Raw genomic sequence first — 72,089 nt, forward strand, 5'->3', positions numbered from 1 at the left:
CCTATAATTGTATTTATAAAAGTATAATAATTAATGTAAAGTAAAAAATAAGTACAATGTTACTAGTCATCGAAAACAAGTAAAATAATACCGCGATTACGGTATGAATATATGATACAAAGAAAGTATAATAGTTATTTATAAATTATAACATATTTCATATTTGTATATTATTCTCAATAAAAAGGCTTTATTTAGAATTATTAAACCGAATTACATTAGATTTTCGATCGATTGATTATCGTTAAGTTTTATTTTAAGTTAGAGATAAGTTTTATAGTATTATAGCTTCATTTGTCTTATGAATGTGAATGAATTCATACCTATAAGACAAGAAAATAATATTTAAATAGTATTTACTACTTTATAGTTTAGACCTTAGTAGTTAGTACGTTATTTTGTTTTATTTTATTTGGCGTTTTGTGTTTGGATATTATTTTTTAAATTATTTTAATTCATTAAAAATGTACGTTAAACAACTGGTTGCAAAGAAACCAATTAGCAAACTTCAAAATCGTCTCCGTATGAAAATTTTAAGAGCTAAAAAAAACAATGTTGTGAATGAGATCAACATTCCGTAAGTACCTATCTACTATTTATACTAATGTTTATTACTTATTTCATATTTTAAAATTATAATCATTTATACTTGATTTAATTAATTTTATAAAAAACAAGTTAATATCTTTTGTAGTAGGTATTATAAAAAAACTTATGAAATACATTTTTTGTTTTTTGTTTAGTGAAACTTCTAATGGCGTTCCTATCAATTCTATTGATGAACCAATAATTATAACTAATAATGGATCACCAGAATCTACTACTATTGAGTATACTATATTGCATTTACATTATTATATATTATATTATATTAATATAACATAATGCTAAATTGTTATTTGCTAATATAGTATGCGATCTACCTTTTCCGAACGATTTATACTTGAATTATATTTAGAATATACTCATTTTAATTATTATACTAAATTTGTAAATATTTATTTTACATAGGTGACAAAATAGGATTATTTTCATTGATAAATTGTATAGTAATTTTGTATTTCTTTTTTATAACGTTAAATAAAAATAATAATGTATAATATAATATAATATTATATATATAATATATATGTATAACATAATAGGTACAAATTAGACCATATACGACATACCTACCATATTATATTATTATATTAGAGACGCGTCGGTAGAATCGGTAGATCGCATACCAACCGTATATTAATAAGCCTATAACATAATATATGTATAGGTACTCGTATATTATTAAATTTTTTTACTAATTATATAGTAATCATAATCTATTATTATTATTTTTAGTGAGGATATTATGTTAACATGTTATAGTAGTAATACAAATACAAATAGCGAATCAAATTATTGTAACCGGAGTTCATCTGCAGTGTTGAGGTATATCTCGTATACCTACATTACTAATATTAGTTATATATACCTATAATCTATATATTATATACATAAATATATAGGGATGGGCTAGAAAAAAATAGATTTGAATGTAAATTAGATGAATATTTATAATAATACACATAAATATTCCTCTTTAAATAAATAATAAAATTAATTTAGAAAAAAAAATTTCGACCTATCTTTTTAGTATAGTAATATTGGTATTTTCTTAAATATTTTATAAGAATAAACTTATTATTTAGTGAACAAGAAACAGACATTAACGACCAAAAGTTACAACAGTTCATGAATTATCTACACTGGAAATAGAAACTTCAAAGTACCTACTTACCTGTCTAAAATATAGTTAATTAAAATTTTTTTTTTTAATAACACAATATTTTGTATATTTCTGTAGATTACCGATTGGTCGTCGAATAGTTAATATAATGTATGTATTTGAACAAATATTAAATAACAAATGTCAAATGCATATTAAAGGGATGGGATGTTCATTTATTCATTCAAAATTTGTAAAAGAAATACGTAAAGGATTTAATTGCTCATGGATATTTAAATGCGAAATGTGTAATGTTGAAACAACGATAAATTCTGATATGACTGATGATCAAAATACAATTTCAATAAATAAAGCTGTCACTAGTGCATCTTTGGCAGTTGGAATTGGTTATAGTCAAGTTCAAGAATTTACAGCATGTATTGATATTCCGTGTATGAGCGAAAAATCTTTCATAAAAAATTCAAATGATATAGCTAAAATTATAGAAGAAAGTGCATGGGAAGAAATGAGACTAGCTGGTTTACAAGAAAAACAATTAGCATTAGATCGGGGTGATGTTGATAAAAAGAAGTTACAAGACAAAATATGATTCATTGTCTGGAGCAGTAATTTTATATACAATACATTTTTATTTTAATAAAATAATAACTATTAACATTTTTTTAGGCAACAATTATTGGTTTTCATACTTTTAAAGTTCTTTTTGTTGGTATAAGGAATAGATATTGTGTAATATGTGAACGAAGTAAAAATTTAAAACAGAAACCAAAGGAACATGAATGTTTTATGAATTGGCGAAAATCTTCAACTGGTATGGAAGCAGACGGTATTTCAGAAGGGTTTTTGAGAAGTATAGAGTTACATGGTCTCAAATTTAATCGACTAATTGGTAAATAATAATTTAACTTAGTTTGAGTATGTAGATTAAATAATATAATATATATATATGATATAATTATTAAATAGCAGCGTGACAAAACGATTGAAAGAAATTATTCCTTATGGTCCAACACGTTTGGTAGAAAAAATATAGTGTCGAAATCACTTATTGCGTAATTTCAGTACGAAAATTGCTGCCGTCACAAAAAATACAAAGTTTCCCGTTTTACTAAGACAGTTCGTTTCATCAAATATAATTAAATTTTCTACTGCTATTAGAAAAGCGATTGAATATCGTAAACATTGTAATGCACAGGAACATGAAAAGTTATCAGGTGATATAATAAATTATAATTAAATAACGTGTAAAATGAAAATAATCAGTTAATATTAAATAAAATACCAAATTTATTAATTTTAGGGCTTATTATTGATATTAATAATAGTTTTTATCATATACTTGGACAACATGATCAATGTGAAACGTATTTTTGCAATAATAAATCTCGTGGTGAAAATTTAGTACCAGTTGCTTTAAAATGCGGCTTAATGACAGAACTCAAAACTATTGCACGACGACTAATTGATAATGCAACAAGTTTATTACTAGATGTAACTAATAACATTTGTGAACAATTTAATAGTGTCATCAATAAATTTATTTCTGGAAAACGAATAAATTTTTCACAAAAAAATGGTTACAATACTCGTGTAAAGGCTGCAATAATTTCTTTTAATTCGGGAGGAAATTTTCTTAGACAAATACATAAAAAAATTACAAACAAAAGTCCAGATAAGAATAATATATATTAATAGATTTTGATTTATAATAATAAATAAGTATTTATTTTATATTGTGCATTAGCTTTATGGAAAAATGAATTAAAATATATTTTCTTTTCTTATTGTACCTGATAATAATAAATGTTTAAGTTATTATATATTTATTTAATGATAGGTATAATCGGAAAAAAATTGTTGTCATTTAAAAGCCAAAAAATTACGAATAATCGAAAAAGAAGACAACTTTTTCCAACAAAAAAATCAAAAAACACTAAAAAAAACCGGACCAGACGAATTTTATGGACTCGCTGAACCATTAAAAGACCACGATCTACTAAATAATGAAGAATTAGAAATTAAAAAGGAACAATTCATATCAAAACTAAAATTAAATATTGAGGAATATCAGCAATTAGAAGTAAATACGAGAAGTCAAAAGAATTGCCAACAATGGTTTAATGAAAGAAGAAATCGTCTTACTGCATCCAACTTTGGAAAAGTGTGTAAAATGAGGCGGACTACATCGTGCAAAAATACAGTACATACATTATTATATGGTACACAGTTTCAAAATATTAAACAATTGGAATACGGGAAAAAGTTTGAATCCGAAGCACTAATACTAGCTTCCAATATATTAAAAAAAAAATAGATTCTTATGGATTTTTTGTGGATCACGAAATACCATTTCTTGGAGCTTCGCCGGGTATTGTTTTATAAATATATTCAATTAATAATAATAATTATTGTTATTATTACATTTTTTTTTTAGATGGTGTAATTGAAAATAAAGCTCTTGTGGAAATTAAATGTCCTTATGCTGCTAAAAATACAAGCAATATAAAAGAAGCCATAGACAATAAACACGTTAGTAGCAATTTACTTATAAATGATGACATGGTGCATATTAAATTTAAAAAAATACATAGGTAAATAATTGTAATAAACTATAATTATTCATCTATTTTTAGCTCCTTTATGTAGAATTAGTAAATGGAAAAATGTCCCTAAAAAAGGACAGTTATTATTTCTACCAGGTCATGGGACAACTTAGAATTTGTCAAAAACAAGTTTGTTATTTTTTTGTTTATACACCAAATTGGATAGAATATGAATGTATAAATTACGATGAAAAGTTTTGGCGGACAGAAATGGAAAATAAACTAACACTGTAAGATTTTTATATTATGTAGTAAAAATGTATTATTTTATAATAATCGTAATTTTATAAATTATAATTTATGGTCTTTAGGTTTTACAGAGAACGTTTGCTTCCAGAAATCGTAGATCCTCAATTTGGGAAAAGATTATTAAAAAGTGATATACGTGAACCAATTCACATACAAAAATGTATTGACGACAAAAAAAAAATATAATATTATATTATATTTCATATAATACAAAATTATGAATAAAGTTTACCTACATAACAAAATACGATAATTATTTATAATAAGTAGCTCGTAGTTGATAGTTGATTTATGATAATATTAATTATAAATATTAATTTATATATATTATATATACCAATTTAATCTACCTAATACAATAATATTTTACTCTCACTTTACAAATGCTTAAAAGAAAGGGTTAGAAGTTTAAGTTTTAACCCTTTCTCATTGAACATAATACATTTTACAATATAATAATCCATAAAAAAAGCCTTAAGCACTTAAAAAAACTTGATGTTGTTTTATAAATTAATAATAATTTATGTAGTATAACTAGTACAAGTAATCAGTAAATACTAAGTAACTAAGTAAGTACTACAAACCTAATATTTAAATATTTATAAATAGGTAATATTAGCTTAGGTTATTGTTATAAATAAGGTATTATTTAATGTATTATAAATATTTTATGAAGTAAGTGTCTAATAATGTATTAAATACAAATCGTATAGGTACCCGCGGATATTAAAAAAATATCAGCTGCATTTTCCCATTTAAGTGTATATTTACGCGCGATCCGTCACAGACGAAGGTTCAGATAATAATAAATATCGCTACCGAATAAACAAAATTGTCGGCCGGCCGCCGACTACTAGTAGTGGGCATGGTTAATACGTCGCGTGCTTGCGGATCGCGAAAACACCTAACAGCGCGTTCTCTCGGCTGTTGTATACGTTTCACTTTTAGTGTAGCGTCCTCTTAACGTTTTTCACAATCCGCCCAAAATTGGAATGCACGGGGCACCACCATTCTGTACACTAAATAAAATTGTAAGTATAAGCTAACTTTAAAACAATTAAGATTCTAATTATTATTATTTTTTTTTTAACTTAATATGTATAATTTTTGTATAGTAAATACTAATACATGTGATTTAAACAATTTACCTGTTGAACAAACTCGACACATTCATCATGAAATGATTTTACCGGAATCAAAGGAGTATGGTGTATTAATGGAGTATCCATCCTTATTTTATGTTCAGCTGGTACAATGGAAGCCGGTACTTTAATAGAAGCTGGTATTACATCAGATTCTATTGGATTGTTACAGACATTTTCTTTGAACTCCTTAATAACTCTATTTTCTAGTTGAGCCAATTTTGTGTCCAGTAACTTTTCCATAGCAACTAATGTAACCATTTTTTCATTTTCCATTTTCTATATTAATATTAAGTATAATTATTTATTTTATAATAATTGTATATCAAATATTTCTTACCAAAGTTGTTATTTTAAGCTTTAAATGTTCATTTTCCTGAAGTGTTACTTCATAAGAACTTTTTAAAGCCAGGTTCCTTGTTTTTAAAGTCTCCTACAAAGTTAAAAGAATTATTTTTGAACTCAGTATTTATTTATGTTTTAATAGATTTAGTTAAGTTAAATTAAGTTAAATTATGTAAGTTCAGTTTGTATACTATTAAAACACTTATTATTTCAAAAAGTATAAATGTTTTTGAAAATATTTTTTCTACGTGGTTTCAAGTTGTTATAAAACCACATTTTAAACTTAAAAATATAATTGGTTTTTAAAAATGTTGTTTTGTGTGTGTGACTTAAAACTAGAAAAATTATTTTCAAAAACATTAATATTTTTTTAAATAATGAGTGATTTACATTAAATAAACCACCCTGTAGTTTAATTTTTAAATTATGTACCGTTTGTATCACAGCTTCGCCAATATCTTTCTTCAACCGTTCATTGTCTAAGCTCAACTCCTTCAAATCATTGGTTAAAATGATATTTTTATTTTTTAAACTATATGCCTCCTGTGAATATATGTATTTATTTTTTTAATTGAGTCTTTTTTATTGTTATTAATTTATAATACCTGAATTTTTAATTCTAGTTGATCATAAGTGGATTTGTAGCTCTGTTTATAAAAATCAACTTCCGACATAGAACGGTTAAGACACCTGTAGAGAATACGGCTGTAGATAACTGGACTATAGCACATTATAAATGTGCTAAAATTGCTAATGTTGCTCTGCAAGATAGGTAATAATAATAATAATAACAATAATAATATATATATATATATATATATATAACTAAAGTGAAATATTTATAATAAAATTTAATTTGACCTAACCTAACTTTTTTAGATGGAAGCATGCTGAATGCTCACTCAATATATCTCTAACAGGGCAGCATCCGGATAATTTAACTACAGCCAAAGAAATGGTTACGCTCATTCAATCTGTTTTCGACAAAATTATGCGACATCCCGACAAGAAGCTTCTTAGACACAGACCAAAAAAAATAAACTTATAAAATATGTGTAATAGGATATGGTGTTGGATTAATTTTATTTAATAAAAAATTAAATAATAATACATTTATAGGTTAAAATAAAAAATAAAAAAAAATTAAAATATTGAAAGTTAGTATATAAGTGGTATTAATAAAATAACAGTTTTTTCAGCAATAATGATAAATTAAAATAAATTAAGAAACTTTTTTTATATTACATCACTAAATCTTGTAATAGGTATCATGTTCGACAATGAATTAAAATGAAATTGTAATAACTCGTACATAAATGAACAATCTTCACTTTGTATATTACTGTAGCTGAAATCATAATTTTGAATATATTGATTTGTAAATTCGTTTCGTTGACAAGATGATGGTAACCCATTTACGTCAGACTTTATTAACGTATAAGCTGTATCAAACGTTTTTTGGTATGATTCCAATTTTTTCTGTTTTTCGACAATATACAAGTCAATACAATGTTGTAATTGTTTCAAACGATGAAGATCAATATGAGATAATGTTATGTAATTATCATTAGAATATAAAACTATAGTTGATTGGTTTACATTAACAGAGTAGAAAAAATAATCAGCTAACTGAACACGTTTACAACGAGTATGCAAATTTTCGATAATTGTATTAAAATTGTTTTCGCACATTAACTTACACCACTGATCAAGATCTAACGTTACAACTTTTTTAGTTAATTTACATTCTAACAATATAATAATTGAAATTTGCTTATTAACTAAAGTCCAACGGTTACACTTTTCTTACTAAAAGGACGAATATCGAATACAGATTTTGATACAACGATTGATGGATTCATATTGATAAAATAAAAAAAAAAACAGTAAACAGTATTTTTTTCTAGAAATATGAATATGATCACTAGACAGCTTAGCTCAAACTAACAACTTTTCTTTATCCATACATGTTATATACTAAACAAATGTAAGATTAAAAAAGAAAAAAATGTGAACGTATAGTGTCTAGTTGGATAAACAGTAAAGAGTTATTATACTTACCTACCTAATTCGATAGAACCTGAAACATTTTTTAAAAATCATTAACATATTAAATTTAAATTAGACGCGTTATCCCACTAGGCTATACGTTCACGAGGTATTAAATAAGTTATTAACACATTTAAGTTTATTAAATTCAGATTTTTTTTATTGAAATATAAAAAGTTAAAAAAAAAAAAAAAAAATATTTATTAAATGAACTAAACAACAGTATCATATGATCTAGATCTACAATCACAATCACAAATATCGATAATCTTACCATATTTTTTTACTACATTTTCAACAAACTGATTTCCTTTTGATAATAATACAAAAAGTCATTTCGGATTCCATCTTGAGTGTTCAATCCATGGATTATCTTCTTTTTCCCAACAATGCAATATAAGACCGCAGCAAAAACATTCAACAATATCTTTTTTCCCTGAATATATAAAACCGCTTTCAGCTAATGAGTATTTATCTTGAGATGAAGTCAACGGAAATAAATTGAATGTTTTCAATCTTGATATAAATGTAGTGAATTCTGGATATGTAGGATATGCATTGTTTCGTACTAACGAAACAAGTGAACCAAAACTGTTGTTAATTTGTTGAAAATTCATTTTTTTATAAAAAAAATAAAAAAAACTTAACTGAGTTAAACTTGATTAAAAATAACAGAACCTGATTGAACGATGGTTGAATATTAACTGAACTGTCTGAACTGGAATGAATTAAATAAAACGACTTTTATCTATAATTTATTAAAAATGAAATTACAGTGTAACCTGAATGTTTAACTTACAAGGAAAATAAATAGTGTTGAAGTGTGTATACACTGTTTAAACTTCATGTGTAACAGGTGATTTGATTAGTTTAAGGGGGAAACTATACCTTAAATTTTAAAAATCTCCGCAGTCAAAATTGCGCAGAACATACAACTGTATACTACTAAGAACATCAGCTGTGTTCTCTCGTCGGCTTTTACAATATTTAAATTTTAAGTAAATTATGGACATCCTCAAATATTAATATTTCACATATTCATCTCATATTCTCATTTAAAAATATAAGTATCGTAAAAAAAAAACAAACGAGAGAATACAGATAATGTTCTTACCTAAAAATTTGATAGTAATTCAATTCACGCTAATATCAAAACTAAGAACACACTATTGAAACTAGCGAAAGAAAATTTGCTATGTCGTATGGATGTAAGTCTTCCTCTTTAGTTTTAATCTTCTAGCAAATATGTATAAATTATATATTTATATACTACTTACAATTGTTATAGTACATCAGGAAGATGAGATTCAGTAACTTCCACCAGTTCATCTAGAACTACTATTACCAGAGCCTCCACTTGCTGGTAATGGTCGTCGAATAGTACAAAGACCCTCGTCGAAATCGTGGAAATCTAGGTATTGTCCCTCATATTCCAAGACGTCGTTGGAGACCTCGTAGACAAGTGCAATCAGGTAGAGGTCGTGAACAACTAGTAGGCAAGTCTACAATCCAAAAATATTTTAGATTATAAAATTGTAAACGTTTTAACTATTTATTCTAGATGTACTTGTTGAACCTGCAGTGGGAGAAGACCAAGGAGAAGTCATAGTCATTGTCGCTAGACCAAACTCCCCTAATTTTGAAGGTTGGTACATTATTTAAGTTTTGAAAGTATCTATTTAAGTTTTGGTTATTTATTTCAGATGTACTTGTTGAGCTAGAGGTTATAAATGTTAGACCAGAGGAAGCTAGTTTTGAAGGTATACTCACCAATCATTTTGACCCGACATTGAATCAAATTTCAACAACTGGTATTAAAATATATTTTTACATTTAGATGTGTTTTTGGAAGAAGGATCTCTTTAGGCAGTTGAGCCAATTGTACAACAGAATTCTCCTGAAATTGAAGATATTTAATATTTTAATAAAACACTAATTAATATTTAAATTAACATTTACAAACTTGAGACATACTAAACAGAGAATTAAATATAATTTTAATAGTACAAATTGTAGTACTCGACATGATACTAGCAGAGCAAACCAGGCCTCTACAAAATCCAATTGCCAATGGTAAGCTATAGTCTATTTGGTACATTAATAGTAAACAAGCATTTGATATACCACTTAATTTTACAGAGATGATCATCTATTGCAGGGATGGGCTACTGGCGGCCCGCGTACCTTTTTTATCTGGCCCGCGCTACATTTTCAAATTACTTCATATAATTTTCAACTACAGATATAGAAGTGGATTTTACTAAATTGTCTATTAAAAAACCTCATCCTCAAGTATCACATTAAATAATAATTGTAAGTATAAATAAATAAAGATAAAAAATAAATGTTAGTAAATTTGAAGGACTTTTTTTTTGCTTTCTCCTATGCTCTGTGGCCCGCTGGATTTTAAAGTACTTAAAAGTGGCCCGCTAGATACTTTGAGTTGCCCATCTCTGATCTATTGGACAGATGTTTTATCTATCTTGGTGAGTATGGAGATGTTGGAAGTGCAAACATTCTGATCCCATGTGGTCATGGATGGTGATGTGATTCCTGTGGATTAAGGCTAAACAATTGTCCAATATGCACGGACCGATTTCCACGGGTGCAACAAATCTAGATTATGCATGTTAACTATGGAGAGTAAATAGTTTAATAACTACTTTTTTATATTTGGGCAAGTTATTTCTTATATTTTTAGGAACCTGGATACAAAATAATAACTTGGCTGATCCGACTGGAAGTCAATGCGTGGAATGCATGAGACAAATGTGAGTGTACCAAATAGGGCACGGTACATCTACATTTATTGCGGGCATGGTTGGTTTTGTTCGGAGTGTATCTTGCCATTATCTTTGCCACATGTGAGATATAAAATGACACGATAGATGGCGGTATAAGAATGTATTTATAGATACCTAATGTAATAACATTTTGTAAATATTATTTTTTTTGTATATCTAATAGAAAAAGTTTTAATTTTTATTTCCAATAAACAAGCAGTTAATTAGATAAGCTGTTTCTATTATTTTGGCTCACAATATTTTTTTTTAATAGAGTAAAAAGGATAATATATTATTTAAAAAAAAAGTGTAATGAAGATTTTGTATAAATGTAAGAGATGACAAAATTAGTCATACCGTAATGCATTTATTGGATTAGAAATGAATGTATTAAATTAAGTTTAGAATTGTTTTATATTTATAGAAGTAGTTTTGAAATCGAAATTCAAAAATCATTCCAATGATGATATCATAACAGCTATTAGTAAGTGGTTAACTGGAGCAAAAGGAAGACTATTAAAAAAAGACAATTGATAATATTTCAATATTTTAATAATTTCATATTCCTATTTTAATAATATTATATTGAGTGTAATATAATATATTATATAATAATAATAAGACAAATATAATTTAAAATGAAATTAATAAACTTTATTGCATTATATCATTTTATTTATAATACTGTACTATTATACCTGATACTATGCATTACTACTAAATTAGTATATAATATTTAATATGATAATTATCCTTTATTTATGAATATACTACAAATTATGACCAACAAAGATACTTTTTAGATATCGGATTGATATATAAAAATATATAAATGAGTTATTATAGATATTTAAGGGATATTATTATATTATTAATAACATATCAAATAGATATAACCTATTTGACATATTTAAGATATTGATTTTTGGTTCATAATAAATCACATGGATGTTTTATAGATATTTAAAAATTTTCTATGGAGCTATTTCAGATATCAAAAATATATCTAAATTAAAATTACAATATTGTTTAGATAACTGTTAGATAAACTATTGCTATCTGGGTATTATCTTGGGTATAATAATACGCGATGTTAGTGATAACGTCATTACGGTCATTCCTAAGACATTGTAACTACTCGAAACCCTAACAAACATTTCACCTATAAGAAATGTACAGTGAATATTTTTAATTTGGACATTAATTAATTAATAAAAAAAATTATATTTTGGCTACAATTTTAAGTACATAATGTTCATCGTAAAAAGGGAAATTATAAGGTTAATTGATACCAACTTAGTTCTTATGTAATTTTAAATTTACTAAAGAAATAAATTTGGTGGGAAAAAAGTTAATTACAAACTACAATATTATTATGTATATTTTTAATATTATGATGTACAATATACTATACTGCAATTGTACATTGTAAACTGCATTTTGCATATTATTAAATTATTTCTAGTTTTCGAAAATCATTAGATATGGCCCAAAAAAGTGCTCTAAGTTTTTCAACTATATCAAATTATTTTAAAATTAATAAAATGTTGAAAAGAGGTGAATTGTCATTTCTAGTGGGATATGTTTCAAAAATCAATTTTGATCCGGATGGATTTATTAAGGGTGATGTTAAAGCCAGTATGAAACAAACTACATATCATGTGCAGGTTATTTTATATTCATATATTACTAACTTATTATAGGAATATATTATAATGTATGGGTATTAAATTTGTTTAACTCTTATATTCATGGGCGTAGTATGCATGGGGGCTACAGCCCCCACAGAAGTTTAAGAATTGGACTAGAAATACCATGACAAATGACAGATTTACGAACTTCAAACTTGGATAAAATACTTTTAAAAAAAAATTTGAATACATATTCCAAATACTTAGAAGAAAGTATTCAGAAAATAATATATTTGAATACTTTATAATAATAGTATTTCCAAGTATTTGGAATACTTCACAAAAAGTATTTCAAATATTTTTCGAATATTTTTTTTTAGTAGATTTAGATTTCAACATAAATTAATATTATAATAATCTCGTTTTATTTATAGTTATTATACAAGTGCAAAAGCTTCAATGACGAAAAAAGTGATGAAATTATTTTTTAAGTGTGATTGGACGTTAAAAAATTATTCCGAATACTGTATTCAGAATATTTGTAAGAAGTATTCAAAATACTTTCAGAAAAAATATTCAGAATACTACCCAATTCTGCAATACTTCATATCGAAAGAGACTTATCACATGCAATAGAATCTGAAAATATTCTCAATATTTTTCAGAAAAACAAAGACAACTATTGAACTATGTTTGATTTAATAATTACATTTTAATTGTTTTATCTTTTATACATTGTAAAATAAAATTCCAGATTAAGAAGTAAAATATAATTTTTTTTTTTTTAAATGTTCTCTTTCTTTTTAATTTCAGTTAAACGAAAGGAGTTTTATAAATGGTATATTTTTCTAGTCCTATATAGTATATACTATATACTATATAGTATAAAGCCCCCACATATAATTATACCTAACTACGCCCATGCTTTTATTAATAAAGTTTAATATTTAATTTATAGTACTAATATTATAGTGTTATACAGTATATTTGATATTTTGATAAATTTATTTAATACAAAATAATAAATACTTAATTTCTCTATATTTCAAAAAAATAAAATAAAAAGAAATATTTTAATTTTTTAAAACATACTTTAAATTAAAATAAATGTAAGTTATAGGTCCCTATGCATATAGTTTCTATAAATAAGTGTAATGTTAAAATGTTAAACACAGTATAAGTAGTAACTGGGTCCCTGGGGGGCCACCACCGCCACCGCCACCGCCACACCGCCACATCACCACATCACCACCGCCACCGCCACCCCCGCGACCTACCACTCACCCAAGGTACCGCCCCCCGTACCACCACTCGCTGTCCAGCCATGGTGAGCGCCGCCGTCACACCACCTCCCGCCCCGCCATAGATGCTGCAACCGGTACACTGCTCAGCCGTTATCTCGTAGTACACATTATCTTTATACCTATATTATATACTTAAACATATATCTATATACCTATATCTATACATCTATATACGTACAAAATATATGCCCCACCACTAATCCCCACTACCAGTTCACACCTAACTTCCAGAACTCCCCCACCATTCATAATAATAATAATAATAATAATATTAATAATATTAATGACGATTAATAATTAAGCACTAATATTCAGTCATAGTTTTGTTTTAACAGTGTCAAGTTGTAAATCTCTGTTTAACTTTATCAGTATTAATATGGCAGGGCCAATAAGTGAAATGAACCGTTTGTATAAATATGTTGCACCTTCATCGCCGTCCGAACTCATCGATTGTAGTAATTTCACAATTGACTTTGAAAATCGCAAGTTTTTAAACATCGGATTCGATCCAAAAGATAAATTTAATATTGTGCTGCGAATTACACAACCGTCACGGTATGTAAATATTTCTCCAGACTTCTTGAAGCGTATTTATTCATTCATGGGTAATATTTTATCCCACATTCTCGATCCTGCTGTGAAATATAAAAAATTCACTTTTTTGGAATGTGAATCGGTTTTGATCACAAGTATGGTATATAAGGGAGAGCATGTATTAGTCGTGGAGTCTAAAGAAACAAGCGGATGTAGAATTTTATTGAATAGAAGAGATCTTATGACAATTCAAGATTTAGAGTGGATGATTTTTGAAACCGTATCAAGAAAAATCAATATCGTAAGACCTAATATTTTAAATCAACTCGAACAAGTATCCGAATACTTTAAAACAGATTTTAATATTGATAAATCCGCTACACTCGATGAAGTTAGATCAATAATCAGAGGAATTCATATTGAATTAATCGCGAAACATATACAAAAGAACAACAGAGTTTTTTAACCCAAATAATATTATTCGCACTGAACAGCTTGCAATCAATTGGATGACAAAATCGAGAAATTCGTTAAAAGTAAGAATATATTTTGAAATTATTAATAAAAATATTTAACATATGCATTAAATTAGACAGTTGATGCACCGGCAGAATTTATTTCACCAACCAAGAGAAATGAGATGCACGATGCTGAGGAATTAAAGGTGAAACATATTGTACATATTTTTATTACGATTACTGATTTTTGTTCATTTTAGTTTTATTCTGAAACCTTTGATGTGGAAATGCTACAACCTTCACCACCAAGATACTCAAGTATGTCTCCGTTGATGAAATATAATGAAGACGATCCTTCACAGTCACGAGTAACTATAAATGAAACCAATAAAATATTCAAGTACTAAATTTTATTTTATTCTAAGGGTGCTGACGAGGAAAGGGGATTCAGAGAATATTTAGTAACAAATTCGATGAATCCATTAGAGGCAGCATGGGCTCCGATTCGGAAAACTATACCAAGGACGATACACGTATGTCGTATATATATATATAATTTGTATGAGAAAAAAAAATAATTATTATTAATTTTATAGGCTGTCGATGAAAATGATGGTCCTACGTATTTTAACAGACCATAATCCCCCACCATCTCTTTCCGACTTCATAGATGGCAAGTCAGCAGAACAATCTACTCACTCCAATACAAAAGTCTTTTTATAATTATTAATAAAATCTTGTTAATGATAATAATAATATAATAAATTTCTTATATCATAATATTTGTTATTCAATACGTTATCAATACCCAGACTATGTTTCCTTCCATAACCCTGTTTTATATCATATGAGTTTTTACTCCCACCCTGACTTAAGAGTAGGGATTCGTCCCCGCTCTAAACAAGCGCTCGATAGCACTACATAAAAAGGATGACACGACCATATGACAAGTCAGTCGTAACCCGCTCTTCAAGTTAACAAGTAACATTAAGTAACAATTTCTGCGTTTAACCTTCAGTGTTACATAATGGCTAATAATCTGATCGATTGTAACACATTCTTTATTGATAGCAATGTTTATTTACATATTGGCTTAGATCCGGAACTTTTGTTTAATTGTGTTGTTTGTATTACAAGTAACTCTCAGTGCGTGAAAATGAGTGTTGAATTGTTTCAATCCATAAATACACTTCTTAACAACGTAAACTTTAGACTTCCATCGCACTTACTGTTAAAGGAGTTTAAATTGATGTCAATAGAGGAATTCAACGGTGTCAACATTCTGTCAATCAAATGCTTGCAGCAAGACCAGAATGTGCAGTTGACTAAGGAGAATGTTAAAAAGATTTTACAATTGATCGATGCCATGGAAGAAGTTATTCAGATGAAAAATATGTATGTTCGGTCCGCTTCATTGCTTCAGGCCTGTAAGATTTCAATGTTTCTGGGGAAAGAAATGCCGTTACCCAAAGATACAAAAATAAGCGATGTTGAGGATTATCTTTATCACATTGAGGTCAAGAAATTGAAAGAACGTATTTCAGTCCAAGGTACTTGCTTAATAACAGATTTAAAGATTAAAGCACTCAAACAATTGGCAAGGGGCTGGTTATCTTCTTCACCCGAAACTGAGGTAATACTAATATTTTTACATAATGTTGTATACTTAAACAACATTTTTTTTTTTTTAGGCTGAAGTCAACAGACCGAGGACAAGAGCATTTGTAGCGCGTGAAAGGGCAAAGGCAAGCCGTAGATTAAGTATTTGAAATAATTTATTATGTAATATTTTATGTAATACAATCAGAAAAAAAAAATGTTTATAATTATATTTTAATATGGCGAATAATTAAATAAAAACATCATAATTTTTTTTTAAAAAAAATTTTTTTATTTTTACAAACTATTTACAATTTCCTTACATCACCATTAAACGGGTTATAAGTTATAATTTGATCGTGTAAAATGAGACAATAAGCTGCGGTTTTTGCTGGAATGGCCTTGTCTGTTTCGAATTCAATTCGTAAATCTACAGTCGATGATTTTACGTTGTCATTCTGTCGTGATAAATCCACGACTACGATTGGTACAATTGTTGAAAAATATTTTTAGGAAGTAAAGGGTCACTATACTCTCTCTCGTAGTACGATTTCTGGAATTCAGCATATGCCTTGTACAATATAGCCGTAACATTGTTTGTGAAATCTGCACGAAAATCTTCATATGGATATACTTCAGAGTTTAAATGTACTTTTAGGTTTTTCAAATAGCAGTGATCGAATCGTCCTGATGGATTAAATAAATTATTTTTTCGATCGGTTTGAAGTCCGATTAATGCAAATCTAGGTTTCTCCAACAAACTGCTTGATTTTACCGTCACGAATGAGAAGTGTTCTGAGGGAGAACTGGATACTCGCACAAGTCCCCATTTTCTGAACGCACATTGCAACTGTTTACGAGAGTCTAAACTTTTAACAGTTTTATTTTTTCTTTATCACTAAACTTGATGATGGGCATCTTCCAGAAATTTATTTAATTCAATGGCTACTTTTTTAAGTTTTTCATTAGGAGTTGTCGTTAAAAACATACAACGCATCAAAATCTGAGATGATCTGTTTAAAATTATTGTTGATTACAGTTGAGTAGTTTTTTTATAATTTCACAACAGCCCAAACAATGGGAATGAAGAAGAATGAACCAGAAATTAGATTGCAATCTATTTTATACAGTTAACTTTCATTATGTTAACTATCGTTCAGATTCATGCTTTGTGTTTTCAGAGTAAACTTTATTTTAAAACCTAATATTTTGGATATATTATGTTCAATCGTGAAATCAATATCATGACTACACGTCATTGAACATTTTAATGTGCTGCTATCAGCCTTGAGTTGAAACAAAGTAACATGATTTGGTAAGAGTTTTTGAATCGTTGACTCCAAATTAATTATTTCATATGATCCCGTTGGTATAGTTACATTTACACATTTGCCGAGCGAATTGCGAAATCCTATCGTATTACAATCCGGTTCTATGTTTGGTATAGAATTATGTGTTTGCAGACTTAAAAGACACAGCTGCGATGTAGTTTTTACTTCTAACGGTGGAAAAATATCACATGACATTTCACTGGAATTACCATTTAATGTTATCGTGTACATGATAAAAATTTCAAACACAAATGCCCGCAATTAAATGTGTTATAACGTTGATGCCTAGTGTAATTATACTGTATGTTACATCCACTGAGGTACGACTGTAGTTCTAGTGGAGGCGGTAGATTACCAAAACTGTCGTAGTATGTAACTTGTTTTCCAATTTTTTTATACGCTACCCAATGAGTTCCTGTACTTTTTTCAATGTCCAAATTGATAACCGCTGATTCTTTATGCTTTGGTCGTGGAGGTAACCTATCTCTAGAAAACACTCCGATGAAATGAGGTATTTTCATTATGCGCGCATGTTTTATAATTTCGTAATCATACAGCGCTCTTTTGGGTAACGTAGAAATTAGTTTTTTTGCCGTTTTGGAGTTTTCTTTAAAGATTTACGGGTACCCTTTCTTTTATACGAACCACCTCCGTGTGGAGCGAGATATAGTCCTTTTCCTTTCTCTATTTTATACGTGCCGCCTTTATTAGGTGCGAGATATAATCCTCTGCCCAAATGCGAAGGTTCATTTCTATTAAATTCACTAACGGTTTTTACAACGTTAGCAATGCCACCTGTTAGCGCTCCGAGTGCAGATAAGCCAGCAAAAATTGGTATCAACGGTAACATACCACCAGTTTTCGGTATAGGTATGACACGAGGTACTCGAGATTTCTTGCCGTTTTTACGGAATATTTTTTTAGCTGCCGCAACACATTTTTTTGTTAATTTCATCAGGTTTTTTTCATTAATATTTTTTTTGAGTACATTTTTAGCCGCCTTTATTGCAGCTTTGAATCCACATCCTGCACCAATTTTACGTTTTGCCTTCATGCCCGTTGTGACTAACCACGCTGCAGCCTTTTCTTTTAAATTTGAGTCTTTTGACTTGAATCTATTCCAAGCCCTATTTTCTAATATATAATCTGCTTTTTGACGATCTGTCAAAGATTTGCTGTGATCATAAGCGATATCGTGTTCTTTACACGCCGAATCTAAAGGATTGATACCTTTATCACCACGATCCAACCGTTTTCTCAATTTTGTCCCGGACCGCAGTACTGATAACCTAAAATGATAAATAAAAACTATAAACTTGTAAAGTGATATTGTTAGTTTATGTGTGTGTGTGTGTGGTAGAGTTTATAATTACCTGGTAAATGAAGTTCAAGTGGTAATTTATTTATAAGAGTGTTAATTATACCTCCGCCTTTATTCTTGTTGTTTCTTCGAACGGGTGACATCGTGTAATGGTCAGATTACAAAGATTACACAGCTATTTATACATAATCATTATATTATAATGAAGTTTGTCGATCAACAAATAAAACTTACAGTGGAAAATATCGACCCACCTACGACTCGTGAATCAAGACATGGAGCGCTTTTACCAAATACCTGTCGTGCTTTAGTTGTTGGTCCTTCTGGATGTGGTAAAACGAATTTAATTTATGCCTTATTGACTAATATCAATGGTATACGATTTCATAACGTTTATATATACTCGAAAACACTCGATCAACCTAAATATAAAATGCTTTGTAAAATTTTAAAAGATGTGGACGGAGTACAGTTATTCACTTTTCATGAAAACGATGAGGTTATCCCTCCAGAAAAAGCATTACCAGATTCTGTTTTTATATTTGACGATATTTTATGTGAAAATCAGAATATTGTACGTTCTTACTACACGCGCTGTAGACCTAAAAACATTGATGTGTTCTATCTGGCGCAATCATTCGCACGCATACCAAAACAACTTGATAATATTATTCAAGCAAGATGAGACTAATTTAAAACACGTTTACATGGAACACTGCTCTGGTGATATGAATTATCCCGAGTTTAAAGAGTTTTGTACTTTGTGTTGGAGTAAGGGGAGATTCAATTTCGTCGTAATAAGTAAGGACTGTGAACGTGACAACGGACGATATCGACACGGTTTTGACACGTTTGTCGTTATATAAAACACTATAGTACGATATTAACCATGGAAGACGATAGTACAGTGTTGAACGAATTAGTTATTGCTAAGGAAAACATTAAACGTAAATTTGAAGCATTAAAAAGAGGTGATGCCGACATTCAATCTTATGTATCACAAACATTTAAACCAATAATCGAGCCTCTGAACAAATTACATAACCAATCGCCAACACCACAAACTTCCGAAGCAGGTAATGATAATGACATTTCGAATGCAATTGAAGATTTAGCTACCGATAATCGGACGGGAACTTACCGGTCATTAGAAGAATGTGAGAAAGATAAAATATATGGTCCAAGAAAAAAATCTGATGGTGTTATTAAATTAGGTCATGAAGAAGTAAAATTTAAAAACAATGAAATAATTATCAATGATTCATCTTATCAGCTAACACCGGGGCTTGTTGAGTTATTGTTTTCTAGATATCCAATGCAATATACTGATAGTGATTTAAATACATATAAATCAATACTTATTCAAACATCGGCACATTTAACGCTGGACGGTACAAAAATTAAGCAAGGTGGTGCAAAGTATAAACAAATTATTTGTAAGCTATTTTCCTCGGGGACCGGTGTGCAATTACAAACGCATAATTTAGTATATTGGAATGATCCGAATGAGTTGGTTGATAGATTAAGACTTCTTTTAGCCTCTCAATCTGCGGGAAACACCGGAGTTTCAAACGAAATATTATCTATTTTTGAAGAACTCTATGAATCCGGTATAACAAAGAAAATACCTAATGTCTAAACGTGATATAGCAATCGAACTTCACAGACCGGCTAGGAAAAATTATACTAGACGAACAGTAAATGTGTACGGAAAAAACGATTTATGGCAGGCAGACTTGGTCGAGATGATACCACTTTCAAAGAAAAACAATGGATACAAGTATATTCTCTGTGTGATTGACTGCTTCACGAAATTCGCCTGGGCTATTCCATTAAAAACAAAAACGGCTTGCGAAGTGACCGGTGCCATGTCAAAAATACTTATAAGTAGATCGCCTAAACTGCTGCAGGTAGATAATGGAAAAGAATTTTACAATTTGAAATTTGACATGTTAATGACAAAGCATAATATAAAAAAGTATAGCACATATTCAACGACGAAAGCTTGTTTTGTAGAAAGGTTTAACCGAACTTTAAAAACAAACATGTATAGAGAGTTTACTGCTCAGGGTTCACATAAATGGTTATCTATTTTACCCATCCTGATAGATAATTACAACAATTCAAAACATAGAACGATCGGGATGACACCAGTCCAGGCGGAAGAAAATCCTGCACTAGTGACTTTGAAACAACGCACAATCGTTAATAGGAAAGTAAAATTTCATGTTGGAGATAAAGTTCGAATAAGCACTCAGAAAGGAGTTTTACAAAAGGATTTTTACCTAATTGGTCAACAGAAATATTCACAATAGTAAAAATAAACAAAACAGAACCACCCACTTATCAGTTACACGATTATCATGATGAACCAATAGCCGGTTGTTTTTACACCGAAGAAATATCTAAAACAAATTTTCCTAATGATTATTTAATCGAAAAAATTATACGAAAGAAGGGGAATCAGATATATGTTAAATGGATAGGGTTTAACAATTCTCATAATTCATGGATAAATAAGAATGAAATTAAAAAATAATTTCAGTCGGTGTTCAGAAGTGAATGTGCTTGGTACCACGAAATTATTTTTCAATATTCCACACGGTGAGTCAGCTTAACAATATGTCTTCGGCTATTTTGGACATTCATTGCATTCTCGGAGTCAACAACAAGTATTTTATTAAAGAAATGTCTATAGCAGACACTGAAACATGGACCCATCAACACTTTATATTTAAACATATCTTTAAAACAAGACGCAAAAAGTCGAAGCGTAAACAGTTGGCTTGAACGGTTGCAACACGGTTTATCATTGGAATACGGTGATATCGAGTATGGAGAAATACAGAAAATATTTCAATCATTAACATTTGATAGAATTTACGTCAAAGGTTTGCAAACAAAAAATTATCGAAGAGTTCATGCCGCACGCTACCGTCTTCAACATTGAAAACTTAGAATGTCCACGGCTTAGTCAATTGAACGGAGAAACACTACCATGTTGTATTTTTCATATGGATTTTAATCCTCAACAATGTACATTGTATAAAGTATTGCTATAATATAAAAAAATGGTATGTTTATAATGTTTAAGATTGTATTCTATTATTGAATAAACAATAATAATATTTAACATTGTTGGATTTTTTTTATTTTACTATATAACACGGTATAATGTTAATAAAAAACAAAATCAAACAGATATTTACATGACTTAACAATAAATTATAGAATATATATAATATTATGTACACAGTATAATAATTTTAACATTTAGTTGTTCAAGTACCCCCATGGTAACGTTTCTATTATGTCACCTTCCGAATACATAGCCATCCGTTTGTCGTATTCCATTTTGAAAGTTTTTGATGTAAATGTTGTTGCTAATTGCTTAGTTTTAGAATTTCGGGTTATTTGTTGAAATTGTAGTTGTACCTCCTTTATTTCGTCGTTCATTATTTTCTTCATACTGTCCATATTTAATTTTTGAATATTTTCATAACTAAGAGTAAATCCTTTTATTTTTGTTGTTGTCCGGTTTTCGTTATCTGTGTGTGCTAAACTTTTAGGACCAGTCGACACCCAGTCTGTTATATGTACACCTGGACCTAATTCATCAGTCCATTCACCTAGCATGCACCCTGTCTTTACTTCGACATCATCGAAAATATAAAATACGCTATCTGTGTCGTAATACACTACTTTCTCACCGAGATTGTCCAACATGTTATACAATCTTAATCTGGCATTTGATGTTGTGAACGCTGCTATGTAATGTTGGTATTATGCTCGTTTCCGACGTATTCGTTAATTTGTTTATAAGAAACTTCGACTAAATCATCCGTCAAAAACACTATGTTTTCAATTTCTAGTTTACTGTCCAACAATACTTGATACCATCTGTCCGGTTTTGATATGATCTCGGTTTTTGTTTGATTAGGTCTTTGTCCAAACTTACCCCAAAACGAATTTAGGCATATTTTAGCAAGTGCTCTTAATCCAGGATTTTCTTTTATATTTTCTACATCCAAATCGATTCCCACTGCATTTTTTACTGCTAAAATATAATCATTAACTGTTCGATAGTCATTTTTCCAAGAGCTAGTTTCTAGCTTAATTTTTAAAAATCGTTTTATATATTCCTTAAACAATGTATTAGATTTTTTTTCAAAATGTTGCACTTCATAAATTTTTAGTATTTTATAACCTTTCTCTATAGCTTTTTGCACTTCGTCTGTGGTCCAAGTTCCTGTAAGTGACTTCTGATCAGTGTTGTGTGTACACTGTCTAATTTTATCAAGATGACATTGATTACAAAGTGTAAATACTAATTTTTTAGATTTTATCGGAAGTACGGGATGATATAAATTGGTCGGTGGTAATAATTTGCATTTGATAAAACCATACCAATTTGATTCCGAATATTTTTTAATTGATGGATTAAAAATCTTTTTAGGATGGCCTACGGGGTAATTATCATAATACATTACTGTCGGGTATAAACTGCATACATCGATGTATTTAATTTTTTTATTTTTAACCATTAATTTTGTAGCGTTAGTTCTTCCTCCGAAAAATGCATCTCGTGGGTTTAGTGGCTCAATCACATCATCTGGATATTGCATCATTTGTTTATAATCGGCGTGCTTTCTCCATTTACAACTCCATATTTCTTCAACTTGGTACCCATTTTCTTTCAATTGAGTTGTCCGTCTAATTGTGTTGTTGTATAAATCGGTCATGGAGTGTTTATTAACGGGGTTTGTATCATTAGGGTTGAAGCAATCCGGACAGCCATGCCAGAAACATCCATGATACTGATATACTTTTTTTTCCGACACATCATAACCGTCGACTTTAGCACCGCATATGACAGCTTCTCCGCCGTTTAATGCATGCTTTATATTTTTATTTCCATTTAATATTTTGCTTTTCAACCACTTGATTGATTCGTCTGAAAATTTCTCTTTTTTCACATTTTGAACGACTGCTATAGTGGAATTTGACAAGTCACTCTGCCGATAAATTGCCATACATACACTCGCAATGGTTATGTATTTAAAGGGGTCAATGTTGCACACGTCTAAAAATTGTTTTCTGAGTTCTAAACATCCTCTTCGTAGAATGTCAACGTCCGAATTACAATATTCTTCCAACTCTTTTTTGAAATTAAATGTATAATTGTTATTTGTCATTTCATCATGCCAATTTATAAAAGCTGTTCTTTGTTTCGTTGTCATAGTATTATAGCCGTAATAAGATTTGTTCGGTAAAGGTCCTATATAACATTGATTTTCTGGAGTATTAAAAAAATGTGGAAAGTATCCTTTTTTCGCTTCTGTAAGTCCAAACGTTTTTGGGAAGTCAGATAGTTTAGACTGTATAAAATTAAGGCTATCGATGAATTTTATGTTCAAGCCCCCTTCTTTTATTTCGAGCATCATAACTTTTGTCCCGTTACGAATTATTTCGTATTTGACTGTTGGCATGTATTTTAAAATGTATTGTATTATAAAATATGTATCGTATGATTTTGAATTGTGTGCTATGTATGTTGTTCCTTTCATATCTTTACTTAGTGCCCATTTGCAAAATTTATCATTAGCCGTGGCCACGTCATCTGTCGAAAACACATATTTTGTACCTTCAAAATTGTGCGCAATTACCATATTTGGTATGTGTGTTCCTGTGTTTTGTTGGGCTTCGTAATCGAAAAATATATAATCGTTGTGAACGTACAGTCTTTCCGTTTTTCTGATGATTTGTTGTTACAAACGCAGGCTTCCACACAATATCCTCCTTTTCCTATTTTTCGTTGCATAAAACATTCATGTAGACACAATTTGATGTTTTCTTGTTTGCAATTATGGCATTTTCCATATCCGCAAACGCTATTGTGTGTGTGGTCATTTCTTTGTACGATTAAATTACATCCACTGCATTTATACTCCTTATCGCAAACATTTCTATGTTTTCTTAAACATTCGACATCGACACAGTAACGGTTGCACTCTTGACAAAAAATTTTTTCTTTTCTGAAGTCATGGATATGATATTTTTCGTTACACAGCTTACACTTTAGCCCGGGTCTTTTTTTACACACGTGTTTATTTTTATTATTATACCCCGTATCACATAATTCGCAGTAGTATACACGTTCCTTAAACGAAGGCATGGAATAAATAGTATGAAAATGATCATTTTTTTTCAATAGATAAATCTTAATTCTATTTTCATTTCCCGAGTAGTCGATTTCACAAAAATTATCCACATTCACGACTTTCACTTGAATGTTCAACAATTTTTCGACATTTTCTATATCGCGGTAGGTAAACGGTCGGTTATCAAATATTTTTAATTTTTGACATAATTGCTTTGTCAAACGTGTTTGTATATTATTTCTGCCATTCCGTAGGTCTTTTATTTGGCTATCGGTTAATTTATGTCCCAATATATCAGCAGTCTTGTACGATAATCCAACTAAAATAGCACGGGGGCAACATAATTCATCTTGATTATTAATTTCTGTTACACATCTTTTGTTTTTGGTAAAAAGATTCAAGTATTCCCAAGACGGTTTAGGTTTACCACCTTTAGGCATTATAATAACTTGAAAACTGAATACCGTTTCGTTAATATTCACAGACTGATCCGATGTTAATATACTACAAATTTTATTTAAAATTTTCTGCCCTGAGATATTGGATGTCATGTTACCTGTGGATATTGGCGAAAAAAACTTCGGATTGTCTGCGTGCATATTAACAATGTCCCCATCAGTAAAATTTGTAATTGTTTTAATATTTGTTATCATATTTTCTAAACCATCCTCTAATAGTGCGTTTAAACTAACTATATCTAAATTTCCGGCACAGGTTTTAATGTTATACTATAGTCAATCATATAAGCATTATATTTTTTTATAAATCTATTTTTCTTATTATAAATGCTGAACAAATTTGATTCTAAAAGTGAAGTTTCAGTTGCTGGTTCTATTAGTTTCGCTTTTTTTCTTTTTTCTTTTGTTCCGACCGTGGTGCCAACGTGTACACGCTTACCTAAAAAATGTACACATAATATATAATATAAGCGTTTCATAAAAATGTTAATTAAATACTTTTGTTAGACGTTTCAGCTGGATTATTTTCCACGAAAATGTTGGGGGCTATTTCAAGCATGTCCTGTTGTTTGGCATTAGCTAAAAACATTTAATAGTGTTATATTATGTAGGTATGTATAGTTTATAAAGTGTATCATACTTTTACATAATTCACTATTTTCGACCTCTTCCAACAATTGAACACACAATTCATCGTCACTGTCCTCGAACATTATATTATTGTCATCTAATTAAAAAGCAAAAATATTTTTTATTTTTGACACCGAATAAACAAAGTACGTCTTACTTTTACATAATTCAGTATTTTCAACCTCATTCAACAATTGAACACACAATTCATCGTCACTGTCTTCAAACATATTACCATCTGAAAAAAACATTAAATATTATAATACTCAATTATAAACATATATATATATAAAGTTCTTACTTATTGCTTCAGGTATTGTTGGTACTAAAGGTGCTGCTGGTGCTGCTGTTGGTACTGCAGGCTGTTTATTAATACCTAAAATGGATCAATACTATAATATAACTTGAACACCGAAATCGCTATAACAATTTATTGTCTATCTGTGATGTACCATCTGAGATCGAGTGTCCTATTACGTTGACCTAATAACCATGAACATGTGGTTGCATATACTAAACTCCTTAAATACGGTCAGAATGTCTTAACACGACGTATACCGGTGTCCATGTTATCTAATGATAACAATAAAAGTAGATATAAAACGCGGGAAACGAACCGATTCGTTAAGTTGCATGCCTGAGTCTGTGCTGTCTATGAATTATATGACGATAAAAGTAAACGATAAAAACGCGGGAAACTGAATGCAAAAATGTTCAAAATAGTAGTATATTCTACGACCAAATAATTTATAATCGTATTTTCAATAATGTAGTATTGTTAATGGTGCATGTATTAGTATTATATAATGATAAATAAAAATAAATAAATTTTTTTCTCATACAAACCTAATATTGTACGACTGTGAGAAATTACACGCATGTAAATCGTGATTATTACGTATGGATATTTACCATTATACATTATACGTTAAATTTTATTTACTCACCGTGAATACTTTTGATGTGTCGTTTGAGAGCATCGTTTCTAGTAAATAAATTTCCACAAATAGTACACTTAAATGGTTCATTACTATTATGGCGCTTTAAATGCCTAGCTAAAATGTCTTTTCGCGAGAAAAAACATTGACACTGATCGCACTTAAACATTTTGTATAATTATAATTATTATTTTAATAAACACATCAGAACGATATCACTGCGAAAACCACACTAAATCAGTGATACTGTGCCATAACCTAATGCAATGAGGAGAACAAATATGTCAGCAGAATCGTGTTACAAGAGAAAAAAAAATGCTTGTTGGTGTTTTTTAATTTTTACTGGAATATAATCGGTACTAATGATAAATCTTAGTGCATTATGTTAGTGTAGTTTGTTGAGTTGTGTTAAAAATTATTTAAAAATTATTTTGTTTTTAAAAATGTCATACTCCAGCCAAGTATCTACTATAAACACACCTGACGTTTCAGCAGGCTTCATCGACTTTTTAGCGAATGGCGAGTTTGATGAAATGGTATGTTTAATTACTTATACATAATATATTAAAAATAACACATTTTATTATATTTGTAGCTATCAAATACACCAAGACGTATGTTTTATAATAATCTATTAAGCCAAGGTGAAAATATTTCTGTTAAAAAAGTTAGTATGACAAAATATATTATTATAGCACTTACCTTACCATAGTCATGTATACCTATATATTTGTTGTTGTTGTTATAGACTAGAAACGATGTAAAACATATATCGGATGATTGTGTTAATCAACAACAGACCAATGGTATGTTCATTTAATGTTGTTTTTTCCGTGCATTATGCATAACATATATTTACTATTATAGATAAACCAAATGATATCGATCCATGGGGTGGCGAAGATTCAGATAATATATGTCTTGAAGCCCTTGATAAATATATTTGGGGTGAAGAATACACAGATGATGAGAAAATGTTGTTAAGAGCTTATGATAATTGTAAAGCTAATACACTGATATAAGATATGAATCTATACCTAACACGTATTACATATATATATGAAAAATATAACTCTTGATTATTCTATAACTTATTTTATTTTTATTTTTTAATCACAAATCTTCGTCGTCGTCTGTTGAAATAACGGGCGAAAACGTTTCAGACATTTCGTCGTCACTCAAATCTTCGTCAGTTGGCATTTCTTCATCATCACTACTATAAAGATTTTTTTTTTTATAATGTTAGAAATAATAATAATAATAATAATAATAAACTTACTTTATAAATAATCGGTTTTGGTTGAAAGGTTGTGGCAACCAACCTTCAACCATCAAATTCCTGATCTCGTTCTCGAGAAATTCACCCATCATTATTGTTACTCGTTTATTGTAACGGGTGTCGTAGGTAGTTCATCAACACTAAACACCGAATAATATGATAAATAAACTAATAATAAAATAAAATAACATTAAACTTACATTGGAGGTAAATCCTGATTTGGAGTATCAAATGCATTATTGTTGTTGTTGTTGTTTTTTTTATGTCTTGAAAATTCTCTATTATTAATAAAGAAATAAAAAAAAAGACTGCTAAATTAAACATTATGAAATGACACTAAACCTTCTCATGACAAGTTTGTTTCATACTGATTCAATAATCTATGATTATTTTAAATCACATTATTTTAAGTGTATGGAAATGCTGAATAAAAAATCTAAGTAAAAAAAAATATGTATGTGAAAAAACATCTTACAATGTTTGGATTTCACATTACATGCATAATTGGCATGTAAAGATTTATGATGTGCTTGCAGATTCTTTGGTGATGCTGTTGCAGGGATATGCACATGTATACATAGGTCCATGCATTTGTGTTTTGTACGTATATAGATGTATAGATATAGGTATATAGATATATGTTTAAGTATATAATATAGGTATAAAGATAATGTGTACTACAAGATAACGGCTGGGCAGTGTCCGGTTGCGGCATCTATGGCGGGGCGGGAGGTGGTGTGACGGCGGCGCTCACCATGGCTGGGCAGCGAGTGGTGGTACGGGTGGCGGTACCTTGGGTGAGTGGTAGGTCGCGGGGGTGGCGGTGGCGGTGGCGGGGGGTGGGTATGTGGTGGTGTGGCGGTGGTGGTGGCGGTGGTGGCCCCCCAGGGACCCAGTTACTACTAGTATAAAATACATTTACTTTTTAAGCTATGTAAATGTAAAGGTACATGGCTACCTATTCCATCCTAACTTCAATATTTATTTTTAGCAGGGCTTGAAACCGATTTCAAAATCGTTTTTAAATACCGGTTAAAACCGGTTAAAAATCGATATCGATATCGAAATCGATATTGAAATTATTATAAACCAAAACCGGTATTAAAAACTAAAAACATAACCGTTAAATATAAAAAACCTGTACACGAAATCAAAATTGAAATCATAACTTATTAAAACCGATATCATAAAATTGAAATTGAAATCATACAAATTTAAAACCGGTATCCAACATTAGAATCGAAATCATAATTTTCTAAAACCGATATCTAAAAATTGAAATTAAAATCGATAATATTAAAAACGGTATACAAAATCGAAATCAAAACCGAAATTTTTTCAATAGGTTTCTACTTTCTAGCTCTAAGCTTCTAAAGTGAAAATAGTATGAAAATAAACGTAGATATTATTATTAGTTAATATTCATTATTGCAACAGTCGGACGAAATGTGTTGTCAGAAAAGATTTAGACGATTTGGTTGATGCGGGTTCATAAAATTATGAATTATAATTACATTGAAAAATTGAAAACAACATGTCAAAGGTACTCTCATGCTTTTGCGTTATGCCTTATTGGTTATTACTTATCGTTGACAACCGACGCTCGTTCAACGAAAACTGTTATAAATTTAACTTAGTTTCAATAATATACACTAAGGCCCGTTTCACGTGGACGCGTATCGTACGCGCGCGTTTTTAGTTTACATTGTTTAAGGTCATACGCGCCATTCCGAGGGTCGCGCGTTTTGCTTACCGATATGGCGCGTATGAACTTAAACAATATAAACTAACAACGAGCGCGTACGATACGCGTCCATGTGAAACGGGCCTAAGCCCAACTAAGGTCTAAGACTTAAGAGCCTCTGCTTGGTAATTTATCATTTAAATAATGCTGAGTGCCGCGTATTATTTGGCGCGTATTACTAGAGAACCCGCGCGAAATCGGTTTCGCGATTACGTTGGTCGTCTGCGTGTTTACTTCGTCTTCCTGTGCAATGTTCTTTCGCGACACCTATTTATTATTATTATTTAGTAATTTAATGATTTATATACAATAATAAAATGTACGAATATTGTATACCTGTAGCAATGAAATATATTATATAATATACAAATTAATATGAAATAATATTACCTATAATGTAAGTTCCTTGTATTATTTTCGTTTATAAACAATAAAAATAATTACGAAAATGATAAATACAATAACTATAGATATAAATATAATCGTTGCTATCGACGATTTTCTGGGGAAAAAATAACCATTACTTTGCTAAAAATAAACGAATATAAAGTCCGAAAATGTGTTCGGTTTAAAACGGTCGACCGGGTGTACATAACTGTACGAAACAAAACGAATCAATTATCAATATATATTTTGTTATTTTGTAAATTTTAAATTATAATTCTATTTTTACCACTTATTGTTATTGTCATCAGTCGTGTGATGGAAATCGTTATGGCAGCGGGAGGCCAGTCTGCGATCACGAATCACGATTAATATTTATTAATATTTAGTATTTACTATTTACTATTTAGTAATATTTGACATTAGTATCGTTGCTATCGTCCGACTCACTTGATTGAAGACTTTATTATAACTTACTGTTCGTGTTTTATATATGTTTATTATTGATTTTGAACAGTCTTGTTGATTACTTGTAATAACATTGTGCGCCGTGCGTTTAATGAATATTTAAAATGGGAAGAAAAACTACTAATCCCGTTGGAAAGTTGTTTTTCAAATACAATATTGAATATTGATAAAAACGAATCATCATGTATAATTGAAGGATGTCATCGACCGATAAAAGGACGTCATAGTCAAAACTTAGAGACGCACATTCGAAGTTACCATGCCGAACAGTTCGGAGTTTTAGTAAAATCTAAAGCTCAAATTCAAAAAATAAAAGTTTCTGAAAATGAAGATCCTACAACACAGTCAAAGGTAAATAAAATAATTTTTTTTTCTTATTAAATATTTTAACGGTATAATATTTTGTTTTAATTTTAACAGTAAGTTGTTATTTATGCTACCTATTTAAAATGTGATAAATTGAGTAAAATAAAAATATATATATTTATTTTAGAAACGTGGTCCAATGGATGACATTATTACGGTCACAAAAAAAAGTCTTAATGTCAAGATGGATAAGATCTTATTGTTAAAAGCTTGTACAGAAATGGTGACTGTAAATGGTCGCCCCTTAACCATTTTTAATGATTCTGGTTTCAAAAAAATCTTAAAACCTCTAGTAGAAGCCATCGGTGGTGGTTATTCATTATTATAAGTACTTATTAGTTATTACCTAATTTAGTTAAATATTGTAGTATTTATTTTGTATTACCTATATTATAAACTTGTTACGTTGTTAATAATTTTAGATTTCACAATTAACTCACACAACATAAAGAAGCACATTTTTTCTGCATTAAACTCAATAATCAGTGGGATTACTAATGATGTTAGAAATAAATTAATAAGTCTCAAAATTGATTGTGTTAAACGTCATTTTCGCTCTATAATGGGAGTGAATATTCAATATATTAAATATGGTAAAGTTTGTTTGGCCACTTTAGCTATGCGAGAAGTTAATGAACAACATACTTCTGAAAATCTAAAAAAATTGGTATTTATATTACTTAAGTTTTGTACTAGGCATGGGTTCAATCATTTTGATTTAGACATTTAGTATGCAACTGTTTATTTATTTTTAGCTTCTTGATGTATTAAAAGCTTTTAATACTAGAAAAGAACAAATTTACACTATTACATGTGACAATGCATCAAACATGGTAAAATTGGTGAGAATTATGAATGAAGAATGTAAAATGGTACGTAATGATGAATAAATTATTAATGTTACAAATCCTAACGAAAATGATGATAATGGTGATTTTGACGTAGAATATGAAAATCAAGATGGTACACCTTTGTCAGTGGATGATGTAGAGAATGAACTTTTCAATGATCAATTTGTGAATAGTGGTAAACATGTTATATTTTATTATATTATAGGTATTATTTAAAATGCTAAGTAAATATTTTCTTGCAACAGAGAATACAAATGAAGAAGTTGAAGACTTTCAAGAATCTGTGATTGCCGCTATTGAACCAAAATCAATTACATCTTGTATTCGATGTTCTGTGCATTCATTGCAACTATGTGTTCTAGTTGGCTTGAAAAATGCACCAATAACTAATTGTGTAAATGAAGCTAGAAAGGTGATTTTAAAAATATAGAATTTTCCCACTATAAATAATTTGCACTATACATTTTTATTGAATATTTATAAATTTTATAGATTGTAAAAAAACTCAGAACACCCAAATATGCGGCTTGGTTAAAGAGGAAAAATTTAAAGTATGCAATTATTGACATAGAAACAAGATGGAACTCACTTTATAATATCGATGGTAGAAAGGCCAAGTAACGTAACCCACAAAAATAAAATTTTACAGGAGAGACTAAAACGTTATTAGTTTTGTTAAAAATTATCGAAGGAATCTAAAATTTAATTGGTAAATTGTTGAATACGTATTTTAACAAATATATGTACTATTAAAAGTTAGAAATAATATTTTAAACTAGTTATTATGCTTCAAAGTGAGGGTAGTTGAGGGTTACAGTATTTGACCTGGACGAGTATTTGAAATGGTGGGTTACGTTATGAGCTTTTTTGAGTTACGTTACTTGTACATCATGAAGGGTCATTATAACTAAATAGGCTCAATAAATGTAACCCTCAATATAATAATATTATTATTTAATAAAAAAAAAGATTTTATTAATAAAATCTAGGGCCTTATATTTATGGGTGATTAATTGAGATCATTAAGAATTAAATACACATACCTAGTAATTATTACTATTTTTCAATAAATAAATAAATTATATAATTATGATTTATGACTTTATTATAACTGAAAATAAAAAAGGATAACAATTAAAAATTAAAAATAAATTTGAAACTTAATGAGAAAAATATAAACAAATTAATACTTAGAAATAGTTAATGAACTAAAATATTTAATAATTAAAAGTCTTATAACAATCACAATGAGTAAAAAATTTTAAACATAAAAATAACTTTGTACTTATAATTTAATTATAAAAACATACTAATAACTTTATAAAATATAATACTGATTTTAAAAAAACTTGATATAACAAGATAATAATATAACTAGATGATAACATAAAATGATATAACAATATTAATGAATAAAATAAATGGTTATTGAAAATTATAATAATAAAACTGAGTTATACTTCAATGGACTCTGAAGTATCTATTTCTCCATCTTCTTCATCCGTTTCTCCTAATGTATCATTGACATTTGTTCTTCCAGACATTTCAAGAAACTCTCTGTGATATCTTAATGGGATCACACCATCTTTACACAGCTTAGCTAAGTCATTATATTTCTGAATAGATATTGAAAGTTTTTTTTTGTAAGCTGGTTGTAACACTGAACTGTTTGATCCTCTGCGTTGTTTTGGTTTATTTACAGTAACTTCCTTTTTATCAGAATCTGGGTCAAATGAGTTTTGTATAGTTATAACTGATGATTGTTTAGTAAATGAAACTCTTTTTATATCACTCATTTTAATTTTTGTACCATCGTCAGCTTTACTTAATTTTGGAAATATATTCATTTGCAAAGTCTTGTAGTCCATAAAATCTTCATGTTTTAAAGTAAATACTTCATACGGCTTTGGTTTAAATCTTGCATTTAAAATGACTGTTGGCCATTCAGATGGTGCCCAGATGATTTTTTTTTTCAAATTTGATTCAATCGTGGCATGCATTGAATCAACCGGCATGTATGTATGTCCTGGCTGTAAGTAAGTTATGGATAAAAACTTAATATTGTTCGCTTTATTCATCATAAACCATAAAATGGCTGCCAAAATGTGATTGTTTTTATTTTGTCCTGGACAAGAGTCACAAAACAATGATACGGTTTCAATAATTTTCCTACTTTCTACAATGGATAAGTACTTAAGTAAAATTGTACAAATTTCATTTGCCCCTCTATTGCCATTTTCTTCACCCCATACAAAACTATATCCATTTTTTGTTCCTGATTCATAGAAAGTTTCATTGTACATTGCATATTTTCTGGAATAAAAAAGTAATATACTATTTCCGTGTGGTGTACTTAAAACTTTTTGCAGATCAAAGCTTGTACAAATAAACGATGGATCATTTTTAGATCTTTCTTGGCTTATTAAATGAACATCTTTGGAAAGTGCTGCATCACTTTTATGTTTTTCAAATTTTTCCTTTTCAACCTCTGACAAGCTTTATTCAGGTGTATTTTTAATTTTTTCACATATATTGCACTTATCTTTTTTGGGTAAATGAAATCCAATATTAAATTTTTTTGTGAAAATTTCACGAAAAACTTTTTCTTTTACATAAACTCTTTGAGGGCTGGCAGTTACACACTCAGTTTTGTAGGCCCTATAAACTGCAGAAATATTTTTATGTTCTAAAGGCAAATATTTTTTACTTGTACTACTCCTAGTGTAGTGGGATGGAACTGCAGGCAATTTTTTAATAAAATCTTCAACAGCTTTATTAACAACAACTTCTGTTTTATTTACAGGATATTTTTTACCTCTTCCTTCTGTTTTGGCTGTAAATATATTAGTTTGATGTAAGTCTGTATACCTTAAATGAGTTTGAGAAATGTTAAGAGTTTTTAAAAAAAACTGTTGGCAGACTTCTCTTATTTCTCCTTCCACTGGTAGAAAGTAAAATTTAGTGCATGATCTTCTGCTCATACAATTATTTGTATATTTCCTTTTTACAGCATCAGTTTTCACAGAAGTAACTAGAAAGTTTTTTTGTTGTTGATTATCGAGTGCATAGTATGCATCAAATATTCTTTGTCGAGTAGTTTCATCAATATTACCACATTTATTTTGACATTTCATTGATTTACAAGGATTTGGCTGCACAAATTTATTACCTACCAAAACACCTTTCCTGCTTATATATGAATTACCAGCTATTCTTGAAGTTGAATTTATTTTTCGTTGATTAGTTTTTTTTTGTTTTCTTAGTCCACCTTCTCCTATTAATAAGTCATCAACAATTTGGCATTCTATTCCTTCATTTTCTACACTCATTTCTATTTCCATGTTAGGTTCTTGTTCAATAAAAGACACATTTTTATCTTGAAAAATATCATGACTGTTCACTTCTGTATCAAAGTAATCTTCAACACTACGTTGTACAATCTTACATTCTATTGGCTCATTTTCTTCAACTATTTCCATTGCTATGTTAGTTTCTTGTTTATCAAAGGATTTATTTTTGCCTTTAAAAATATCATCACTGTTTACTTCTAAATTAAAATGAGGTTCTCGGTTCTCCATTACAATAATATCATCAACAATGCTATGAATATTAGTTTTAGTTTCATAAATGGAATGCATTTTTATTTTGTCATCTGAGGGGATATCAATCACAATAATATTATTATTATCATGACAGTTTTTACTACTAAAGACATTGTCTTGAGCTAACATAAATTCATCTGTTGTTTGTTCAATAATAACTTCTGAATTTTCTAACCAATTTAGTACTTGCTCATTTTTGTATTTATCATTAAAGTTGTTACATTCGAGATTATTGTTAACAATATTATGGCTATTGTGGCTATCATAACTTACTTGACTATTATTTTCTTTTCCTGATGATGCAATTAAACTTAACATTTTATTCACTCTGTTGCGACGCATGATGAGATCTTTAATAAACTAAAATAGTATTAATTTATGTTTTAACATCAATATGTTATACGTGATTATTAAAATATTAAATATTATTACATTTTAATCAAAGCATTCAAGGCATTTTTTGTTTTTTTTTTTTAATGCATTCATTTTGATAATGTAACTAGGTACTGATAAAACGATTGTGGACACGGACTTAGATAGTACTATCTTAATCCGTGATTGCAGTAAACGATGCGTAATGTTCCGTCGATCGAAAATCTAATCATTTTTGTAACTACGACTTCTCGATTAAATAAGAAATTTTATATTTAGTAGCAGATAATAATACTATTATCGTAAGAGGGTTACGTTAGTTGGCATCAATGTATTGTAAAACAAATAAAATAATGATGGTTACAGTGTGGGTTACATCAATTGACTGGAGTCGTTAACAATTATTGTGGGTTACGTTGTGGCTTACATTACTTGACATTATGTTCCTTTGTGGGTTACACTAATCATAAATGATTAAAACCTGAATTTACTACAGGAAAAAATGTTTTGAGGGTTATATTACTTGGTTAAAAACGTGTATTTACATGTGTTTTATAATTATCAGTTGAAACCTCGATTTCGAAAAAGTTGAGGGTTACGTTACTTGGCCTTTCCACCATCGATATGCTATATAGACTGTTAGAGTTAAAAGAATTCTGTAAACTTCACGAGGAAACAAATGCTGATTTAAAACTTAATAATTGTGAATGGGATTCAATCCAAAGTATTGTAAGTTAAATAACTAATATATTTATATTTTTTCTAATAAATGATTAAGTTTCACTTTAAACTTATTTATTTATTTTATAACATTTTGTAGATAATTAATTAATTTTGTGAGTTTGGCTAGTTTTTCATACTTAATGTGGCATTACTTAATGATCATATTATGCAGTGTACTTCTAATATTTGTCTTTTTTTTAAATAAAGCATTTAACATTAAATTATAATATATATATAATTCATCTTTAATTTAAAGATACTCTAGTAATTCAGTATTGGTTGTCTTGTGTTTTGCAACATAATTTGATGGTATTACTTTAAACAGTTTAAACTATAGGTCAATGCACTTAATCCTGTAAAAATAGCAACAGTTGCATTACAAAGGCAAGATTTAAGTTTGGGTGATTTTTATGGGATATGGTTGAGAGCTATTCATGAATTGACTTCAAATGGATCGATACTGGCAAAGACTATTAAAACTGCTATGGAAAAAGAAATTCGAGAAAAATATCTAAGAAATAGTACATTTTTGACAGGTATGAGTAATTTTTTTTTAATTCTATGAGCATTTTTATGTATACATAATAGTTATTAGTTAAGAATTTTATTTTCATATATTATGTTTTAACGATTTTTCTTGATCCAAGATATCAGGCCTTACTCACTTCTAATCAAAAAAGTGATGCTATAAATCGGCTTATTGTTACTTGGGAGACAATACTTTTATTAAATGGTGCAGATCTGACTTCTGAAAGTTCTGACATGCTCTTCGATGATGCAGGTATAAAAAATTCACCACAAACCAAATGTAGTTCAATAGGTTTTGATACCTACTACATAATTATTGCCCATCTAATATAACATTTTTGATTTTTTTTCCTAATTTTACAGTTAATTCATGTGCTATTGAAGATAATCGAGAGTCTGAAGATCCTTTTGAAGAATTTTTGACCTCACAATCTTCTGTGCTATCTCAATCGTCTACAACATCCAATCCTACTGAAGCTATAAGCACTATACTTAACAGTTTTAATAATGTCCAGCGTATTCCTCTTACAACCAAAATCATGGAGTACTGGGAAAATCAAAAAGAGCTTAGCCCTGAACTATATCAGTTAGCAAGCGTTGCTCTAGCATTTCCAGCTACTCAAGTAAATCTTTAATGTATATATTAAAGTGCTATAGTATAATGTATACTAACATAATTTTATACTTTCAGGTTAGCGTGGAAAGAATTTTTTCTGGTTTGAAATTTATAGTCTCTGACTTACGTGCATCACTAGAACCAAGCGTCTTAGAAGCTATAATGATTATAAGATGCAATGAACAATTTAAAAAAAATTATTAAATACTATTTTGTAAATGTGATAGTTGAAATAAATGTTATTAAATAAAAAGTTATTTCTGAGGTATAAACAATTTTTTATATTATTTTAATTACCTATACTTAATTAAATAAATAATTATTTTTATTTATTAGTTATTACTTATTAGTTATTACTTACTAGTAGTAAACTAAGTAAACTATTACTGCTCGGCAGTTGAATAACACCTATATTAAATATAGGTGAATAATATCACAAATTACTAATTTAAACTATTTATTAAGCTATATTTTAAAGTTTTAAACAACAGATATTATTAATAATTGGGATTGATTAATTAATGTGTGTATAATATAAACTGATTTGAAATTATATCATTATAACTTTTATTCCACTTAAGACATAACATGAACAATATTTACATGTAAATTATCTTACTTCGTACTCGATACAGTATTCTTTTGTTACAACATTTTATTTTATTAAGGTTATTAATTTTAACATCACAATGCAGTAATATTGCATAGGTAAAGTGAATAAGAATGGCATGAGATGGGTCAATTTTGTGTTTTTTTATTTCATCAGGTTATTCATTTATTGAACATGTAAAAAAATACTATTTATTGGTTAGTCCATTTATTCCAAATTGATAATTAATTATAATTTCCTAAAACCGATATTTAAAATTTTTAATTTAAATCAATAATATCAAAAACCGGTATTCAAAATTAAAATCGAAACCATAATTTCTTAAAACTGCTATCTAGAAATTCAAATCAAAATCAAAAAAACTAAACACCGGTATCCAAAATTAAAACAAAAACAATATTTTACTAAAACCGATATTTAAAAATAGAAATCAAAATCAGAAAATTTTCAAAACTGGTATACAAATCAAAACCGAAATCAAAACTTCCTAATACCAGTATTGAAAAATTAAAATCAAAATCGAAAAAATTAAAAACCGGTATACAAAATCGAAATCGAAACCGAAACCGAAATTTTTTCAACCGGTTTCAAGCCCTGATTTTTAGATAGTCTTAAGTGATGACACAATATCGGACTCTATGTGTACATGCCCAAGATGACAAGGCATTTGTCATAACATTCCTGCTGTATGTATTTTCATTCATAATAATTTCAGCTCTACTTACTGTGCTTGGAATACTAGAAAACCAAATAATGATGTTGAAGTTCAAAGTATTAAAGATATTTATCCATCAAAACCATATACAGCAACTAATAGTATCCCAGATGATATTATAGACCGTTTTAAGCTAAGTCTGGCATGTATTGGAATGCCTTTAGGAGTAATGTGGTTATTAAAACTTGAACCTCTTATACCACCACCAGAAATCTGTTCGCTAATTTCAATTGAAGGAGTTTTATTTTCTCAAGAATATTTAACATCGAAAAATAAACAATATTTCTCTCAGAAAAACTTTTAGTCATTAATGACATAACTTTAAAAATTGCTCAAGAAACTGTTGGTCAAGCTAAAAATGATCTAAGGCTTATTTACAAAATCATAGACTAACAGCTAGCAATTTTGGAGATATAATATCGGCTATGAAAAAAAAAGTATACCAAAATCTCTTTTAAAATCATTGAATAATGAGTATGGAAACATTAAACATGTTCGTGCAATAGAGTGGGGTCTGGCTAACGAATCAACAGCAGTAAATATTTTACAAGAAACTGAAAATATTATAGTTCAACCAACTGGACTATGGTTACACCAGTGTAGATTTATTGGAGCTTCACCTGATGGTCTTATTGGTGAAGATGATATTGTTGAAGTGTCCATATAAATATAGAAAATGTAAATTATCTGATGCAATAACTGAGAATCAATCATATATAATTTACAAAATTAACAATGAGATATTCATCAATAAGCATCATAATTACTGGCAACAAATACAAGGGCAACTATTTATGACCAGGGCTAGGATTTATATGCAACAGCATGTTTTTTTTGCGACTTCTGATTATTGATTTTGTCAGTAATGTCCACGAATCACCTCATGATGAGATAGATGGTGGTGTTTTTATTTTGCATGTATTTGCATATTTTGGATAAAATGCATATTATTGCATATATTGAATAAAATAAATATTATTGCATACTTCGATTAAAATAATGCGAAAAATGCATGTTTTATTGTATATTTCGTATTTAATTCATTTATACTTGACAATTTAAAAATATATGTTGTAGCATATAACACTTTTGAATGTGAATTATAAATTTTATTTCTAATTTTTTTATTTTTATTTTTATTTTTCAATTACATTATATAAAGAACAGACAATTTTTTTTTTGTTACTATATTTTTGTGTTTATCTTATAAAAATATTCTATCCACGCTTAATTTATTCAATCAGGCTGGTTTCATAATTAAAAAAATAATAATATTTTTCTAATTTAGTAGCTTATTAATTATTATATATTTATATGTTTATTGTAATTGTCGAAACTAATGGTTCAGACAAATTTTCTTAATAAAAAAAAAAAATCTTATAAAAATTTAAATGCATATTTTTTGCATATTTTGGTAAATAAAAACATATTTTACAATTTTTTATTGCATACAAATCCTAGCCCTGTTTATGACCAAGAGAAGTAGATGCTTTTTGGTTGTGTGGACTACAGATGAAACTATCATAGTTCAAATCTGTAAAGATACTAATTGGTCAAACAATTTTAACACCATTAAATCATTTTATTTAGAACATTAGTAGTATACATTTGTATGTTCTGCGCACTTTTGACTGCGGAGATTGCAAATTTTTAAGGGGGATTTTTCCCCTCAAACTTTTTTTTTCTCCGCTCTACCAGACTGCGGTGATTTTAAAATTTTTAGGTGGATTTTCCCCCTCAAACTTTTTTTTCTCCGCTGTACCAGTAAAAAAACACTGATTCTCAAAAACCATAATGTATGTTCTGCGCACTTTTGACTGCGGAGATTTTTAAAATTTAAGATATAGTTTCCGCCTTTAACCAATTATTTTTTCCCCTGTTACACATAAAGTTTAAACAGTGTATACACACTTCAACACTATTTATTTCCCTTGTAAGTTAAACATTCAGGTTACACGATAATTTCATTTTTTTTTTTTTAATAAATTATAGATAAAAGTCGTTTTATTGAATTCATTTCAGTTCAGACAGTTCAGTTAATATTCAACCATCGTTCAATCAGGTTCTGTTAGTTTTAATCAAGTTTAATTCATTTAAGTTTTTTTATTTTTTTTTTATAAAAAATGAATTTTCAACAAATTAACAACAGTTTTTGTTCACTTGTTTCGTTAGTACGAAACAATGCATATCCTACATATCCAGAATTCACTACATTTATATCAAGATTGAAAACATTCAATTTATTTCCGTTGACTTCATCTCAAGATAAATACTCATTAGCTGAAAGCGGTTTTATATATTCAGGGAAAAAAGATATTGTTGAATGTTTTTGCTGCGGTATTATATTGCATCGTTGGGAAAAAGAAGATAATCCATGGATTGAACATTCAAGATGGAATCCGAAATGTGTTTTTGTATTATTATCAAAAGGAAATCAGTTTGTTGAAAATGTAGTAAAAAAATATGGTAAGATTATCGATATTTGTGATTGTGATTGTGGATCAAGGTCATATGATACTGTTGTTTAGTTCATTTAACTTTCTATATTTCAATAAAAAAAATCTGAATTTAATAAACTTAAATGTGTTAATAACTTATTTAATACCTCGTGAACGTATAGCCTAGTGGGATAACGCGTCTAATTTAAATTTAATATGTTAATGATTTTTAAAAAATGTTTCAGGTTCTATCGAATTAGGTAGGTAAGTATAATAACTCTTTACTGTTTATCCAACTAGACACTATACGTTCACATTTTTTTTTTCTTTTTTTTTTCTTTTGTAACCTTACATTTGTTTAGTATATAACATGTATGGATAAACAAAACTTGTTAGTTTGAGCTAAGCTGTCTAGTGATCATATTCATATTTCTAGAAAAAAAATACTGTTTACTGTTTTTTTTTTTATTTTATCAATATGAATCCATCAATCGTTGTATCAAAATCTGTGTTCGATATTCGTCCTTTTAGTAAGAAAAGTGTAACCGTTGGACTTCTAGTTAATAAGCAAATTTCAATTATTATATTATTAGAATGTAAATTAACTAAAAAAGTTGTAACGTTAGATCTTGATCAGTGGTGTAAGTTAATGTGCGAAAACAATTTTAATACAATTATCGAAAATTTGCATACTCGTTGTAAACGTGTTAAGATAGCTGATAATTTTTTCTACTCTGTTAATGTAAACCAATCAACTATAGTTTTATATTCTAATGATAATTATATAACATTATCTCATATTGATCTTCATCGTTTGAAACAATTACAACATTGTATTGACTTGTATATTGTTGAAAAACAGAAAAAATTGGAATCATACCAAAAAACGTTTGATACAGCTTATACCAGGGGTCACCAATTAATACATTCCGTGGGCCACATTAAGAATTCAGAAAATGTTTGAGGGCCATAGAAATTCGAAGTACATAATATTTATTATAGTATGCTGATTAAGTTAGGTTACATATTAAATTATTGGCTTTTTCTCTCATTGTCTGCGGGCCGGTTAAAATTCATCCACGGGCCGGTCGCGGCCCGCGGGCCGCCATTTGGTGACCCCTGGCTTATACGTTAATTAAGTCTGACGTAAATGGGTTACCATCATCTTGTCAACAAAACGAATTTACAAATCAATATATTCAAAATTATGATTTCAGCTACAGCAATATACAAAGTGAAGATTGTTCATTTATGTACGAGTTATTACAATTTCATTTTAATTCATTGTCGAACATGATATTACAAGATTTAGTGATGTAATATAAAAAAAGTTTCTTAATTTATTTTAATTTATCGTTCTTGTAAAAAAAAAAAAAAAAAAAAAATGTGAAATTAATACCACTTGTATACTAACTTTCAATATTTTTATTTTTATTTTTTTTTTGTTTTTATTTTATTTTTATTTTAACCTATAAATGAATTATTATTATTTTTTTTTTATCTAAATAATAAAAATAAATATAAATATAAAAAATTTTTTTTTATTAAATAAAATTAATCCAACACCATATCCTATTACATACATTTTATAAGTTTATTTTTTTTGGTTTGTGTCTGATTAGCTTCTTGGCGGGATGTCGCATCATTTTGTCGAAAACAGATTGAATGAGCGTCACCATTTCTTTGGCTGTAGTTAAATCATCCGGATGCTGTAATGTTAAAGATATTTTGAGTGAGCATTCAGCATGCTTCCATCTAAAAAAGTTAGGTTAGGTTAAATTAAATTTTTATTATAAATATTTCACTTTAGTTAAATATATATATTATTATTATTATTATTATTATTATTATTACCTATCTTGCAGAGCAACTTTATCAATTTTAGCACATTTATAATGTGCTATAGTCCAGTAATCTACAGCCGTATTGTCTACAGGTGTCTTAACCGTTAATGAACAATCATCCTTTTTTATATTCAAGGTGTTCTCTGCATCGGTTGGTATAGTTGGATCTGTTATTAAATCTAATATTTTGTCTGTATAACAAATAGCAGTGCTCTATAAAATAATAATTAAATTATATTTTTTTACTTTTTCGTAATATGTCATAAATTTATATAACTCACCTTTTTCGTCTTTTTCGATACTGGTTTCTTCTCCGGTTTTACAGCTAACCTTTTCGATGTACCTTTTTTTTGAGATGTTGTTGCAATATTATCCTATAATTAAAATAGACGATAAGCTGATGACGGTTTACAAAATAAATTTTTCATAAAATATTTAATGTCTTTTAATTAAAATAATTATATATTATATTATAATAAAAAAAATAAAAAATAAAAAATAAATGTTTTTTTTTACTTACTTCGGAAAATACAACCGACTCCTCGTCATCGCTTTTAAATGAGTAGCAGGACATTTTTTCAAAATTAAATTAATTTTATTAAAAAAAAAAAGTCTAGATTGTAAATCTGTTGAAGTAAACTGAATATACTGTATCGATGAGTCTCTTATATATATATTATATATAACCACTTCTACTCCTCCTCTTAAGTCTAAAATAATCAGTTCAGCTAAAACACTAACTAGAATAAAATTTGAGAGGTACGTCTTTTCAATTCGAAAAAATAGAATGTAATAACAAGTGCAATTTGTATCTAAAAGAATGTAATTGACTTCTACATTTCAATGTCAGATTTGAAAGGTTATATACAATTTAGCAAGGTACGTAAATTTAGCAAGGTAAGATTAAAATTAAATAATTGGTGATAGTAAACATGAAATAGAAACGTACGTATATTTTGGAGACTACGCCGCCCAAATAGTTAATATAAAAGCGGTTGTGGTAGTATTAAGAATTAGACATACAGCTAGTTCATATGTAGAAATCCTGCATATTACATTACTTCATTCCTGTTGCCCTAAGCTGATATTAGTTGGTTAGATTTAGAATAATGAATATTAATCAGTGATTGGCGAGTTCCTTATAATAAGGAATTCGTTCCGTTCCTCGTTCTTTTTAATAAAAAAGGAATTCGTTCCGTTCCTTGTTCCTTAAAAAAAAATTAGGAACTCGTTCCTTTGTTGTTCCTTTGAAAAAGGAACTCGTTCCTTTTTAGTTCCAAATAAAATAAAAATTCTTATTTAATCATACATTTTTTTCATTTATAGACATACTTCGGTACTTTACTTTTTAATTATACTTCTAAACATACCTACAAATACATATTTTATAATTTACTATTTAGTTGAAAAATATAAATACTGGGACAAATATAATATTAAAATATTAAATGAAATATATACTGTAGTTTTTTTTTAATCTTTATTTTTTTAAACAATATAAATTAATATTATAAAACAATAGACTATACTGTAAGTACTATAGTCTAAAGAGTAATTTTGTTCTGTTTTAGAAGAACTAATTTTTCAAATAGTTCATCACCTAATCTGTAACGTTTAACGGTCATTATATTGGATCCAGTAGAGAACAGTCTCTCGACAGGAGCACTTGAGGGCATTGGTGTATTATACTCCAAAAAAAATTTCATAACTTTTGGATAAGACAATAACATATTTATCTCATTCAATGGACTTTTCAAGTACATTTTTATTTCATCTGCAGAGGAACTTTTTGGTTGATTGTTCAATGGAAGACAAAAAAAATTTTGTGCTTTGTCAAAATGTTTGTTTGTAGTATCACTACTATCACTTGTTTCATTTTCATCGTTTTCTGAACAGTAGAACAAAGTTTTCAAATTTTGCTCAGCCAAACACTGATTATATTTATCAAGCCAAATAAGTTTGAACCTTGGAATTAAACATGATGCTAATATTAATTCGTTTTTCTTCCAAATTGATTCAAATCTTGTTTTAATAGATTCGATGATTATTTGTAAAAGAGGTGTACAGTAAACTAATTTTTCGTTGTCAATCGCTTTCAATTTTTTTTCCAACGCATATAGACTTGGCAGTAAAAAGCCCATGTACATACTCTCTTCCCCTTGTAAAAAGTCCAAGGTATCAGCTAAAGGTGACATAACATCACAATACTCATTCATCAGTTGAATTTCTTGTAGTGTGAACCGTTGTATTTCACAATAGTCCAATACCTGATTGATCTTGTCTAATCCATTTTGTGCATTTAATATGTTTTTTAATTGTAATAAAGCATCATACATGCAGTTCCACCTAGTTTTATTTGGTGTTTTAAAATAAACTCCTAAAGTTTCATGTATTTTTTCAGCTGCTAAAGGAGACATGTTTTGCTTAGACCACACTGCTGAACATTTTCCAATCATTTTTCTATAAAACTTTTTAAAATTAGAATTTGTATTTATCATTTTATCAACATCTGATTTTGCGATAAGGTCTAATGTGTGACTTGCGCATCTATAGTGAGGAGGTAACTGAATAAATGTGTCAGATTCTTGTTCTAAAGCAGATGTTGAATTTAATATATCAAACAAGTCAACATTCTCATTGTCATCATCCGAATCTGAGTCTTCATAAGAATCTGAATTATTGGTATAAGTATTAAATGCCTTGACAAAGTTTGAACCATTATCAGTGGTTGTTGAAACAATTTTGTTTTGAATTTTATATGTTGTATGGATTTTATATAATGCCTTTGCAATAACATCATAAGTATGGCGACCTTGAAGACGACAGCATGCTAATGCTACAGATTCCCTTTTAAAACTTTTGGAGTTTATCCAGTGACATGTAACCCCAATATAGCTCTTTTTTCCTTTGGTCCAACAATCAGCTGTTGTAGATACATACAAAACTGATGATAATGTATTAGTTATATTGTCTACCATGGATAAATAAAGTTTTTCAATTTGTAATTTTAAACTTTTACTGGACATAACCTTTAAATCTTTTGGTAAACCTAGTCTAACTAGATTTACAAACGATGGTTTATCAACCACACTCAGTGGTTGAGTATTACTCACAATAAATTTCAATAGCAAATCATTTAATTTGTGCTGAGAAACACCTTCTTTACCAGATCCACAACGTTCTAGTGTTAACTGATTCAAGGGTTTTGTGGTTTGATCAGCTTCCAAACCAAAGCACTGTTTTTTAATAACACAGTTTTGTTTACCATCATTCAAAGCATTTTCAAAATCATTTTGTTTGTATTGATGTACTCTCTGAAATAACAAATACAATTATTATATAATATATTAATGCATGATTGTTTTAACAATTAAATAACAAATCAAATATAACATAAACATAAACAGCACTTGGCCAAAACTCATGTGGATGAATACTGAATTTACTTATTATGATTTGAGGACTTGCCCCCAACTCCCTCTGATTTCTTACTAATATTTTACATTTTTACCACCACTACTGCATGATAAGTAAAAATAAAGATTTAATCAAATTAAAACTCCATAATAATTCGTCAAAACCATTCAAAACACCATGAATCATAAAATCACTACGAGTCATTAAAAATATTTTGGCATTAGGTACAAGAAAAAATATAATTTTTTTAAATTTATTTACTTTAATTGGAGAATTAATAAATTAATATATAAATATAAGGTATTTATTTTGATCTTAAATAATAACAGTCAATTATTTACAAATAGATACACAACAATATAAAATAACAACAGTTACACTACTAATTATTTTATTTTATGGTTATTACAGAAAATTATATGGTTATCATTTTATAATAATTATGAAAACAATAATATAATATAATCATAAAATTAAAATTGGTCATTATAATTTATATTTTACAAAATTTATTATTATTTTAAATGTTTTAAGTTAAATATTTAATTTAATTTGTTTATGTTAAAAATTGAAATACTTACTAAATAGTAAATTATTATAAGGACTGAAATATTTATTTAATTACATTGAATTTTATAACATTTTAGAAAGTAATTAATTAATATTTAAACATTTTATCTGTTTAATCAACTATCAATATTTAATATTCTTAACTAAATAAATCAATAGATATTATAAAAAAACATACATTTATGTGTCGTTTAAGGTTTGATGGTGTGGTTTTTGAAACACTGTACAATTTAGATGAAGGTTCGCATAATACACAATGCACAAGCAAATTATTCCCTTTACTGCCTTTACAAACAAAAAACTTTTCAATTCCTGGCCAAGGCATAGACGGTCTCACTGCAGTCTACAATACAAATATTATAAATTAAATTAATGATAATATTATATGATATTATTAGAAAAATTATTAGAAAATTTAAGGTTTTTTACAATTAAATATTTATATTTTATATGTACTTAGTGTCCTAGTACTAGTACCTACTTACTATATTGCTTGTGTCATCAACCAATACAGGATCAATAGGGTCATTAGGGCTTGAATCCGTGCCATGGCTGTTATATATATTAGATGCTATAAAAAATGTTAATTAGTTTTATTTTGTTTAAATTTAAAAAAATATTTATACTTTTATGCAAATCTGAAGAAGTACTACACATTTCTTCTTGTGGATCATCTACTTCTTTTTCACTGAAATATTCAGCTTTTTTTACTGTACGTGGCTTAAAAAAATTTTCCATAACTTTAAACTTATTACTAGCTATTACTTATTAGTTATTAGACATTAGTTAATTGTAAATAGAGTATAGAAAATCACAATTCACAACACTGCAACAGTAATTAATTATGTGTATAACAAATTCAATTCACTTCACATTAAGTATTCTAGTATTCACAAAATGTAAATGAAACATTGATACTAGCTACTAGCTGTCTAGTGTCGACAATAGTACTAAATGATTATTTGACTATTCAGACATGTGGGGTCTTACATAAGTTCCATATAAATATTATATAATCGAATGATATAATTTTAGTAAGTAAATTCTATTTTGGGATTTTCTTCACTTGCTGGCCGGCGCGCGTATGTCGACTGTCTTATCAGTTATCGTGTATTGCCTTATTGGTATAAATAATTATATAACATAATAATATAATAGTAATGTATTATTATACATTTTAGCTGTAGGTACTAGTGACAAGTGTATCACAAATCACAACCCGCATCATAATTCATAGTTCATAAATTATTTTATTGGTCGATCTTCAGTGTTGTGCTATTTTTCGATGACAGCGACACGACGACAACGATTTATATGATAATATAATATATAAAGATATATTACATACTCATTTGACATTTCTATCTAAGTTATTAGTATATTAATAAAGTTACTAATGAGTACAAAGTTCCAGAGAACCTAGTACCTACCTAATTACTAATGACGAACATAAGTTCGATACCTACTGGATAAAGATTTACTCTAAGAAAAAAAAATATTGAAGTAATTAATATTATTTATATATCTGTGTAAATTGGAACTCGAAAGGAACGAACAATAATTCGTTATTTTTCCTTGAAAAAAGAACTCGTCCAGTTCCTCGTTCTTTTTTAATAAAAAGGAACTCGTTCAATGTGCCGTTCCTTAAAAAAGGAACTCGTTCAGGAATCCGTTCCTTTTGGAACTCGTTCCTTCCAAACACTGATATTAATATATTAAATAATTGGATTACGAACATAGTTTTAATAATCGTTTATATATATACACATATATTTTAAAGATTAAAAAATATGTATTTAAATAATTGGTTATAGTAAAATATGAAATAGAAACGTATAGTCGAATTTCCTGTTTATCATGACACGTACGTATATTTTGAGGGCTACACCCAAATAGTTTAATATAAAATGGGTTGTGGTAGTATTAAGAATTAGACATACAGCTAGTTCAGTAAAAACACTATGTAGAAATCCGACATATTACATTACTTTATTCCTGTTGCCCTGAGCTGATATTAGTTGGTTAGATTTAAAATAATAAATATTAATATATTAAATAATTGGATTACGAACATAGTTTTAATAATCGTTTATATATATATATATATATTTAAAAAAAATATGTATTTAAATAATTGGTTATAGTAAAATATGAAATAGAAACTTATAGTCGAATTTCCTGTTTACCATGACACGCACGTATATTTTTGGGGGACTACTCTCAAATAGTTTAATATAAAATGGGTTGTGGTAGTATTAAGAATTCGACAAAGTTAAGCTTCACTTACGCATAGACCGATGACATTGTTCTATACTTAACAATACATCGAGCTTGCTTTTATTATATTCAGTGAATAAATAACTTTAATTTTAAATTTCTTACACATAGGACAAAGTGGACTTCGTCGTTGAATCGTGCTGAACCATCTTCACCAAGACCGTTCACTACAACTAGAAGCCAGTATATTTTTTTTTCAAGCATCTCCACGCTAACAGAAATGTAAGTACTATTACTTGACTACTATTAACTAGCTTTAAATTAAATATTTACTATTATAATTTTCCACTATAAAAAATGATTCCATTTAATAATGGTATTTTACATAATTTACACCACAAATAGGTTCATTTGTATCAAAAATATAACATGTATTTGCGTTACATAAATAAATAAATTTTAGTTTTTTTTTTTTTTTTTACACCACGTTAAAAAAAAAAACGAAATGAAATATGTAATTTGTACCAGCCCTAAAATTGAGTATAGTACGAAACATTTTGAATAGTTCAAAAAGATTAGTGTGTAGTACAACATTTAAAAGTATGTCATTTATTATAATAATAATAATATGTTTAATTTTATATCTTCACATTTTTTTTTTTCCAAACCACATATACACAGATACATCGTAAACAATATTTTGTGTTGTTACGTCTTATACACTTAATTTTAGTTATTATTATTTTTTGTTATAATTAGCTTAGTTATAGTAAATGTACGGTATGTACACGGAATATATTCTGTGGTATATATATATATAAACAAAAAATAGTTACTAGCTTTTTCTTTCAGAGTTTAGTTGATATAAATAATTATAAATTATGTTTTATTTTTTTTAAAAAAAAAAAATAGTATAATATACTTAACAAGAATTTACTTATTTAATATATATATATATATAATATATATATATATATTATATATATATATTATATATATATATAGAGTTTGTTTTACATTTATTTATAATTAAAGTATGATTGATTTTATATATTTTATGAATTATTGCTAAACAAAAAATTTACCTACTTATATATATACATTTTATTATAATTATAATTTTAATAATGTGAACAATGTTACAAATTATAATTTTAGTAAGTACAGATTAGATAATGCCCCTTTTTTAAATTTTATTTGGTGTGAATTATAAACTTGAAAAGTGGTACAAATTATTTTTTTTAGATGTGGTGTAAATGAGATATAGTTTTTACATTACCTTTTTTATATTTAAAATAAAAAATAAACGAATAAATATTTACCTATAATTTCAGAATTATAAAATGGAATCTCCTCAAATCGTTTACCTCCGATCTTTGATTGAAGAATTACATTTGATAGTTTTAGAAAACCAAAAAAGTGTTGATCAAGATGAAGAAAGAAAAAAAATAGATATAAGAGCTTTAAATAAAAAAATTAATAATTTATATAAAAAAAAAATAATAGATCTAGTTGAAATAGATAGGTTAAGAAATGAAAAAAGGGACGTCTTAAATTAGTAAAAATTCATCGAGCAATCAAATTTTCACAGAGTAAATGGATGGCCTCATATATCGAACTATGTACGAGAATGAGGAGAGAAGCTAAAAATAGATTTGAAAAAGATTTTTGGAAATTATTAATTAATAGCGTTTTTGGTAAATGTATGGAGAATGTTCGAACTAGAGTTTCTTTAAAACTGGTTACATCAGATAAACAAGCAAATAAATTGATGATGAAAAATACTTTTAAAGATAGAACTATATACTCTGAAAATCTTATGGCTATTCACCAACATAAGGAAACTATCAAATTCGATAAAGCAATTTATGTAGGGTCTGCAATTTTAGATGTCTCGAAAACATTTATGTATGATTTTCATTATAATGTAATGAAAAATAAATATAATAATAAAATACGATTATTGTACTCGGATACAGATTCTTTGGTATATAATATTCGAACATTTAATTTTTTTGATGATATTAGATATGATTTATTTCCGTATTTTGATACATCAAACTATCCAAAAGATCATTATTGTTTTAGCGAAAATCATAAAAATCAACCTGGTTATTTTAAAGATGAAATGGGGGGAAAAATTTTAAAAGAATTTGTTTCATTAAGACCGAAATTATATGCTTACAAGACTGAAAACAACGATGAGGTTAAAAAAGCTAAAGGTGTAAAAAAATATGTAATTAATCAACATATGTATTTTAAAAATTATATAGAAGTATTAAATGCGTACATAAACCATATCTCTCTTGATAATAAACAAACTTGTAGAAACATGAATTTTATTCAATCGAATAAACATGTTGTTCATTCTAAAACAATGAATAAGCTTGTACTAAGTGGTAACGATGATAAACGTTTTATAACAAACGATGGGATTAACTCACTAGCATACGAACATTATAAATTAAAAAAATAATTATTCTAATATTCACTATGTTTAAGAAAATCGATATTAAGTATTTCTAAAAAAATTAAATTATTATCATCAGTAGGTGTTTTTTCCACGCTATCTAGTGATAATAATTATTTCTAAATTAAATTATTATCATCAGTAGGTGTTTTTTCCACGCTATCTAGTGATAATAATTATTTCTAAATTAAATTATTATCATCAGTAGGTGTTTTTTCCACGCTATCTAGTGATAATAATTATTTCTAAATTAAATTATTATCATCAGTAGGTATCGTTCAAAGTGAAAGGAAAACATTATATGAATAACTAAAATAATTTAATTTAATACTGTTTTTTTTTTATTTTTTATAAAAAGGTAAAATATATATAAAAAAAAAATTATTTAATAATATCTTTCGATAATATCCATGAATTATGACTGGAATCAAAACCCATCCATTTAACAAGCATTTTATCTTTAACTTTTTTTATAATACGTTCAATTAGAAATGTGTTCGGAAAATCAGTCAATTTAATTTCTTGCTCATAAAAACCACCTAGAATTATATTGTTTGATCCATCCTTTAGCTGATAAGTTATTGGTTCTGTATGTAAAACTTTTGAAACTGTGAAAATTTCTGTTGTCCAATTTGGTGTATATCCTTTACTAAATATATGCTTATATTTTGATATTCTTACTTTATCATTAATTTTAAATTTTGGTTTATATAATGTTTTATTTGTTTGTATATTTGATTTGATTTTACTTGTATTTATTCTAGCTTCATATGGTGTACATTTAATTGATCTATGTTTTGTATGATTATAATTATAAATAATTTTTGATATTTTGTTATACCAATTCCATGTACCTGTTGCAGTAAAATGTTTGTATATATTATTTTTTAGAGTTTGTATAACACGTTCTCCAATTGAACACTTGATAACGCTATACGTACTATAATGTCTAATTTTATTTTTTTCATTAACTGTTGAAATTGATTATTATAAAATTCTGTACCATTATCTGTTTGTAATAATTTTGGATTAGCTTGTTTTAATATATTAAACATACCTTTTGTACATTCTTTTCCTGTTTTATTTTTCAATGATTCTACCCATACATATTTCGTGTATGTATCTATAACAACTAAAATATACTTAAAACCAAGATTTTGTTTAGAATGAGATTGCATATCCATTAAATCAGCTTGCCAAAGGTCATCTTTAAATCGTGTTATTATACTACGTCTTGGAAATACTTTTCTTGCAGGTCGATGTAGCTCATTAGCTAAACCCTCTAATGTAGACATTAAACTATAATATTCCTCTCACGTAATTCTTCTATAATAGATATGATTTCATTATTTACACCGGTATTACCAGCATTTTGGGACGATGTTAAAAGATTTAATCTAACAACTAATTCATTTGGATCATCATAATACACTAATTGTGTATGAGGTATTACATCTTTATATAAACCAGATCCTTTCTTAACTGACGGTGATAAACTAAAGTTAAATAGCTGATCAGTTGGAGGTTCTTCAAATTTAGAATTAATCACTGAAGAAGAAAAATCAAATGGTTCATTTGATATGGCTGTATCATTAATAATGTTTCTTCGTTTTGCGCCTGAGCTAGATAAAAAGTTATCAAATCTTTTAATTTTAATTGAGAAGGAGTTTTAACTTTTGTGTTATTTATTTTCAATACTTCCTCATTTAATTGTTTTTCATCAATTTTCATTCGATCATATAGAGGTTTTACAACGTTCATCCATTTGAAATATCTTGAGGTTTTAGGTTTCCCGTCTGCCTTTAAATAAACTTTACTTGTTTTTAGAATATTATAATATGATTCCATATCTTCTATCGTCATATTTTTTGGTACTTTCTCACATAATAAAGACCAAAGTCCTTTAGTCCAAGGGTAGTAATTATCAAGCAAGCGTAAGTTACCATGATCAAAAGTGACAGGAATATCTGATATTTTAAGTTGATCATTAACCGAATCATAATGCATGCCATACGATTTATCATATCGCTGTAATTTAGGATTAGAAAACTGCTCAAAAAACATAAAATAGCAGATGTTTAATGATAAAACAAGACACCTAATATTTTTCCTGATCTTAATTAGTAACAACTATATTAAAAATCATTAATGAAATGCACCTATGTCCTTTTTTTTTTTTTTTTCTGCATACATTATAACATATACTAATTATTGGTTATCTGATTCTCTTCTTCTCTCTGCTTCTGCCTTTCTCATTCTCTCAACTTCACATTTGTGTTCCATTATACGATTAATGTAGGATGACACTAGATGCCATGCCTTCTTCTCTCCGAGCACGATTCCAATCATATTTCCCGTCGTTAGTTGACAACTAAGTTCTTCGTATAGTTGTAGACTCCAGTTCTCAAACGCTTCACATTCAAACAACGCGTGGTTGGAGTCGTCAATGTCTGCTTCGCATAGGGAGCACCTATGTCCTAAACATGTTGATATTTATATTTATAAAATAAGTTTAGAACAAACTTAATTTTTATTACCTGGGAATCAGGTATTATAATATTATTGATTTTGGTAAAATTGATTATCTTTTCCCATATATTATGAAATCCAACTTCTGTGCGTAAGAACACAAAAGGTTTTAATAAACTCCTTCAATTAAAGTAACAGCGTTTCCTAATGTAGCATCTTTTTTTTGTAGCTGGGTAGACAATATATTTATAATTTGTTATATTTCTTCCAAAATAATGAGATTAACAATAAATTATGGAAGTCATAATGCCTATAAAATAATAAATTATGGTTTTATTTATCTATATTTTATATTTTACAATACCTAGTATAACTCAAGTAGAATCAACATTATTATTCTTATCCATTGCTTGCACATCTTAATTTGTGGAAGAATTGATTTCATCATTTAACAATGTAACTATAGCTTTAAAATTTTAATTTTACAGCAACCCAGTTTCTTTTACGACAATTCCAACGTGTATCACTTAAACGAGTCAAAGTAGTTTTTTTGATACCTACTTAATTTTATTTGAATCTCGGTGAATCTTGCATCATTAGAGTAGGGTATGAAAAATAAACATACAATGAGGATTAATAGTTCTAGTGGAATAATTTCACTAGAATGAGTGAGTCACTTCATATAGGAGTGTATAATATGTGTGACTGCCATTTGCGATCACGAGTTTTAATTTTTCAGAACATAACATTTTACGTTTCTTTGTTCTTTGTAACCTTTTAGTGGTATAATATTCCAACTCCATTAGTTCCATTTATTAGTTGTCATTAATAATTGGCAAGCAGTGGCGTATCCAGACACACTGTCAACAATTTTACCACATACACTACCTACTACCAAAAGGAAAATAAACCAAATATTTAATGTTTTTAATGCAAATAATTTATTTATATTTTCAGTTAGTCATTAAGTTAATACACGAGTATATACATAATAATAAATAGTAACAATCGTAGGAAATTATTTTGACCGATCTATGAGTTGCAATTTACTTGGTACTTTTTTTGCAAAATCCTCAATGATTTCAGTTTCTGAAATGACTTCTTTTTTATTTATGTTTACTAATTTAGTCTATTTTCAGTCATTGTTGAACTTAGTAAGTTTTAAGTCGTTTAAAGGTGGAAAAAGTACGTTCTAACGTAGCTGTTGTAACAGGAAGAGTTGTTAAGAGTTAAAAGCAATTTAATATTAGGCACAATATCTGTACAATAAGGTAAATTTCAATTACGATTTGAGGTTTATTCATCTGTGCTATTTTGTCTATCGTCTTTCTATTTATTTTGCCATATACATAATTCAACCTTGAATGTAACAATTGCATTTAATGAAAGATAATTTTCGTATATTTTTGCAACCTCTAAAATAGTGTTAGTATCATATTTATTGAAATGTGATGGGATTAATCCTTCAAGTGGAATAATTTCTCTTAATCTTTGATCAAATCGAGTCCTTAATTCACAAATAATTTATTTGGTCAAGAAATGGAATGAATATAGTTATTTTGTAATAATCTTCCGGATTTGTAACGTTCACATTAGCTCTTTTATTTTATTTGCCACAAACTCGAGGTATTTTAATATCGATATCTATTTTAGAAGAAATCTTCACTAAATATATTTTTGAAATGACTATCAACATCTTTACGAATAGATTTTAAAGATGTACATTTACAACATTATTTAGTGCTTTTGATAAATCTTGTTGTTTACTTTGAAGAATTTGACTTAAATTTAATGTATAAGAAAAATTAAAACTGCTACTTCTAATAAAACAAGAAAATCGCTTTTTCTGATAGCACTACCATACATAGCTGCTTTACTTGATGTATCTAGTTGATTTACTACCATTATTTTCATAGTCGTCTAAAGCTTCTACGATGTACAAAAACAATTCTTTGAATGTAATTAATGCATCATGCATCTCAACCCAACGAGTCTCACATAATGTCTTGAGTTTATTTTTTTTTATATTATTTTTTTCATCTGACTAAATTATAGATTAAAGTTTATTGACACGTATTTCAGAAGCAGAAAAAAAAATTGAAATAGTAGAAATAATTCCATTCATATTTATTTGTTGAACTTGAACCATGTCAACCAGGAGTACTAGATATGCCCAGTTATCAATTTCCAATAACAAATGGTCGTTCGTTCCACGAAGAATACTATTTTAAAAACTTCCTGGTGAAAAAAATATTAGACGTAAATGGCTAGCATATTCACCACTCAATGATAAAATATACTGTTTCTCTTGTATGATTTTTGGTTTAGTTAAGGCCAAACAAAATAAATTAGTTTCAACTGGCACACGAGATTGGAAACATATTACTTCAAGCATGTTGAACCATGAATCTTTAAAAGAATATTTAGAGTCTGAAATCAGTCGAGGTCAGTATTCGAATAATAATTGTTTGGATGTCAGCTTCAAATTAACAACAAATAACCAAATTGCAGAAAACAGAAAAATAGTTAGTTATACTTAAAATTCTATTGTATCTAGGAAACAAAACATAGTATTTCGTGGGCATGATGAAAGCTTAACATTAAAGAATCGGGGTAACTTCTTGTTTTTCATTAAAGTTTTATCAAAATACCATGAACCTTTGGCTATTCACTTAAACAAAATTGAAAAATCATCAAAACAGAATAGAATAACATTTTTTTCTGGTCAAACGCAAATTGTTATGCTTCAAATAATGAGTGATTCTATAAGATCAGTCATATTAAAAAAAGTCAAGGATGCTAGAATGTTTGCAGTTATTAGAGATACAATAACTGATATTTCCAAAATGGAACAATTTAAATTTTTTGTAAGGTTTGTAAACGAAGAAGGAATTGTAGAAGAAAGACTTATCGCATTAGAAGTAGCAACGAATGCAACAGTTCTTGGTATGTTTCAACTATTTTGTAAGATTTGTGAAAAACATGGATTAGATTGGAAAAATAATTTATATGCCCAAGCATATGATGGAGCTGCATCGATGCAAGGGCAATATTCTGGTTTAAGAACACTTATACAACAACAATGTTCCAGTGCTAAATATATTTGGTGTTGCGCTCATGTTATGAATTTGGTAATAGTAGATATGAGTGATTCATGTTTGGATACGCGCAATTTTTTTGAAAAAATTCAAGCATTGGTTGAGTATTTTGGAGCAAGAAAACACACAGCTTGTTTTATTAATCATCAAAAACTGCTATATCCTGATCAAGTATGCCGAATATTGAAATTTCTATCTTCTACAGGTTAGACGTCACACAATAGAGCTATAGACGTCATTTATGAAAAATATACTGCTATTGTTGAAAGTTTGAAGGAGTTAAAATTATCAACTGACCGTTCTACTTCATCTCAAGCTATTAGTCAACATAAAAATGTAACTTCCTGACAAATTTGTTTTAATGATGAAATGTATGAAAAATATATTTAAAATAACAACTCCAGTTTAAGTATACATGCAGTCTCCTAAATTAAATTTCATTGAAGCAATGCATTTAATCGATTCAGCTCAAAAACGAATTGAGCAATACAATTGCAAATACAATGAATTAATTGACGAAATTAGCATAGTTGCCAACACACCATCTTCATTATTTAAATCTCAAGTTTACTTTTTTGTATTAGACACAGTTAGTACTGTTTTGAACTCCAGATACTCTCAAGCATAAGAAGTAATAAAGGATTTTAGTCTTTTGTCTGTAGAAAGAATTAAGCTATTTAGTTCACAACAGGATTTTCCTCGGGATAGTTTTGATAATTTAAAATGTTAGATTTCAGAATTAAATATAGAATCCCTTCGAACCGATTATTCAGCATTCTGTAATGCTTATTCTTCATTAACAGCTGGTTTAAATCTTGGAGATACATTACATAGTACCCAAAATTCTGACGATGACTGGTCTGATAATGAAAATCATGATGAAGAAGAACCTACTACTTCAAAGAGCAACAAAGAAAATGCGGCAACTCGACGTAAACAAGTGACGCACCACAATATATAAGGGAGCCTGAAGACCAGCAACGGCAGATGTACCAAAGCTATCAACAACTGAGCACTTTCACGACACTTAGCCACATATTTTGTTTGTTACATGTATTTAATTTATATGCAATAAAGACATATTTCGTTATTAAGTTTAACTTTTATTCAAATTAACTATTTGGATTCAAATCTGATACTGGCACGCAACAGTACACAAAAAAAAAAAATGAATAAAACTAAATAAGACCGTCGTTCACAGAGACGGGATAAAAGTAATAATGACAACGGAATAAAATATGATAATAATATAAATGATAATAATGCTACAACGATACCCGACGACAACGATAGCAGAATAGCGGAGATAGTGGCGACGGATGGCGGCGGATGACCTTGACCGATAGCCGGTCTATTTGAGTCGGTCCGATGGCGATGGTGACTGCGTATACACGGGCATGGCTTCGGTTCGCAGCGGGAGCGGCAATTGGAACCGTTTACGTAAATCGTACCACGACGGTGATGATTTTCAAATAATCACAATAAATTAAGGTCCTTGGGCGGTCGGGCGGTGACACGGGTACATGGTAGCTAGTGGCACGGGGCACACTGTATGGATCACTATGACGCTGTTAGATTTGGTCAGTAAAGGTGACCTGACGCTATATTCACTACGCCCGACTTCAAACCACGACGAGCACGGACGCGGACTGGCTGTGTGTACGGCACGGGCCTGACGCGACACAGAACAACTTGGAGCCTTAGATCTAAAATGGAAAACACCCAGAAGAGGCACTGTGCACGGCGTTACGACAACAAAAAAAACAAAACGAAACGGCCGCGGACGCTGTGGACGCGACACTGAATGTAGACGAGCCCGTTCGCTCGCTTGGCACAGCACCGACTGGTCGAACCGGCCGCGGCTCGCGTGATGTAATCGCAACGGCGGCCGCTTTACGGCCTTTGCACATCGACCGGGCCTCCGCCCGATATAGCCGTACTGGGTCTTTCTGTAAAGGCGCTGAGTTTCGAACAGGAACTAAAGTACTTAGAGACTGGTTAACATACTCAGTAAGTCTTGATAAGGTTTATTGTTTACACTGCTTTTTGTTCGGAATAAATTTACATGATGAATTGGCTAAATCTTGGACCCAGGCTGACTTTTCTACTAGAAAAAATGGAATTTTTGCTATACAAAACCACAGATTCGCTCCAGATCACATTTTATCATCCTTAAAATTTAAACTTAGGGAAACCAATGCTCCAATTTTACCAGTACTAGAACACACAAGACAATTTTAAGTTACCTATAACAGACAAGTTAATTTAGAGTTAATAGAGATTGTACTTTTTCTTGCCCACCATAATTTGGCATTCCGCGGTCATCGAGAACAGTGGACAAATACTATAAAAGGCAACTTCAAAGATTTAGTCATTTTAATGTCAAACAATTCCACTGTCCTGTTTGAACATCAAGCGAAATCACAGCCCTGTTTCGCCGATGGGTCGCGGCGTCCTCGTCGCAGTAGATGTCAACGGTCGTTAATTCGACCGGCTAACAGCGGCCCTCTCTCCCTTCGAACGCAGTATAGCTTTGCTCTTTGGGCCTTGCTGGGGCTCTTACCCGCACACCGATATCATTAAACAAGTTGGAAGATATCCTAGGACTTGCGTACGCTGGTACAGGGCGGCCAAGTCATATCTCGTCTGAACGGTGGCTTATACCTCGTCTCCCGAGCAACCCTTGGAATAAACCGACCGCCCAGCTGTGTCGTCCGGTCGGTGAAAGCCTTGGGCGTAACGGGTTTTCAAGGTCGAAGAGTTGCTGTGATGCTTGATTTTTGCGTTAACCCGGTTGGGGTTGGGCTGGATCCGGCTGCGGAGGCTGGCGTGACCGGGACGCGTGCGCCGACACCGAAGTTTACTAGGGCAGCGCGGGTGTCCGTTGCCACCGCGACAGCACCATGATGCTATACGATAGCTGCGTTCGTTCTAGGTCGCGTCAGATCTCCGCGGCGGAGACCAGACCGAAAAAAGGTAGTTAGAGCACGAGTTGGCGGGCGGTGCCCGACGCGAGTACGGACCTGTTCTATGCTCGCTCGGGCGCGGCCGGTGGGCTTGGGTTCTCTCTGCCTCAATATGACCTTCCTGGCTATCGAACGCATTGCACCCCTTGAAAAGAGGGTCAATCCATGGTCCGTTCTAGGCCTTTCCGGGGAGATGATGCGGGCGCATCAGCGCTCTTCGGCGGGTCTACCGGACCGGGAAATGACAGCATAATGTTGGCGCTATGGCCGGCGGGCGAGGCGTGACCCTTTGTTCGGCGCTTGTCCCTGAGCCACGCGGTGTCTAAGGTACCGGGGCGTTCCTCGTCTGGCATAACTGCCCCATAACTCTTGATCGTCAGGACCGATTTTTGTCGTGATAAGCGTCCAAGCGTGCCTCCCGGATGCATGTTTGGGAGATCGCGAGGGGAAAGTGTGCCAACGACCAGGGTGAACCATGAGTTGGTGCCGGGACATAGTGCGACCTCGGGGATGGTGCGGACTGTGGTCGCGCCTTTCCCATTCGAGTCTCGTCGGTTTGCACGACCTCCCACATTATGCCTGACCCGCTGAGCGGGACGGGACCTCGTTTGAGACCGATATCCGCATTGTCGTCGAATGCATAGCGCTGGTTGGGCGGGAATGGTCGCCTGCATTTTGACGGATCACTTTGTCTTGGAATATACCCGCAAGCGGGACGAATCCGAATTGATCCGAAGGGTCTAGCCAAAATAAGCCTGGTTCGGCTGGGGAGGGCAATGATAGAGCGTTGGTACTCTTCAGCGGGGCTGCCGGACCGGGAATTGGCTGCTTGACATCGGCATTATGGCCGGCTGGCAGGCGGGGCGCGGTCTTGGGCGGCGCCTCGGCTCCGGGCAACGTGCAGACTATGGCGCTGGGGCGTTCCTCGTTAGGAATAATTGTCCCATGAATCCTGATCGTCAGGACCGATTTTTGTCGTGAAAAGCGTCCAAGCGTGCCTCCCGGACGAAGGTTTGGGAGATCGTGAGGGGAAAGCGTGCCAGCGACAAAGACTAACAAGCATAAAATATAGAGCCTCTGTCGCTGGGGTATCTGTCCCCCTCAAGTTATAATTCACCATCAAAATCACAATAGCCAATAAATTTATTAAATTTGTCACTCCATAAAATTTGTTTCCTCAAGGCCATGGCATCTAAACATAAATTGCAGTGTTTGTCTTCAGAACTTAAAGTTTTCAAACTTTCCATGACTTCACTAAATATGCATTTATAGATGAAGTCCAGTTCAATATAGACTTACTGTTTTTTTAAATTAGGACTGATCTAAAATACAACAAATAATTATTAAAATAAAAGTGTTAAAAATAATAGCATTTTAGTTAATTAGGAGACAAGCTTTGGTGAGAAATTTCTATATATGTAATTTATGCTTTATTCTACAGTATTGTCAAAGTAATGTAAAAGCTCTATCGAATTAATGTGCAAGCATGTCAAATTAATACATAAGCTAGCAGTCCTGACAGTGTTGTCGATACCATGAAAAAAGGAGACTTTCAGTTATTAGGTAAGCTAAAAAAATTAATACATCCAAAACCTTCCGCGTTACATTTGCAATTATAAATTACCTTGTATACTCATAAGCTTTAGGCGAGTAATAGTGCAGAGTCAAAGAAAATTCTTTTAATTTTTTACTAAATCTATGTCCAGTAGACGTTTTACCTTTATTTTTAACAACATTTTGGAATATGTCCAAAGTTGTACCATCAAATTTTTCCATTAGTAACTCTTCTGACTCTCTTTCAATTAATTTTTTTTTTTTTAAAACATTTAATAATTTTTTTAAATTTTTGATTGATTTATCTTGCCGTCGAATTCGTTGTTGTAATGATTTAATTTTTTTCTTCAATTCAGATTTAGATGGAGAAAAACTAAGACGCTTTGGTAGACTTATGTTAAATAATGAACGGGCACATGATACTTTAGATGGTGTAATTAACAATGGTATTGGTGGTGTTGAATTCTGTGTTAAAAAGTTACATTCTTGAATATTTGAAGTCGATTTAAGTGGTGAAATAATTTTGACTGAAGTACTATCATCCATAACACGACCAACATCATTATGTACTTCTTCTACAAAACATGTTCATGTAAAATCATAAATAATTTAAAATAGATATCAATAAACATTTTTTAATTATATAAAAGTATTTATAAATTACCTGATTCATTAGTTTCAGTACAAAGATTATAAGAGCTACATCCAGCTACTTGAAATGGGTCAACCTCAAAACACTGCATTTTAGCTTTTGATATTATATCTGAGTAGTTTGGAAAAATTGAAGGGATAGCCGTTTCCTTGAGTTTTAGCAAATAGCTACCACCACAATTTTGTTCAAAATCATTTTGATGAAAATGATCACTACATACTTTACTATGTTTGGTCGGGATAAACCCTTTTCGGCCAACTGCATTTACCCATTGCTGATTTCTTTCAGCATTTTTCAGTGGGAACCTATGTATAAAACTACAACAAACAAATTTACAAATTTAATATGACGTATAACATGATATGTTCTGTTTTAATTGAAATAACAAAAAATAATAAAATTAAATAATTTACTTTAATGATAATTTACTAAAAACTATATGTATTGTTTAACCCTTGTGTAGGTAAATAATTCCCATATTATACATTAAATAAAGAAAATTCATATTGTATATTCGTATAAAATATCCAAAGATTACTTACGAGAAAAAGTGTATTTTTCGAGCACCTGGTTTTGAACGATTTGTACACAAGTGCACACTGCAGGAGCACACCATAATGTATTTGGATATAAAAACTGTACAATAAATATAATTTACAACATAATTTTAATTTTAAAACAGACTCAAATACCAAAATTGTTAAGTTACAGAAAACCACAAGGCAACTGTCAATTACAACTCTCAATTACAACAGTCGACAGTCAACAACTTAAAATTTGTCATTGTAGCAAAAGAGAAGTCTTTCAACAGGAGCTACTTTACTGAGTTTACTGCTTACTTATTCTTTTTTCTATGTTTTACTGATGACTGACGAGTTTAAGAAAGTGTAGTTTACCGTTAACGTTAAACAAATAACAATCACAGAAATCTGTTTTAATTCAATTTTAAAACTGATATCACAAGGATTGATAACATCCATATTTTGAAAACAATGCCCAACCTGCATATGGCGACCAGGCGTCATATTTGTATGCATAGTCCATACAGAGTCGGCTATCTAGTTTATATTATATATCTATGGTTCGGACCCCTTCCAATTAAATTATCTTAATGCTTTTTTTTTCAACTAACTATTTTTAATTTGGCCTGCGTTGCGCAATCCATATCACTAATTTTTAGGTCGATAATAAGACTTATCAGTTATATGCGTGTGGTCGACTGTCGTCGATATAATACATACTATTATAAACTGTTTGTTCGAGCGAACGTACGTATTTAAAATATTATAATATGCCTCACCGCCGACCGACACACACACACACAAGCAGACACAATGTACCTGTGAATTTTATTATTGTTATTTATGTTTAATAGGGGAGATTAGTGTGACGTCACAATCTACAATGATAACGCGTCTGGTTCCAAACAATCTGTTATCACGGTTCATTCCATAAGAAATGCATTGACCGTTTATTTTTTTTAATTCTTTTGGTTTTTAACCCTTTAAAGTTGATTTCTTATTTTTTAAACTGAATTTATAGTGTTGTATATATCAGAAACTTTAGGTTTTAGGTCTTTTAATCATGATCAACTACTGGGCACCCCAGTGTTCACATAATTCTGTAAGAGAATCGTGTTTTTTTTTTCGTTTTCCGACAGATGTGACACTACGCAATTCTTGGGCGAGTTTAGTTAGGTAAGCTTTATTGCTTATTATATTATTGTGTTACTTATACTATTAATTCTATAATAATATAATAATATTATTATAATTGTTTTATTAGGAGGGCAGATTCTATTCCATCAAATAATAGCCGATTGTGTAGCTGTCATTTTAAAAATGGTTTGAAAGGGAACAGTCCGTCTATATTTGCTTGGAATGAAAACAAAATAATGCATTTTGTTTCCCCTGAAAAACATAAAAGGTAATTTTTATTGTAACATATCATATTTATAATTATTATACACTATTTACATCTTACATGAATACTTATTAATTTAGAACTAAAACAGTAAGGTGTAATGTCGAAGAACAATATGATAATACTGCTGCAAGTGGTTCAATTATTAATAAAGAATCTAATACTGAAAGTGCTGATTTAATTGTCGAAGAAAATACAATTCTGGAGAAAAATGTTGAATGTTATTTTTTGAAAAAGGAAAATGAAGACTTAAAAAAATAAATTGAGATCTTAAAAAGACATCCATTTTTTCATTATTCAATTTCAAAAAATGATAATATGTTTCAATATTATACTGGGTTAAATGAAGATATGTTTGAAATAATTGTGACACTGTGTTCAAACATTACACTTAATTATTACTTAGGTTGGAATGTCACTTGTTTTTCATTAAAGGATCAAATACTTTTGACTCTAATGAAATTAAAATTAAACTTAGGTCATAAAGACTTAGCTTTTAGATTTAATACCAGTTCATCAACTGTATCTAATATTACTTTAACTTTTATTATTTGATTACATGATATATTATTCAAGTCTCTAATGGACAATGTTCCATCTCAACTGAAAAATCAACTTTGCTTACCTAACTGTTTTCAAAGTTTCCAAAATTGCCGTATGATTATTGATTTTACTGAGGTATCGTGTGATATACCTAAACAATTAGATCAACAAAAGTTGACTTATAGTAATTATAAACATAGAAATACTCTTAAAGGATTAATAGGTATAGCACCTAGTGGGGTCATAACTTTTGTGAGTAAACTTTATCCGGGATCAATTTCAGATAAAAAAATTGTAGCTGATTGTGGAGTTTTAAATATATTTCAACCAGGTGATCTAATTCTTGCCGATAAAGGCTTTCTTATTTCTGATCTTCTTTCTAGTGGAGTTAACTTAAATATTCCATCATTTTTAGTTTCACCTCAATTTACTCTGAGTGAAGTTGTAAAAACCAAAAATATTGTAAAAGCTCGGATTCATGTGGAACGTGCAATACAAAGGTTAAAAGAGTACCATATTTTGTCCCATATTCCTAAATTTTTGTATGTAAAAACTTCAATTGTTTTTCAATTATGTTCAGCATTGGTTAATTTTAGAAAACCTTTATTAAAAGAAATAGACAACTTATATATTTCTGATTATTAATTTCTTTTATAATGTAATAATTAAAGTAGGTAGGTACATATATTATATAACAAAAAAATTGTATGATTTACAATAGTGTATTAAGTAAGAAGTAATATGTAAATAAATTGTATTATTATTTATTAGATTATAATATAATATTTTAATAATGAAATTGTTTAAACTGTTTCATGTTTAATTTGTATTTGTATTGTTTTTTAATAACCATTGAATGTATACTGAAAAATAAAAATCAATTAAGCTGTCAATATTTGTAACCCAGTTAACATTTTTTTCAATTTCCACAGCTACTATACATTTAGTAGTCCAAATGATTAAAATACAACTGTCAGATTTAGTTAAATAGATTTGACCTTGAATTTGATCAAAATATTCATGTTTTATATTTAATTTATAATTATTTATATCTGCATCAAAGTATTTTATGTAATCTGAGTTGTCTGACAAACACTGTTTTAAATCTTGATTGCGATACTTAAATGGACATTTGATTTCAATACAATATTTTTTATTATTTATAGTAGCAAGTCCATCAGGACTTGCACCTATTACTCCTACTTCATGAATCCAAATACCAGTAGATAAAACATCAATTTTATATTTGTTTTTAAATTCATTTAAAGCCACTTCTTCATGATTTTTACCCCATTGAATAGATCTTAATGAATTAAGATTGTAATTGCCCAAAAGTGTTTTTAATAATGATGGTGGAAACTTGTTTCGATGAATGCATTTCAGAACTTTGAGGAAATTGCTTGCAGTAATTCTATATTGTCTTTGAAGGGACCATTTTATATTTTCTGATTGGCCGGTTGTGTATGTAGCTATTTTTTCTATTTTATTTTGGTCTAATTTAAATAAATTAGAAATAAATTCTTTTTTATTGATAGCACATTCAAATTCTTTAGAAAATAGTATAGACTCTAATGGTGGTAAATTTACAATATCATTTATATGGTTAAAAGGTTCGGGTTTCAGTAACCAAGAAAATGGTTACTTAGTTTAAGCTTTTCGAAAAATAGTTTTTTTAAATCGCAGTTAGTACTTTTAATTATAGAGAAATTATCTGAGTAGAGATCATCGATAGATTTTACAATATCATAATCAACTTTTCTTTTCTTTTTCCAAGAGCATTCAGAGTCAGTAACCGATATCTGTTTATGGGCATGTAATAATAAAGCCATCATATGGCTACATTTAGTTTGTCCTACTGCACATGAGCATTTAGCATATTCTACAGAATTATTCTTTATACAAATCTGAAATATTAAGAAAAAGAAATCTTGTAAATGTGTAATATAACTTATAATTTTGTAAAATAATAGAGGCACAACTAGAGATGTTTGATAAATCTTAAAAAGTTATATACCTAGTTATTTTTACATTAGTAATTGCACAACTTTAATGAAATCTAAATCAATAAATAAAAACTAAGTTCACCTCAACATCATTTAATTTATTTTTCATGCTAGAATGCACATTTTCTTTTAAAATTCCCAAAACAAAATTGCAACTGTGGACATTTATACTTTCAAAATGGTTTTCGCCTTTAGCAATAATCTTAGAATCACTAATAAATTCAATTATCTTATGAATTTTTATTATTGATGCCATGTTTTAAAGTAACTAGAAAATATAAGTAGGTACATTGTAAAGATTTTATGTTATTCATGTTAAAAATTAAATATAAACAAATTCTAACACTAAACAGCAAATAAATAAGTAAAATTTAATTTTTTTTTTTATGCTAAATAATTAATAATTTGAACACTACTGAACATATAATAATATAATGTATATAAATTAAATATTATTATATGCTATACATAACTTTTGACCAAGCATGTCAAACATTAAGAATAAACTGGGCCAAGAATATTGAACAGAAAACTATGCAAATCAATTGAAAAAACGAACAGAGTCTGTTCAGTGTTTGACATGCTTGCTTTATATGACATAAGTTTTAAATATAAAAGTGAATCTACCTACATAAATATTGGTTAAATATATATTTCAATATGCATACAATACTATAAAATCAGTTAAAAAACTAAGAAAGCAATTTTAAATTATGAAAAAACCAAAAGAATTAAAAAAAATAAACGGTCAATGCATTTCTTATGGAATGAACCGTGATAACAGTTTGTTTGGAACCAGACGTGTTATCATTGTAGATTGTGACGTAACGACTAATCTCCCCTATTTTTATCTGTTCCGTGTATTATATAACAATGTGCCAATTATTATTATGATATTTATTATCCCTAACGCCGTCGCCGCGGCTGGCTAGGCGAGCTTCGTTAACACGGCCGCCGTGACACTTTTGTCTTCCTCCACCCGTCGTCGCAGTAAGTCCGCCGTGAATAATATTATATAATATCACCTATACCAGGGGTGGCGAACCTTTTTTGGGTCAAGTGCCAAAATTTAAAATCAAGTTTTTTGGAATATGCTCGCGTGCCAAAAAAAAAAAAAAAAATGAATTTTACTAGGTAAGATGAAAAAAAAAGCATGCAATAATTACACACATTTTATTAGGTATATAATTTAATAAATAAATAGTATATATGTAAAGTTTTATTACAAACTTATAAATTTGATTCTAAAAATTTCTCATAGGTACTAAACTTTTAAATATAATTTTTTTTTAAGATAAATAATATTTGCGTGCCACTGAAATTTGGTCAACGTGCCACTTCTGGCACGCGTGCCATAGGTTCGCCACCCCTGACCTATACTGATACAATTTGTTTTATATTAATATTATTATTGTAAATCGTACTGGCGCTAATCATCATTTTTATACCCTTTTTTTTATATACTACATATACTCGATATACCTACCTACAAATTTTTGTACCATATTGCGTGGGCGCTGTAGTAAACCGACGTTTTTAGTATAAAAACGTAGTTCCGAAGTCCAGTGGCCTATAACCATATCACGCCACCGAGTCGGACCACTAATGCCGTTTCCTGATTGGATTAGACACATCACGCCACTTCATAGACGTAGATCATCCGATTCTCCATCACGGCATGTACCATATAAATATGAGTCCTCATCATAGATTTAATTAGAGTTAGTTAGAGTTAGCTAAGAGTCGGTTAGACCAAGTTAGTGTTGTCACTCGCTCTCCGGTAGCTAAGTACTTGTGCTTACGCTAACGAAAGCCTTTTCATTATTGTTTTATAAGTTAATAAACGTATCAATTGTCTTATTAATTTATTGTTAACTTATATATACCTCAACTCTCCAACCTACGACGGAACGTGCATTCGTCGTAAAAGAAGCGTGCAGTAACTATCACTGGTTACTACATAAAATTTGGTGTCAGGTGTGGGGTCATACTTCATCAAACGAAATTTTTTTGAGTCAAATCAAAAAATAAGTACTTTGAGACCCACCGACGAAACCACGTTCACGACAGGAAGGAGAACAGAGAGAATTCAAACGGTCTAGTCCAGGGAGGACAGAAATCAAATTCCAGAAGGACGGAAGTCAACTTTTCAAACGATCCACGGATAAAGATGCAAGCTCTGTAAGTCATTTGAATAATATATTGTATATTGTATGTCTGACAGAGATCCCAAAAATTGGCAAGTAGTATCATATAATCCGGAAACATTTAAAATAAAAATGGTTAACCCAGAAAAATTAAATTTACAAGGGGCAACCGCATTGGTTCCAGCTTTTTCGGGAGGAACAGAGTCCGATTTAGTTTCTTTCTTGGCTAAATGCGAGTTCATTTTTAATAATATTTCCGATACTATAAAACCTAATATATTAGAACTTAGAAGCGATACTATCACAATTAACGGGTAAAGCATTATCGGCCGTGAGGTATAAAAAAATTACTACCTGGGATGAATTAAAAAAATTATTTAAAACCGTTTTTGGATCGACACATTCAGTGTCTTACTTACAAGTACAGTTAAGTCAAATGCGTCAGAACGCAAAAGAATCAGTTAAAGATTTTTCTATTAGAATTGAAGAAACAGCCCATGCATTAATGAACGCGTTAACGGTAGGTAGGGACGCAGTAGAATCAGAAATAATAGCGCAAACAGTGCGAGCTCACGCACTAAGCGTATTCATAGCGGGTATCCCACAAACTATCGGTTTATTATTAAAAGCGCGTAACATACAAGGTTTCGAAGAAGCCGTTTTAATTGCAATGGAAGAGGAAACAACAACAGAATTTTATAATAGTATAAACGGGTATAACAAAACACCGAATTATAAAAATAAAGTTGATAAAAAAAACACTAGAGATAAAAGCGCGATTAAATGCCATCGTTGTGAGAAATTTGGTCATTATGCTAATGAATGTAGAACAAGCGAGCATAAGCTAGCTACTTTCAAAAATCCGAATAATGGACAAAGTCCAAAGACCGAATTTAAACGCGAATATTCTAGTAAATTCTGTAAATATTGTAGAAAAAAGAATCACGATATAAGTGAGTGTCGTAAATTAAAACGTAACGGACAAGATGAAACCGTAGAAAGAAATAGTCAGGAAAATCACGATAGGTCTATCAGTGAAATACAATCGGGAAGTAACGTTCGTATTATAACACCAATAACCCAGGAACATATTACGTGTTTTTCGGATAAATTTGTTAAAAACGAAATTAAATTTTTAATTGATAGTGGTTCGGAAATGAACATTATAAAAATTTCGAGTTTAAAAGGTCACATAATCGTGAATGAAAAAGATAAGAAAAAGATTAAGGGCATTAATGCAAGTCCAGTAGAAACAGTAGGATCTGTGGTAATTCCAATTTACATTAACAAACAACTTTTTACAGTTAAATTCGATATTGTATACGATGATTTTCCAATACCTGAAGCAGGTATAATAGGCATAACATTTTTGAAATTAACAAAGTCGTATTAGATTGGGATAAGGAAATATTAATAATACCAGAAAAAAAAGAAATCGATAATAACGCGTTAATTATTCCACCGCGAAGTAACTGCGTTTTACAAATTAGAGCGGACGAACAAATTAAACACGAATTTATTACGATAAAAAAATACGAGATTAACGAGGACGTAATTATAGCTAATAGTATCAGTCCAGTAAAAGGCGATAAAATTATAAGTAATATAGTAAATATATCGGAGCAACCATTTATTATCGATCAATTAACCACGAGTAATCTAAAGTGGGAACCTTTTAATGATTGTGTTTTTATTGCTAACGAAGAAAAATACGCGGATAATAAAATTAGAAAAATTAAGGAAACTATTAAAACGGAACACCTTAACAACGAGGAACGTGATAGTATAATAGACCTTTGTAGCCGTTTTTCTGATTTATTTTTCTTTGAAGGTGATCAATTAGGCGCTACTGATATAGTTACACATAAAATTAACACTCCTAGGTGCGTTAAACCGATAAATATACGTCCATATAGGTTACCACATGCATATCAAGATGAGATAGAGAGACAAATAAAAGAAATGAAAGAAGCTAATATTATACGTGACTCGGTATCACCGTTTAATTTTCCTTTGGTAGTCGTTAAAAAGAAAAAAGATGCAGAAGGGAAACAAAAAATGCGAGTATGCGTAGATTTTAGGAAACTTAACGAGGTCACTGAAAACGAAGCGTATGGGTTACCAAATATTCTAGAAATATTGGAATCATTAGGTTCATCAAAATACTTTTCGACTTTAGACCTTGCGAGCGGTTATCATCAAATAATGGTAGATAAGGGGGACACGCATAAAACAGCTTTTTCTACAAAATCAGGTCA

At 29.4% G+C, this 72,089-nt stretch overlaps 8 protein-coding genes and 2 pseudogenes across 10 annotated transcripts; 6 read left to right on the forward strand and 4 right to left on the reverse strand.

The window, feature by feature from the left end:
* Positions 1-2,539: 2,539 nt before the first annotated feature.
* Positions 2,540-4,709, forward strand: LOC126553441 (uncharacterized; annotated as a pseudogene).
* Positions 4,710-14,163: 9,454 nt separating this feature from the next.
* LOC126553450 (uncharacterized) lies at positions 14,164-15,528 on the forward strand (annotated as a pseudogene).
* A 119-nt stretch (positions 15,529-15,647) lies between these two features.
* Positions 15,648-16,593, forward strand: LOC126553442 (uncharacterized). The gene is made up of 2 exons (XM_050208603.1): positions 15,648-16,457; positions 16,516-16,593. The coding sequence occupies exons 1-2, from the start codon at positions 15,852-15,854 to the stop codon at positions 16,591-16,593; spliced, it is 684 nt and encodes a 227-aa protein (XP_050064560.1). The 5' UTR covers positions 15,648-15,851.
* Positions 16,594-25,933: 9,340 nt separating this feature from the next.
* LOC126553443 (transcription factor E4F1-like) lies at positions 25,934-27,431 on the reverse strand. Its single transcript, XM_050208604.1, has 6 exons — positions 27,272-27,431; positions 26,626-26,700; positions 26,482-26,562; positions 26,335-26,421; positions 26,193-26,273; positions 25,934-26,133 (listed from the first exon to the last, which is right to left on the reverse strand). Exons 1-6 carry the CDS (start codon positions 27,429-27,431, stop codon positions 25,934-25,936), a joined length of 684 nt encoding a protein of 227 aa, XP_050064561.1.
* A 124-nt stretch (positions 27,432-27,555) lies between these two features.
* Positions 27,556-28,284, forward strand: LOC126553444 (uncharacterized). The gene is made up of 4 exons (XM_050208605.1): positions 27,556-27,798; positions 27,858-27,929; positions 28,011-28,068; positions 28,130-28,284. Exons 1-4 carry the CDS (start codon positions 27,706-27,708, stop codon positions 28,282-28,284), a joined length of 378 nt encoding a protein of 125 aa, XP_050064562.1. The 5' UTR covers positions 27,556-27,705.
* A 12,881-nt stretch (positions 28,285-41,165) lies between these two features.
* LOC126553452 (death-associated inhibitor of apoptosis 1-like) lies at positions 41,166-43,325 on the forward strand. 3 transcript variants are annotated; one of them, XM_050208612.1, is made up of 4 exons: positions 41,166-41,453; positions 41,543-41,986; positions 42,204-42,222; positions 43,176-43,325. In XM_050208612.1, exons 2-4 carry the CDS (start codon positions 41,644-41,646, stop codon positions 43,276-43,278), a joined length of 465 nt encoding a protein of 154 aa, XP_050064569.1. In that variant the 5' UTR covers positions 41,166-41,453; positions 41,543-41,643; the 3' UTR covers positions 43,279-43,325. The 3 variants fall into 3 exon arrangements, with proteins under 3 accessions (XP_050064569.1, XP_050064570.1, XP_050064571.1); XM_050208613.1 differs by lacking the exon at positions 41,166-41,453 and having other exon boundaries at positions 41,498-41,986; positions 42,204-42,218; XM_050208614.1 differs by lacking the exons at positions 41,166-41,453; positions 42,204-42,222 and having other exon boundaries at positions 41,498-41,986.
* Positions 43,326-43,479: 154 nt separating this feature from the next.
* Positions 43,480-44,545, reverse strand: LOC126553448 (uncharacterized). The gene is made up of 4 exons (XM_050208610.1): positions 44,323-44,545; positions 44,084-44,176; positions 43,813-44,015; positions 43,480-43,713 (listed from the first exon to the last, which is right to left on the reverse strand). The coding sequence occupies exons 1-4, from the start codon at positions 44,374-44,376 to the stop codon at positions 43,545-43,547; spliced, it is 519 nt and encodes a 172-aa protein (XP_050064567.1). The 5' UTR covers positions 44,377-44,545; the 3' UTR covers positions 43,480-43,544.
* An 801-nt stretch (positions 44,546-45,346) lies between these two features.
* On the reverse strand, positions 45,347-48,527 carry LOC126553445 (zinc finger BED domain-containing protein 4-like). Its single transcript, XM_050208606.1, has 6 exons — positions 48,416-48,527; positions 48,275-48,360; positions 47,968-48,132; positions 46,586-47,116; positions 46,346-46,501; positions 45,347-46,270 (listed from the first exon to the last, which is right to left on the reverse strand). Exons 1-6 carry the CDS (start codon positions 48,525-48,527, stop codon positions 45,347-45,349), a joined length of 1,974 nt encoding a protein of 657 aa, XP_050064563.1.
* A 13,588-nt stretch (positions 48,528-62,115) lies between these two features.
* LOC126553446 (THAP domain-containing protein 1-like) lies at positions 62,116-63,831 on the reverse strand. The gene is made up of 5 exons (XM_050208607.1): positions 63,758-63,831; positions 63,228-63,520; positions 62,874-63,138; positions 62,634-62,804; positions 62,116-62,263 (listed from the first exon to the last, which is right to left on the reverse strand). Exons 1-5 carry the CDS (start codon positions 63,829-63,831, stop codon positions 62,116-62,118), a joined length of 951 nt encoding a protein of 316 aa, XP_050064564.1.
* A 791-nt stretch (positions 63,832-64,622) lies between these two features.
* LOC126553451 (uncharacterized) lies at positions 64,623-65,404 on the forward strand. Its single transcript, XM_050208611.1, has 3 exons — positions 64,623-64,912; positions 65,001-65,141; positions 65,219-65,404. The coding sequence occupies exons 1-3, from the start codon at positions 64,800-64,802 to the stop codon at positions 65,397-65,399; spliced, it is 435 nt and encodes a 144-aa protein (XP_050064568.1). The 5' UTR covers positions 64,623-64,799; the 3' UTR covers positions 65,400-65,404.
* Positions 65,405-72,089: the final 6,685 nt, after the last annotated feature.

Source organism: Aphis gossypii, unplaced genomic scaffold, assembly GCF_020184175.1.
Source record: "Aphis gossypii isolate Hap1 unplaced genomic scaffold, ASM2018417v2 Contig00248, whole genome shotgun sequence".
Lineage (NCBI taxonomy): Eukaryota > Metazoa > Arthropoda > Insecta > Hemiptera > Aphididae > Aphis > Aphis gossypii.

Coding starts and splice junctions, on each gene's coding strand:
- LOC126553442 (XM_050208603.1), top strand. CDS start 15,852: ATGGCTAATAATCTGATCGATTGTAACACATTCTTTATTGATAGCAAT. Junction 16,458..16,515: donor CTTCTTCACCCGAAACTGAG/GTAATACTAATA, acceptor TTTTTTTTTTAG/GCTGAAGTCAACAGACCGAG.
- LOC126553443 (XM_050208604.1), bottom strand. CDS start 27,431: ATGTTTAAGTGCGATCAGTGTCAATGTTTTTTCTCGCGAAAAGACATT. Junction 26,701..27,271: donor ACACATCAAAAGTATTCACG/GTGAGTAAATAA, acceptor GATCCATTTTAG/GTATTAATAAACAGCCTGCA. Junction 26,563..26,625: donor AACAATACCTGAAGCAATAA/GTAAGAACTTTA, acceptor TGTTTTTTTCAG/ATGGTAATATGTTTGAAGAC.
- LOC126553444 (XM_050208605.1), top strand. CDS start 27,706: ATGTCATACTCCAGCCAAGTATCTACTATAAACACACCTGACGTTTCA. Junction 27,930..28,010: donor AAAATATTTCTGTTAAAAAA/GTTAGTATGACA, acceptor TTGTTGTTATAG/ACTAGAAACGATGTAAAACA. Junction 28,069..28,129: donor TAATCAACAACAGACCAATG/GTATGTTCATTT, acceptor TTACTATTATAG/ATAAACCAAATGATATCGAT.
- LOC126553452 (XM_050208612.1), top strand. CDS start 41,644: ATGAATTTTCAACAAATTAACAACAGTTTTTGTTCACTTGTTTCGTTA.
- LOC126553448 (XM_050208610.1), bottom strand. CDS start 44,376: ATGTCCTGCTACTCATTTAAAAGCGATGACGAGGAGTCGGTTGTATTT. Junction 44,177..44,322: donor AGTCGGTTGTATTTTCCGAA/GTAAGTAAAAAA, acceptor TTTTAATTATAG/GATAATATTGCAACAACATC. Junction 44,016..44,083: donor TATCGAAAAAGACGAAAAAG/GTGAGTTATATA, acceptor ATTATTTTATAG/AGCACTGCTATTTGTTATAC.
- LOC126553445 (XM_050208606.1), bottom strand. CDS start 48,527: ATGGAAAATTTTTTTAAGCCACGTACAGTAAAAAAAGCTGAATATTTC. Junction 47,117..47,967: donor ACCTTAAACGACACATAAAT/GTATGTTTTTTT, acceptor TTGTTATTTCAG/AGAGTACATCAATACAAACA. Junction 46,271..46,345: donor TACCTCCTCACTATAGATGC/GCAAGTCACACA, acceptor AATTTTAAAAAG/TTTTATAGAAAAATGATTGG.
- LOC126553446 (XM_050208607.1), bottom strand. CDS start 63,831: ATGGTGTGCTCCTGCAGTGTGCACTTGTGTACAAATCGTTCAAAACCA. Junction 63,139..63,227: donor TACTGAAACTAATGAATCAG/GTAATTTATAAA, acceptor CATGTTTTGTAG/AAGAAGTACATAATGATGTT. Junction 62,805..62,873: donor TTACAACAACGAATTCGACG/GCAAGATAAATC, acceptor ATTAATTGAAAG/AGAGTCAGAAGAGTTACTAA.
- LOC126553451 (XM_050208611.1), top strand. CDS start 64,800: ATGATCAACTACTGGGCACCCCAGTGTTCACATAATTCTGTAAGAGAA. Junction 64,913..65,000: donor TCTTGGGCGAGTTTAGTTAG/GTAAGCTTTATT, acceptor TTGTTTTATTAG/GAGGGCAGATTCTATTCCAT. Junction 65,142..65,218: donor TCCCCTGAAAAACATAAAAG/GTAATTTTTATT, acceptor TTATTAATTTAG/AACTAAAACAGTAAGGTGTA.